Consider the following 72,089-nt stretch of genomic DNA (forward strand, 5'->3'; position numbering starts at 1 on the left):
GCCCTAAACATGGCTGGGTGCTGATCCAAAGAAGACTCTGTAGGATGATGATTTGAAGCAGAGGCAACAGTGCCAAGCAGAGGGAACAGATGAAAACACAGTGGAGGCTGGAGGTGAGATTGAACCTGTCACTTATAACTTGGACAGCCAGTTCACTTCTCTTTGTAGTCTTCTGTGTTTGCTTAAACTGAAATGAGCAAGCAGTCTGGTTTAAGAGATGTCTGCAGGGATTTTGCAAGCTGTCATGAGTTATCTTTCGCTCTAGGAGCGCATGCTTCAGTTACTGCAACACAAACCTCAGCATATGGGAGGATGTAGAGGTGAAAGACAGAGCTGTCTGTACAGCTGGAGGTGCAGCTCCTGGAAATAGGTGGTCAGCCAGAAAGCCAGAGGTACTGCAAATGAGGAGGAAGTGCTACACAGAGGCAGGAACAACCCTAACAAAAATGCAGACAGAAATTGTCCTTGCCTTAGGCTATGACCGCATAATATGCAAATGGAACACACCATACCTATTAGGTCTCATGGGAGCCCTGGTGTCCAACAATCCCTCCTCTGTCCACCTGCAATTAACATCAGCTTTAAGCCTCTATGAGTTATTTCAGTGAAAGAAAATTAGGGATAGCTGGAATGTTTCTTCACCATCCCAGGCAGGCACAAGTCTGAGCTGCAGCTCTGTCATAGCAGGGACAAGAGCTGGTAAATGCCATAGCCTGGGATGTATGGAAGGCCCCTAGAAATAGGTAGTGGCAGAAAGAGGAGGTATTTACTTCTAAAGACAAAATGTATGCATGAATACACTTGAGCATATGTGTATATATACATATATATATGTATGCTGCTTGAAAGACTACAAACAATGTCATATTTACAAGAGACAGATTCTGAAAGCACAAGCCCAACCTTCTCTGACCTAAATTACAATGTCAGGATAAACACTTAAACAAGTCGTTTTTCAGAAGAGGAACACTTTGTCCCTTCTGCTATGCTCCTGAAGAGCACTCAGCAGAAGATAATCATGAGTAAGAAAAAAAGAACTTTCCTATAAGCTTTTATCTTGCTCATTAAATAGCTGGATTTGAAAAGCACATCTCCCAGGCATTCAGATCTAGGTAGCACATAACACAAAAAAGTGACCATTGGGATTTAAGGGATTCGGGGGAGACTGCTCAGCAGCCAGCAACTCAGGCTATTCCCAGTCAAATGAGAGGCTAACTTTTCAATCCACTTTCCAATTTTTTCTGCCTTTATTCCTTTTCCAAGGAAAGGTGAAGCAAACACTGAGCAGGAGGTGAACACATATGTTCAGCTCATCTCCAAAGTCACTGAAGACCAACTGTAGTTTCACAATATTTTCACTTTGCTACTGAAAGCTCGCATCACTGAAAGCCTACTTCAAACCAAGAACAAACAGTGACCCAGTGCAACAGAGTAATCCCAAACTGCAGTAGCATTATCTCTGTTTGATGGCATCATCAACCAGTGACAAAAATATCCCTTGCTAGATTTACCAAGTGGATACTATTTCAGGAGATTTCATTTTCAAGCTTTATACCTTCAAGATAAAAAATGACCTACTTAACTTTTCATCATACCTCTGGAAGAAAAGATACTTTCTAGTGCTGTGTGAGAGAATTTTAAAACAGTTTCCATAAAAAAGTAAATCCCAGATTGGAATGTGCAGCAGCAACAGGCCTCCCTTGGTATTACCTACTTAACCTCATGCACCACTGCAGCAAAACCACAACTGCTGCAAGTCAGTGGCTGACTGATTTCACCAATCAGAGGCCAAATTATATTGATGAGGAAGATGAAGGGAACAAGTTGTGGTCTGAAACAGCCTCATGCAGCCAGATCTAGGTACAGACAAGTTGAAGCAGAGCAACTCCACAAAAGCATCAAGGTTCAGTGTGGGAGGAAACACCTTGGGGGGAAAAGGAAATCTGTGTAAATAGAAACCTTATTTACCCAATTATCTTTGTTATTTCATCTGTTCCTCTGGTTTCCCTGTAAATTAAATCCAGAGAACATACTCTGCCAGCCAATCATGTAATGCTGGACAACATGTCCAGGCACACAAGCTGCTAAATTGCCACCAGCCTTCAATCTGGAGCCATATAAGACACACAGCTGGGCTGATGGGCTTGTCCTCTCTCTAAACAGGCCTCAACAGGTAAGATACCATCATGCTCTGACTAGACAGTTGGACATGGAGGCAGCAAACTGCATGTATGTGCTTCATTTGGCTCAAGAAATCCACAGGATCATGCCTCTTCAGTATGAGGGGATAGCTCCTCTTCAGCTTGGTGTGTTGGAAAGAGTTGCTGCAGCACCTGCTGTGGCTGTTGCTACAAATGCTTATTCCCAAAGCAGAACTGAGGGATCAGGACACTGCACGAAAACGACCCCTGTACCCTCTGGCCAGGGCACTGGGCTCTGTTAGCAAACACCACTTTGAGGGTGCTCCTTTCCAACCTGCAGGTCCAATGTGCTCCATGCAGCAAGAAGAACATGCTATAGGGGTCTTGAGGACACTCCTCACCCCTCAGTCTATCTTCCCATTCACACCTGGATCCCAATGAGCTCCTTACCCTGGTGCTTGCTGAGGGTACTCCAAACACAGCCATTCTGAACTGAAAAATACAGGTTAATGATCAGAAGGAGAGTGGGGTTTCCAAACTGATTTTCTCTAACAGCTAGAAGTTAGTTCAAATAAAACTACTTCAAGTCTCAAGCAATTACAATTCTCCCCAGACTGCTGTCAACTAGAAAGCTCACCTGTACAGCACTACTACATCCTTATTTTTGTTCTGTGTCAAACAATTTATAATGAAATGATAGGTCAATGTCATGCTCATTTTAGGAGCTTTTTCTTTACAAATACCCATTTTTTTCCCCCTAAAACATTAGCAATCTTTTCATCATACACAGACCCTAGGTGTAAGATCATTTGTTTATAGCCATAAACACTTAGACGTTTCTATTCTCAAGGCTTTCTTCCTCACAATCTTGAAACCTGTTTGAAATGGCAAAAGACTGTCCCAGTACATAGTGTATGGCTCAGCTCTGTCTCTATGCACTGATCTTTGAATGAGAGCTATAGACAACATTTCTAAATACACCAATGAAATCTTTTTTTAAGGAAACAAAGCAGTGAAACACAACCCACACAGAGTACATGCATCTCAATTTTGAAAAATAAGAAGATACCACAGGCATTTAATTTTCTCCATGGCGATCACCCTTTTAAAACCACTAAGGTTTTGAAGTATTAACTTCGTTCCTCTCCGTTGTCTCATAAGATACCCAAAACTGACATTTTAACATATCCATCAAGAATCCAGCTTCCTCATAACAAGAGAAGGTATCTATTGATTAAAAGATGATTTTCAACTTTACCTATGTCCAAACAATCCAGGTGGCCTCAGACAGCAGCAGCAGCTGCCCTCCTGGACACAGCCTCTGTAGCTGTGGACATGATGCATCAGGATTTTAATTCTGAGATAAGCTTTGTTCAAAAACACTCTCTAGACAACAGCCTGTGACAATTCCTCCATCCTTTCTTCTATTGCTAACCTGCCATTCAGTAGGGAACAGCAAATGAGAACAGCTAAGTGGAAGGGACAGCTGAGAAAGTATTCAGAACATTCAGAAGTGGGTATCAGGAAACGACAATTTCAGTGTGTGTTTGTAACATTTTGCTTAGCACAAAAGAGTAATTCTGAGGATATAGAAAATGTCACAGTTGTTCTTTGGAAACTCATATTCCAAATGATACATCAGTATTTTGCAGTTTTATGATGTCCTGGCAAAGAGGAAGGACTGACTTGTCTGCTTTAGTACAATATGATGGTTTCTGCCTCCAAGATGCTTAATGAGTCATTAAATTATTGAACAGACAGGCTACCAAGAAAACCAAAACAAACCCCACAACAACAAAAACCCAAACCACAGGGAAAGGGACTTATTTGCTTTTGCTTTTGAGAATCAGTGTAATAAATGAGAAATATCTTGTCAATGTTAGTAGCAGATGCCAAGTCTTTTGCCTGCATGCATTAAAATTGCTGGCAAAATTAAGAGAGAACTGTTTCTAAAGAACTGTTCTGGCTTGGTCCAATATAGGACCTCTATAGGAGGGTGGCTTATCTCTGGAATCTAATGGACTTCTTTGCATTTCAGGGGAAAGGAGATGGCATTTTCTTGTAGCACTCCTATGCCTTCCCTATAAAGTGCTTGTCTGCTGATGCAAACCAGAATACAAGATCACCATTCCTATGCCTGCTTTCCCCACCTTCAGGACAGCTGCTCTGGGGACAAGAAATTGGTCACAGAATCCAGTACACAGAGATTGCCACTGACTTCTCTGGCTGGAGAGCTGGAAGCAGACTTACCAGGACATGTCTCATTTTTAGCTCACTTTTGCATCACCCTCAGGCCATCTTGCTTATTGGAAGTTATAAACCCCTTCTCATCACTCAGTTCGACACTGGTCTTCATTATTATTCAAATTACTTTAAACACCAGAGCTCTAGTTCTGCTCAGAGTAAACAGGCATTTTCTGCAAGCATTTCCTCATGACTATAACCTGCCATCCCAAATCAGCTATTGCATGGGCACAGCAGAATTTGGGAGTGCACCAGTAATCAATATAAGAAGCATGACATACTGCAAAAGCTCTGACTGAGTAATGCTCACAAAAATACCTGTTTCTGGTAGATTGTGGAGAGAATAATGTCACATTTATCACTGAAGCAGCTAGAATGAATAGGATGATTTCATTGATTACTTGAATCAATGAGATGATTGCTTTTCCTCCTACAACTCCCATTACATTCACAGCGTCCTGAAGCTATCACAAAGACCAATTCCTCCCATAATAACAACATTACCAATCTAATCTAATAAAGAGCCATCAGCCAGCAGAAAACTACAGAAACAGGCTTGTTTCTTGATGAAAGGTTACAATTTTTCTCTAAATTTGTCTGTTAAATTCCAGGCTAGTTCCTGCTAGCTAAGTGCCCTCGTGCACACTGCTATCGCTTCCTGTAAGAGCACAAACAACCTCAGCAAAAACAATACCTTTGAGAAATTCCATCAGGCCCCTGCCTCAATATGTCTCAAGTTTGAAAAAACATGTTAAGTGTATTGGTTGAGTCTTGAGTTCCCTTCCACAGGGAAGAAAGAAAAGTGAGAAGCAACCAAGAAACAAACAGGGACTGAGTTAATGATATGAACTGATTTTAGTCCTGGCCCAGAAATTGTATCCAAATTTTCAAAATCTTAATTTAAAGTGTAAGGCTTGTTCAGCATATGGAAATGTTGGTGAATATCCAAATATACGTGTGTGTGTGTATATATATATACACACACATGTATACATGTGTATGTACCTATATTTAACTCAAATATTTGTATTTGACTTTATGAAGCATTTAATTCCTTTAATCACACTAGAAAAGGACAATCCTAAACAAATTTTCCCTAGTAACAGCACTACACCACTAAGAATGACATGGTGGATTCTTTCCAGACTTCCATATTGTAATCGTGATGGTATAATTGCAAAGAACAATGTGCAATCACAGTATTGAGTACATCACCTAAAATGTTCAAAACTATATTTCTTAAACAGTTGAGATAATGTATTAGCTAGGAAAGAGGAACATTCAAGCAAGAGCCATGGCTATTCTCACAGCATGGGCACAGAAACAAATCTGGAGGGCAAGCTAGAATGGGGAATACAACTTCTGAACAAATGGATACCTGCAGTAAGGAAGTTATGCTAGTGTTCATTTTAGATTTATTTAATAAGATACAGTCCTGAAAAGGCATGTGCCAAATCAGATTTGGAATTCCCCACTCTCACAACTGATGAAAGAATGACCATTTACAAAAACAGCTTGACATTTTTCCTACTAGGCAGCCACAGTAGGCTCAAAGCCTCCAACCTAAGAAATGCAGATTACAATTTTCTTATTTAGTAGATTTTAATAAAAGGCTCTGTCTAGCATGAATGTGGAAGGCATTAATATTTATGCCCAGCTGAAAGAAGGCTGTTCGGCACTACATGACATTCTTCCACTGAACACCTTAATCTCCCTAGTCACTACTGCTCATATTTCTTTTCTTTAAATTTAGCTGCCTTTCTCACTGTGACCTATTTTCTAGAGAACATATACTCAGCTAATGCTGGTAGATCAAGTCAAAACTGTAGCTATGATTCCTTTGAACAGAGATACGTCCTTTCCATTTGAAACAACACATCAGGGCTTTTTCTGGCATTTAGTTCTAAATGGAAATACTAGATCTGTTTAGCCAGTCTAGTTTAAACCCACCTTAAACTGAAAATTAGTTATTCTTATTACAGCATCAAAAGCTCATTATGTTCCTCAAAACAGGCTGGAGTACCTCTACTAGTAATTAAATTGCTATCTCTTACACAATAGCCACATGTTCCACAATACTCAATAAAAATCAGATGGGAATAGCTCTGCAGGTCTGATTTTTGACACATTTGAACCGCTGCTCTACCTCTGTGGATTTGCTTGCTGCTTCTGAAGCCTCACCAAATGTAGTAACTTAAATGATAAAGCTGAAGCCAGAGGGAGGAAATGCCTTTGTGATTTTTCCAATCAGCTCAGCACTAGACATGCTCAGCTCTGCTTCAGCAGCTGATTTCAGCTCAAGTTCTTTTGACTCTTCAACCTATTGCAAAAGACTATTTACCTTCATTTCCCAGCAGTGGCCCCTAGCCTACACAAAGTGCATCCATCTGTGTGAACCCTGGGATGCCTCTCGGCTATGACTTAGAGCTTGTCTTCACTGGCTCCCGGTTAAGTGGTCTAAGTCACACCTCGTGGGGATCCCCAGCTTCCAGAATGCATGCATTCTCCCCTGCTCCCATGACAGGGAGGCTGTGCATTAGAAATGGACTTATGGGATGTGTTTTGGCAGGGGAGTGGGGACAAGTTTCTATCTGGCAAAGTCCAGAGATACCAAAGACACCAAAGACCTTCCTATCTGCCACTGTTGAGCTGCATCCTTGACACATGGGTGGTACACATCCTTGGTGGCTCTAAGGGAGCAATTTTTTCTCATTATTTAATAACTGCTCCTTGAGTCTGTGTTTGACCTGCCTTTAGAAGGCCTGTCTCTACTACTTGTCCTAAAGACTTTTTTATGGGTTGTACAGAAGTCTTGATCTCCACATATCTGGATTTATTTTAAAAACACCTTTTTTCTCTCCTCTGCAAAAGGGCATTTGTGTCAGACCGTGAACTGCACACATTAGAAGACAAAGTTATTACACAGACAAAGAAATCAGAGCAAACCTAACTACTAAAAAAGGCTCCATTAAATCTTTTGTCATGGGCCATCTGAAGCTTTTCTCACATAAATGGGCATCTTTCCACTTGCTGCACTAAGAGCTGGATCAAGACCTTGGCTTTTGTCCAAGACTCAGTTTTCAAGTGCAACATTTCTCCAGAATAGCCACCTGTGTTTCAGGGGAGAAAGCAAGCCACAAGAAAGGAAGGAAAGTGAAAGGAATTCCATCACATCACCCCACTGATAACCAAACTCCCTACAGCAGAATTAACACATTTAAGCTAATCAACAGTTCCAGTGCAGCCAGGCCTGTGGCCCGGTTTAAAGAACAGCCACTGCTGCTGCTGTTTGCCTGACATTTCAGTCCAGTGAAATGCTTCTCTAAGCTGCTTTCGGAAAAGCAGATGTAAGCTCCTCACTCACTTAGATATTACTGAAAATCTACCCTGCTCATATCAATTAAAAGGAGAATAACTCTCATTACAGATCCTAATTAGCACTAGATTCTGCAGAGGGTATCGTATATGTGATGTTTAATGAGCATGAGGCAGATGTTACTCATCTCATTTAACACACAGCTGGCAGAACGTCTCACAGAATACTGTGGTGAAAAAGAACCAGCTTCAATAAACTGTGCTTTGCAGAAGTATTTCTGGCTTGCTGGTTTGGGTTTTTTTTTTTTTGTATCCTCCACTATCAACCACTATTTTGTATCCACCACTATTCCTGAAGATCCAACTTAATTTTTGTGGTACTAGAAGAGTCACGCATTTTTCTGGGACTGCTGCACGACTATCAAAAAAGACAAAGCTGCAAGAGGTTATTTTTGTGAAGTAAAAGGGATAGAACGCCACAGAGCCAGGCAAATGCTAGTTGACAGAGGTACACACACAATTACTACTGCACATCTCAAAATTCTCTCCCAGTTTGGTGTGGCTACAGCTGTGCCCTATGACTGCCAGCAGCACTAGAAAGTTATATCATAGGCATATCTGTCATGTGAATAGGAACACCAACAAATATCAGCCACAAATTCTCCCCATCAAGTGGCTGCTGCCCTGTCAGAAGAACCTTGTGGCTGGCAGGTGGTTCCTATGGTGGCCAATCATCAGCAACAGGCTGTGCCTGGCTGGAATCCATCCATCATGGCAAGCAGTCCCTCAAATCTTCAGCACTGGCAGCAGTACAAGAGTATGCTATTAAATATGAATATCTTATGGTGTTAAGCTGCCACCCTCTATAAATAGCAAGGCATTCATTTTAATCATTTTATTGGAATATGGAAGCCTGGAAATATCTTGCTTTGGGATTTGAATATTTATTGCCTTTTGCAATGTTCTACTGCTTGGTAAGCTTCTCTAAATGGTTAGCTGCTTCCTCTATCAAAAACTCTTTTTATTTTTCTCAAGTACTGCAGAAATCTACTGTAGAAGTTGCAAACAAAAAGACATCTGCAACTTAGGTTTTATAAGAAAAATACATTTTAAAAATGGGGTGAATTTTTGTATGTATTTAGCCAAAAGGCTCATTTTTCCTAAAGTAGTTAATGGAAGGATTTATAACAATTAATAAAAATAAAACAAATTAGAAAAAATCCTTTGATAGTCTTGCCTGGAACATCAGTTAGTCCCCTGAGTGTTTCTATCAGCATCTACAGGATGCAGCTGCACTCACCTTGAAAATTGTGTTGATGCTTGCTCAGATAAGTGATTCTGCATTAAAGTGGCAAAGAACTACAGTTAAAATCTGTGGAGGAAGAAAGCAAGAGAAACCACTGAGTTTAATTTCTAATGTAGGATTTTGCTTTCCTTATTGCTTTTTCTCTCCCCTTTCTCTTCCCTACAGTCAGGTCTTGTAGGATGGCCTTAACCAAAGTTACCTGATTGGCAATTACCACTCCAGAATGAGAAGTTTTTCTGAAGGATGGCTCAGTTATCTCCTAGCTCCTCCCACCAGGCGACAAGTGTATGCAGAGGCTCTGTCCTGACATTTTCAGAAAGATATGCTAATTCACCTTCTGCATTTGTGGTAAAGGCTTCCTCAAATTTTGTAGCAGAGACAGTGTGTTCTTCAGTGCCATGGGACAAGGCTGGCTTCAGGTTTACCACAAACTTTGTTTTAATGCAGCTACTTCATAAAAAGATTTTTGTGCATGCCCTGCACCCCTGTAGATGTGCCCAGCATTATTCCTGGGTTCAACCAAGTGCCCGACAGAGCTGGTCAGAGGCACAAGTATTTGACGATGCTACCAAAGAGTGCAAAGACAAGGAGACAGCCATTGCTCCTGTATTTTCCTCCATTTTATTTGGAGGAAAAAACAAAATGGAAGTGTACAACTCTAATAAGAAAGAAAAAAACATTTTCCTTCTCACACAAGAAAATTGCACAACTTGGTTTAGTAGCTATTTTTCCTGTTTCCCGCCCTTTAATACTCAAGGGATCAGAGAAATCAGAGAGCTTTTGGTGATCTAAGAAGATTTAATGGTAAAGGAGAGTGCTACATTTCACAGTAAGACACGGGGGTTAAGAATAACATCTATTTTTCCAATTTCATATTGGCTTCCAACTGGGGCGGAATGACCATTAAGGATACAAAGCACATTTACCCTCTCCCAGATGCAATTCGTTTTTCTATTTGCTCTCTGCAGATTTCCCACTCCAAGAGCAGCCGTATCCTCATAACCATGGAAACCACTCATGGCAAATTCCCTCAAAACGCAAAAGCAGAAGGATGGAAAGGAACAAATATTTTAAGAAGGTTGCACATGAAGAGGAAGACAGCATCCTGTCTTCATAGATGCAAGACCGGATAAAACCACAGTATCCTCTTGCTGGAGGGCTTGCCACTGGATTGGCGACGCTCCTCACCAGGCAGCTGGCATTAGACAAAGTCCTCTGTTTCATCTTTAATGTTGCTGTTGTACTCTGTGAAGATTTGCACAGTGTCAAACCTTTTCTGAAGATCTGGGAGATCAAAGGACACAACAGTGAATTTTCATGGCAGTATATGACAACCTTGCATCATACCTAGGACAGACGTTCTTTGAATTCAAAAGAGTAACTTATCTTTATTTTTTGTTTTTGAAGAAAAAAAGTCTGTGAAATCACAGAAAAGGTAGAGCTATATCTGAGCAGACCTTGGTCCACCTAGTTCAGTTTTCTGTCTCCAACAGTGTCTGTAAATGAGGTAAAAAACAAGTGCCACTTGGAAGGCACTTTCACACTAATACTCTCCCCAGCCTTAAGGGATTCCCTGAGCCTCTTGTGGTTTATCTAGATAGTAAGACTCAAAGAAGCTCTATTCCAAACACTTTTCCAGGCTCCCTTCCAAACCATCCTTTGGCAGAAAGTACAACAAGCCTCATTCACTTCACAGGAACAGTCACCTCCTGTTTGCATTGAGCCTGCCTCCCACTAGTGTCACTCGATGGGCCACGGTTCTCATGCAAGAAGATATAAAAAGAAGTCAATCTCTATTCCCCTCTTCTGTGTCACTCTTGATTTTGTAGAGCTCTATCACACCATCCATCCATCCTTGGAAAGGGACAATGTAAATTTCCTATGTAACTGTTCCTTAAAAGATATCATCCTATACCTTTGCTCAAATGAATTACCTTTCTTCAGACTTCCTCTGCTGTGATATATTTGAGAGGAGAGGATCAAAACTGCATTGGCAGGGGGGCAACCCTCAGGGTCAGAATTTTTTATCCCTGTTCTCTTTCCACAAAGTAATAATATCTAATCTTTTATTCCATTGTTACTGAGTACTAGCTGATGGTTTCATGGAACTATTACAAACCCACAGTTTCACTCTTACATAAGAATAACAAAGTGTTAGCTCAGACTATTGTATGTGAAGTTAGAATTAATTTTACCCAGGAGTTACATCTAAATGCACTGAATTTCGTCTGCTGTTTTACTATCCATCTCTCAAATTCAGGAGATCCTTGAGCTTCTCCAGAGCACTTGGGTGATTGGTACCAACCCTGGCAATCTGCTAATTTTGATGTTGTTTATTTGTACCTCAGCCTGTTCCAGAACAACTTCAAATTTCAGGCTGAGTATTTGCTGAATCGCTGCTAAAAAGAATGGCATAGGGAATCTCCCCAGCTTCTTCTACAGTAAGCAGACACAAATAATTATTATCTCTGCAGCAGTCTTATCCATGTGGCTAACAGATGGCCCTACCAACCTTCTGGTGAAAGTTTTGTTCTTGGTGTTAAGCCCTGCAGCCTCTCCTCCCCCTCCAAGGGCCACTGCTCGAGGCTGGCTCTGTGATGGTGTAACTGTGTGACCTGACTGCTGGGAGCAGAGCTGGAAGATGTCTTGCTGGGGCTTTCTGCACCTTCCAGTGTATTAAACTCAAGCCCTCGCTCTTGGCCCCTGCCCAAGCTATGCTGTAGATGGCCCTGAGCACCCAAACCTGACCCAATAATTTAACTTCCCAACCCTGCACCTCCCTGTCACAACAGACTCTCGTGTCCAGCTGACTCCTGGCTGCCCCAGTCACCATCACCCAGCCCACTCTGCTCTCTCTGCCTGGGACCCACCATGGGGTCACTATTCCTTTTGCTTCACCTTCACTCCTGGCTCCCTGTTCCCTGTGCAGCAGCCTCAGCCCCATTACTGCTTGGCAGACAGGCTGGAAGGACAACCAAGTCCTTTTCCTATCTGATTCTCATATTTGTATTATATTATCATCATAAATTTCATAATCACCATAAATATCATCATCAAACCCATGATGAGCAAACCTGAGGAATGGTTTTGAAAAGAGTTGTGGAGAGGAGGAAAAAAGGGATGTCCAGTTTGTTCTGGCGTTAGCAGAGGAGGGTCAGTCGCTGCATACACCGCACGCAGTCCCTGTGCGTGACCTCGGTCTGGTGGTTTAACTGCTCCCTGTCAGTTCCTCTTGCTCTTAAAGGGGATTAAACTTTTCTCCTGAGAACAAAAGAATGCTCTTTCCTTCCTTCCTCTCTCTAACAAAAGTCAACAGCAACAGCCCTGACTACAGCTAGGAAAACTTGGAAGATTGCCATTAACTTTAGCAAGTCAAGAAAGAGATTTCATTTACAGAGCAGGGACAAGATGAGCTTTTCTATAGAAAATCTACCAAAAAAGATAATGGCTCTCCTCTGTGTTCAATGTGTATAAAAAAACTAGCATGTGGTTGGGCATCAGATATCCCTAAGCCTTGTCAAGATACACTCAGAAACCTGAAGAAAACAGCTTTTCATGCTGAAGAACCTAAAATTTACTCATGAATATAATACATCATATTGTGTCAATGTAGCCAGCTTGTAGCCCCAGCTAGCACATCTTCCTTTTTAAAAATCTGTGTTTTTGGAACCAATTTTACTATGCCAATCAACAAAGGAGATGGCATATAGTCTACTGACTATGCTTTAGAAAATCCTCTTCTACAGTACTAATTATTAAATAGCCTTCAAAAAGAATGCTAATGCAGTATTGATAATTCTGTGTTGAAATACATACAGAGGTACAAAACTCTATACAACTTTTGACTCCTAAAGTTGTCGTGCCTACAATTCAGGTCTACTAATGTTTAGCTCAGTTGCCTAAAATATTTATCTTAAATCAGATTCCAGTGCCATCTCTAAGATTAAGCAACACCGGTATTAACAGGGTAGGATGAAAACAAACATGATAATATTCTCACTTTCAGCTTTTAACAGTAATCCCACATTTGAATGTCCTGACTTGGCTTCTGAACAGGGAATTTCATACAGCATCCACCCAGAGTATGGGAAAGGTTATTGATGATGATAATTACAATGGATCACAAGACACTCCTCAGCTCTGAATATATCAAATGGAATAAGGACTTGGAATCCTGGTCTAAAAGGTTCTCAGAAAGGGCTTTTTCCACGTAAATGCCTCAGACTACATAAACCTAGGACACAGGCCATAGGAAGAAGGCCTAAGGAGTCAGTATTTTTTGTTGCAGGTCATATCCTTTCTCCCAGGTCCTTGCCATTTAAAAGGTTTACATTGTTGCACTGGATCTAAAGAGAGAGATACAAAATCCTTACCTTAAATGTGCAGGCTGGTGCATGAAAGGTAACAGATTTAACTTGGTTGAGTAGGAGATCCTGCTACAGGACTTGTGGTGACACTGATTTAGAGGCGAGTTACTTGGGAATAGCTTGGTATATAAATACCATGCAGAGCAGAGTCATCTCAAGTCCCAGTCTAAGCAGAAACTCAATTTCACCACTTCTTGAAGTGTGGCAACAGCCAGATGGGAAGCTGCTTTTCCCACCTGGGAAAATCACTCCTATGCTCTAGACAGCTCACTACGGGTTTTAGTTGCTCAGAGTCACACTTCTTCCACCTGTGTGCCACACATATCTGCTTTAACCAAGAATTTGACATCCAAGAATGCTGTAGGTGTCTGGGTGTCTAATCTGCAGCAGTTGTAAGCAGTGGGCAGCTATTTTTAGCACAGCAGTCCCATAGGATGTGTGTTAGGTTGGAGGCTGCTTCAGCCACCAGAGTGACAGCAGGACTGTATGCAGGGAGCACAATTTCCCTCTTCAGGCTAATTAAGTGTATTAGGGGAGGCTTCCAGGTGACAGCATCTAACTGCATAGAGAATGAAAGATATTAATCTTCCTTCACAGCTATTAATGAATCACCATTTAGATGCCTAATAAACTTGCACATTAAATTCTAATAGTCTCCTGCTTCCTTCATTAACCTGAACCACTCTATTGGTAAAAAAACCTTATTCTTCTACTAGGCACTACAGTGCCTGATACTCCCTGATCAGGCTAAAATGCTAAGACTGTATCTGCAATCTCAGAGCCACCTAAAGTGGTAATTCCATCTTTTCTATTTATCATGCCCATTTAACTGCTCTGCACCTCTCCTCTTACTCATTGAGATATACAATTCTCTGCCCTGTTGCATGCTTCATAAAAATCCTGTCTGGCACTGTAGCCCTATGGAAAATAATGTCTGCTTTCCTCTTAAATGCCTCAGATGTCTTAAGCCAAAGCCCTGTAGGTTCACAATATATTGCCACAGCATCTGTTACTATATCACTTGACTGGCATTCTCACTCCTGTTCTGCTGGAATCTGCTTACACCCATTAGCAGGCAGACTTTTCTCCTCTCAGCCATGCATCTAATCACCCTCCTCCACAGCTGGCCTGCCACCTTCATCATTTCTCAGGTTGTTAAGCACGAAGGAGACAAATTGAATTACAAGTCTTCTCACAGCTCAGAAGCTGCAGTTCCGCACATTTCAATGCAGGTTGGGTAAATGCCCCTTTTGTCTCCTCCACTTGGGGAATGGGACTGCCAGCCCTCTTAACCTGTCCACAACTAAACCCAAGGATATTATGATATTAAGTAGAAAGGAGATAAAAATTTTTCTTTCTGAGAAACTCATTGCTTGCACATTCAACACACCCAGCACCAGTGATTGTGCAGATTCCATGGTGGTACCACACCTATCAAGCCCCTGACCTCCATGGGTCTTCTGCCAGGGAACACCTCCACTCTTCCTCTGGCAATGATCATATTTGCCACCTGGAACCACAGGTTATATGATCAATAAAAGTTTAAATTTGTGATTATTATAATGTCAGCTTGTTTACTGGATTAGATATTTACTAGCTCTACAGAGAGAAGGTGTCAGTAAGTAATTTCAAGTGAACTGCCCACTAACTTCTAAAAATGGTTGGAATCAGAGAAGAAACACAAGAAAATCCCCCAGCCATCAAAGCCTGTAACTTTATTATTTTTGCAAACTACATGTGAAGAGATGTTGTTATTTTATTCTAAAACCCAGGGCAAAATTAATTTATCATAAATAACAATGTAACAACAGAGCTTTCTAGCACCTGAGTCATCAAGCAGCTATACTTTCCAGAACAAGCTAACTATACTCTTCACTCACGTGCTATACAAAGAATATATCCCCAGGCACATAGTCTCTGTAGACACTTCTGGAAAGTATTTCTCTAAAACAGGAAAAACCATGCTAATATCAGGAAATGCTTGTAAAGACAAGGCTTATCATAATAAGCAAAACAGGGGAACTCACTGTGAATGAAGAAGAGTGGTCATCAGTCACCCAAGTGAACATCAGGCATGACACATCTCATGTCAGAAGGCGGCCCAAGGAATCCCTGCAACAACTCAGGAGCAGGACTAGAGGCAGCCACTCTCGTAGTCCACCTTAAAAATGCCAAAGGTCCTGGATGGCGATGAAGAAGAGTCTCTGGCTGGAGAGTGTGGTCCCAGTCCCAGGTGAGGTGAATGGTCAGGGCAATCTAAGCCTGTGAGGGCCCTCATGGCCAACACCTGCAGCCATCTGCATTTTTAATCCTACACAGATGGGCATGAGGCATGCAGAGTAAGGTGCACATGGGAATAACTGAAACAAAGCTGAATTCCTAAACCGTTTACACAAGCTGTGCGGTGCTTTGGAGTGGCAACCACAATCAATTTTGTTGCTGCAAAATATCTGTTTCCAGAAAGTTCAGCATATTCACTTAATACAAAGGCACCTGATCAGACACAGTTATCTTCTTTCAACAAAACCAGCCAGGGCTGGTAACATTCCTTGCAGGATACTGGGTGAGGAACAGTATGATTCAGCACCCAGACAGTGCCAGACCAGAGCTCTCTGACAAAGATTAATTACTTCAGCTTCAAGACTGAAACTATCCCTGGAGACCTCCTCTGTTTGCATTACAATCCTTTGTTTATTTCTCATTCCTTCTCCTGCCAAGCCATCCCTGTGCCTCCTGCCCTCCCTGTGACATACACCCACTTCTTTTTTCCCTCTCGAAAGGTCACTTCGAGATGGCTGGATGTACCATGTGCTACCACTGTTCTCAGCCACTGAAGCCAGTTCCCATAAGACAAAGGGAAACTTGGCAAAATTTGGGACATTTCTCTTCTGAAATGAGCCAATGTTCACTCAAAAGTCATGGAATCTGTTCAACCTAATTTTAATGGCTACAAGGGAAAATAATAGGCAATGGCTGTTTTGCTGGGGGTGGTGCTGATGGTGGTTTTTTTCCATTTTACATAACAAAGTTGGCTTTTGGTACATGTAATTATTTCTATTTCCAGCCTGCCCAGTACAAGGTGATACAGCTAAACAAGATTACTTGCAGATGGTTTCCAAACTGAACTGCAATGCTAAATGGAGCTAACTTACTAATGGAAATTATCAAAGCTGCTTGGAACCTCCAGAATGCAGGAGGAATTTTAATGTGACTGCAGAGAGATTTGTAGAGAGGACCCGTGCCTCCAAGGAATTGAGAGCCTCCTGTGAGTTGCCAGGGGATCCAAAGGAAGCTCAGTACCTCACAGACCTTACAAACACACGTGCTGCAGCTGTGGCCAAGCACTGATTTTTGCCAGGTTGTGTCAGAAACAGCTGAACCAGAGGGACATGCAAGGTCTTAGACGGAGTGCCAACAGATGCTGTAAAGCATTTTTGTGAAGAATCTTCTAGTTTTTAAAGTTCACTGGAAAATACATACACAGAACTGGTGCTGGGATGCTTTTAAGCAAGATTCCCTGTTCACATTTGGGTTTTCTTCTCGCCAGTATGTCAGCTGTCATTTCTATCTAAAAGTTTCTGGAAATTGTTTAGCAGAATTTGAGGACTAAAAGAAGGATGGTTAAAGGCATCTCCACAGCCCAGGCCAGGGCTGGGCTCTAATCCAGTACTTTCTGGCAGAAGTAGGCACTTGTGCAGCTGAGAAATTATTTCCTACCAGCCAGTTCTTCAGTTCAGTCATGTAGGTAGGACAGGACAACAGAAAATTTACTTTACTACTCTGAAAAGTTGGACAAGGCATCTTCAGAAAATAAGGAGCTTTTCTCTAAATCCTTATCTGGCAGGTTCCCTTAACAGCAGTCTGTGAAGAATGACAACCCAAACCTCTGCAGCAACTCCTATCCTGCAGTGCACGGCATCTGTATCCTAGATGTCCTGCTGGACAAAAACTAAGCACTGCAAAATTCTGTCCCAGCCAACTCTTGGTCTTCCCTTCTGTGATACCAAAGTTCAAGCTGTTCCTTCTCTCAACAGAGCATGATGGGGTTATATACATTAACTGAAAGAAACAGAGGCATAATAACAGGGTTTGAGAAAGCCCAGGAAAGTCTGATTTCATACAGCTCAATTGTAAATGCACCCCACCAATCTTCACCACTGCTTTTAGGTAAATAGGAATTCTCCATTTCTTACATCTAGGTATATTATGTTTGTTACCTTGGTATTTTGCCCTTAACTAAATCCCCCAATGTATGTATTACTAACAGAGTTAATTAGAATGAGAATGGGTTTAGAGCAAGAAGAAATTATCTGACAGCACTGAAAATGGGAACGGTTTGTGTGCTATAAAACTTGAGAACTGCACTTCAGGGTGTGAATATTTTCACAAGAAAGCAATTACATTGATGAAAGCTGATCAGTAAAATAGCCTGAATAATTTGTGTATGTGTGGGGAAGGGAGTTCAGAGATAGCTGACTGGAGTAGGAATGCATATTACAGGAAGCAATTAGAAAAAGTTCTTTTTTTCCCCTTTTTTATTTCAGAGTTTGATACTGAGCTACAGAGTATTGCTGTTATGAAGAACGGACATGGAACCCAAGACTGAGTTTTTAAAAAGTAGTTGAGGCAAGCAAAAAAAAGAGACTGGTGGACAAAACACAACATAGTGTGATACGCTTTGTCTTCCCTAACTCTTCTATGATTTGGCAACACTATAATGTCAGCATATTTCATGACTCGAGAAATAAAAACCAAATGATTTTGTCATCGCTGCTCCTGCCAAGAGACACATACCTCCTGCTCCTTCCCTAGATACCAGCACACTTCAGCTCTGCTCTGCTCAGGCAGCTCATTGCAAGGACTGGTACACATGATCCCCACCACGCGGGCCAAGGGCAGAAGCCAAAGCTGCAGAGAAAACACAGGCCAGCTTTTCATGGACAAGCCTTACATAGCAAGTGTCTTGGCATGGCATGGAGAGGGGTTTGGGGACAAAATCCTTGTGCCAATCATTTCCTTTAGAATCATCAGTAGATTAACTACAGAATAATGATGCTAACTTTTAATATTTCTGGAGGACCACTCACAGCACCGATCTGGGTGGCAGCACTTTGCATTCCCTGAGACACTTCTCACAGGGCTCTGCAGACCTGGGCATGGGGGATTTTACCAGCTGCAATGGGTGCACAGGGGAGAGGTCCAATTAAAAAATCTAAACCATGGAATTTTATTTCAGATATATTTTCCTTAAATGATGAAAGACTCATGTCCATTTGTTTTTCTTTTTTTTTTTTTTTTTTTTTTTTTCTTTTTCCATGCAATAATGCAGCCAAAACTGAATTCTGCACCATTTCATGTCCCCAGAATACCAGGGTACCTGGTAAAAATAAATGTACTTCCAAAACATGCATGACAAAAATCCTGACTATCCAGCATTTGGGCCCAAGGACACCCACAGGTCTGGCTGTCCCTACTGACCCTTGGGCTACCACCCCTTACTCATGGCCCAGGATCCCATGTCAGTCCCCCCAGCCCATCAGACTCTGCCCCAGCAACACCACAGCAGGGCTGCTCTCCTGTACCCCCGAGCAGAGCAGAGCCACATCCTGGCCTGTCCTTGGCCCACCCTCATCCTCGGGGAGGTGCCAGATGCCACCCTGGTGCCGGGTGTCCTGTTCTGGCAGGGTGGTGGGACAGGCCCCAGATGCCCAGCTCTGCCTGGCAGTCCCATGGGAGCCCCTGCTCCACTGACCCTCATGGGACCCTGATACTCTGCTTGACAAGCTGGAAATGCACGTGGCTTAGCTTCCTTTCATTTGAGCAATGTGTCTGTCCATTTTAAAAATTAGCAACACTTATCTATTTATTTTTTAATTCATGCAATTCAAAGTGCTTTAAAAGATGAGTAGTTACCATGTGGTCAATAATTCATAGGAAAATTCAAATTAATTAGGGCACAACATTGCATCAAAAGCCAATGACTCTGCTTTCCAAAATATCAGTCAAGGAAAGGGAGATGAACTAGAATTACCCAAAGCAATGTGGTAGGCTGACAGCAAGGTCAGGAATTGAAATAAAATATTCCAGTATCCAGTCCAATACACATGTCTACCAGATGCTATTTCTACTTCATCATGGTTAACTAAGAACACTAGCAGAATAATTAAAACTAATGGGAGTAAAACAAACAAAATAAAAAATCTTCCCAATTCTAATTGAAGAGGCTGCTCAGAAAGTCTTTGAGTGAGTAATGACATATTCCTTTCTACTATAGAAATTTACCTTATAAGAATCTGCTTCATTGTCAAAATCAATAATGTCCAAATTTGATCTCACTGATGATAGTGAAAATACAGAAGTCTTCCACTAAGCTGAGTGGCATTAAACCACACACACCTAGACCTAAGATCAACAGCTAGGCAGAGGTTCCATGTGGATACACACCATGTCTGCAGTACAAATAACATGTGGAGCAGAGAAATTGCTATTACTCAGCATGTTTCAGAAACTATGGGGAAAAGAAAGAGGATATGACATGTCTGGGAAAGTGTATTCAAAACAAGACCAACAAAAAAAAAAAAAAAAAAAAGAAGGCACTGTTTGAAGCTGCAGAAGTGTACTGAAGGTGAGTTATATTTTATTTTATTTCATTAAAATATATTTTAAAAACATACTGTGTAAAAGAATTAGGATTCTCAATAATTTATTATTTACATTAACAAATTCTGTTTGACTGTTATTCTACAGACAGAAATGAAAAGTCTGCGGAAGGGAGTTGTATCAGCTTCTTCAGGACCAAGCAAGCCTCTTGTCCAAGAAACATATCCAAAAATGCATTTCTTTCCATTTCAGTCCCTTCAAAATAATATTTGCAAACAGATGGCAAAAAGCTCAATGAAAGGTCATGCTGGTGAGTGTTGAGCACTCACAGTGAGAGCCAGGAATTCAGGGTGCTCTGCAAGGGAGAGACCCCAAGGAAACATTAACATTGCACTACTCAACAATCAAGAGGCTGCAGGGTCCAATCCCACTCTTGCTCCCACTGTCCTATCTCTGCTGAAATCCATGGCATTACACAACAAGGAGGCCTGCACGTGACCCCTCCAGGCAGATCTCAGAAAACTGGACAAACTCCTTGAGACAGGGTGGCAGTGGAGAGACTGTTTTTCCTACCACTGTAGGCACACTGCAACTTATCATTCTTTTTCAGTCCAAAGACAACATAAATCTCATTGTCTTCCTTCCCATCTTCTGGGAAGAAATATGCATAGGGAATTATCTCTCTGATGTAAACATCTGTAAGCACCATTCACATATGCTGGTCCACATAAAAAGAAAAAATATTATGAAAGTGCCTGCTGTAGCCTTGACCCTTCTTAGTGGAGCAGCTCAGCTTTCCCATCGGCTTTCCAGACTTCCGAAATCATCCAGGTACCCAAACATCATGCACAGCTCATTGCAATGCCAGTTGCTGTCTGCTTTACTATTCCAGGAAAGAGCAGTTGCCCTTCCAGTGATTATACAAAAGCCCGTGATTAAAAGAAGTAAAGCTGTCAGCTCGTGTGTTCTGTGTCCTGGAGGCACTCAATGGTATTTCTGACATCTCGTGTAAGGCACCAATCATCCGGTAGCTGAGCAAAAAGCGACCCACGAGACCTCCATTAAGCAACTGCAGAGGGAACTGACAAAGTTCAGCTGGTTTGCTTCTCTTCTTGCTTACAAAGCATAAAAATCGTGGTCACGCCATCTGAGGAAGTTTCTGGTGGTATCCTAAAAGGGGAACTCAGCTTGCACCTCAAGGAGCACGAGTGACTTGTGCCTGCTTCAGCACAAGTTTCTGACAGCTGCATCAGGGCGGCAATTCCCACAGACATCGCAGAGATTTCCTTGATCCCCAGGAAGCCTCTGCTGCCTTGCTTTCACAGAAACTGAGTTTGTTGTCAGCAGCAAAGCAGGTTCCTCCTTACAAGATGTCTCCACAACACACAAAGGAGGACCACACTTACAAAACCAGCTTTGTGGTGCTCTTGCTGCAGCTTCCCTGCTGTTGGTCTTATCTGCACAGCCTTATTCACAGAGATGCAATGCCAGAGATAGCAGAACCTATGGATGAAGAGGTTGGCTGGATGCTGGCTGACTGCACTCCTGAGCAGCCTCAGTCCAGAATATCAGTCTCAAACGGGACCAGGTGGTAGTATGTCAAATTGGTGACATAAGCTGTTGGATCATCACTGTCTTCCAGCTCTGAGGTAAAGTCACTAACACTTTCGAACCTAAGGAGAGATAAAAAAAAAAACAAAAAAAAACAAAAAAAAAAAAACACCAAAAGGCATTAAGTAATTTAGAAAATCAAAGGAATTGGGAAAAAAAGTACTAAGGGAGTGGGAGAAGCACTTGGAGCTGATTTCATCCACACCTCCTTCATCTCCTATACTCATGTGTTTATGACTAAACCATGGGCCAGTGAAAACTATGGTGAATGCAAGCAAGTAATCTTGACACCCCTAACTTTCAAAGCTACTAGCGAGGAAGGAAGGAAGGAAGCAGCAAATGAGTCTTGGAAGAGTGAATCACGCAGTTGAAGTCCACATCCTTCCATATTGTTCCCACAGCATGTGTCAACAACACACGATGCCTCAGTTCTCACATAAAAGTGAAAAATAAACTGCCTTTGTTTCACATCTGAATTTGGGCTCTCAGTGTTTCATTTCACAGGCACCCCTTCTCTGGGTTTGGCTTTTGTAAGAGGCCGAGTGTCTAACACAGGTAGGAAAAAATGACTAGAGAGTCCTTCTTCCAGAGTCTAGCTGTCCTTCCCGTGGTACGAGGTTTAGATTTTGACAATCAAAGAATCTACAAATATTAAAGATTCCCAAATTTAGTTTCACTTGTTTCGGTATTTTCTTCCCTACTTCCCGACACCTGTTTCATAACCTGCACTTTTGCAAGAATTACCTACTGTCTCATATCAACTTTCAACCAGAAGGCATCAAGCTGTTAAAACCTACACTTCTCACAGTTACACACATTCCCATTTCAAGAAGGTTTGAATTTCTGTGGTAAGAAACATTATCTTCTTTCTAGGATAGCCTAGCAGTTAAAGGCAGTCACTGCAGGCCAAGGACCAAATTTCACCTCAGTTCTAAAAGGGGTCTGAAGAACTGTAAAGTTTCTTTTTGTCAAACTCTCTCTTTAATATTTTGAAAGAAATTTCATTTACTATGACAGAGTGAGAAATAAAAGGAAGAAGAAAGTGAAAAATTGCAAAAGATGGAAAAAGAAATTCTAACCTAGCTCTCACTTTCTGCATGTGTCTCTAACACCTTTATCAGCCTAGCTGGCCTACTGCAGTTCTCTGAATGGCAGACAAACAGATGGCTTTAAAATAATTAATATTTAAAACTGCATCTTATCTATACATGAACTAATTAGACTCTTTAAATATGTGAAACAACTGGACAACCCCCTAACCTTGCCCTCGAGAGTGACTTAAGAGAAAAATATTTCAGAGGACCTGAAGAAGAGTGGTAGGGCAAACAGAGACAAGTCTCCCACTCCCATCTCTTCCCAAAATTTTATTTAGAGCTATCATGGGTTACAGGATAGCCTGGTCTATACATCCTGCAACACAAGGCCACAGTTCTGTCTTTTCCATACTCCTTCCTGGTCCTTCTCATCTCTTTTTTTTTTTTTTTTTTTTTTTACTATGAGAGCCAAAATAGAGAAGATTTTTTTGGAGCAGAAACTAATGGATTTTCTCCCGCAGCTTTGCTCTTCACTTTAAATGAAACAGCAATGAGACTGAACTTTGAATGTTTATTGCCCTCATTCCTCTAGTCCCTCCAGGCTGTTTACTTGCCTGCGTGTGTGGGAACAAGGGAGTGTGTGTGCACAAGGGAGTTGACTTGGTATCTTGAAAATACTTCACAGATCATGTTGTGCTGTCTTATGGACTGCAAGTGATCCAGAAACAACACATTATGAAATACCAGTGGGGAGATAGAGTGAAAAAAGCAGAAGAGGAGTCAAGAAGGCTACTCAGATACTGCTCTTTTTCTCTTATCAGCATAAAGCTACAATATTACATCTGAAAGGTCCCAAAGATTTTGTGGTTCTCCAGCCTCACTGATAGGTTACTACAAGCAGAATGTGAGGAGCAAAGCAGTGGACATCAGATGCTGTGGTTAAGCAGAAAGCTTTTCTTGCCACCACAAATGAAGTGTGTGCACAGCAGTCTGCAAAGCACTGCTCTAGACTGCTCACAAAAAACCAAACTCAATAAACCAGGGCTGTTTACCACAGTCAGAAGCTGTGTATGACAGCAACAGTCAAAATATTTTTGTGCTGTTACCAACAGGTCTTTCTCTCAAAATAAATTCAGCAACTCTACTGTGGACCTTCAGATTCCTAAATGCCTGAATTGCTAACCTTAATTTCTTTTCCTCTAAGCCCCTTGACAGACACACCAGACACACTGTCTTTTGCAAGAGCCTACTTTTTGTGTTGGAAGACAAAATTCTTTATAATTTTGACCTCTGTTAATACATTAGATTTGCTACTCAGATTCGCCAAGAAGAAGAGGAACATAGAAGCTTATGGTTTGGACAGGCTTGCTGGGTAAAAAACTGGTGGCTGGGCTCAAAGATTGAGGGATGTTGAATGGAATTAAATCTATTTGGTAGCCTTTCACAAGTAGTGTTTTCCTGGGCTCAGTTTTGGGGCCAGTCCTGTTGAATATCTTTATTAATGGTCTGAATGTGGGGACCAAGTGCACCCTCTTGCACTCTGTTTGCAGGTGACACCAAGCTGAGTCGGAGTGCCAATGTGCTGGAGGATAGGAAGGCTTTCCAAGAAGGATCTGGACAGTCTGGATTGATTGGCTAAAGCCACTTGCATGAGCTCCAATAAGACTAAATGCTGGGTTCTGCACTTGTGTCACAACAAGTGACCCTGAGCAGAGCTACAGGGTGGGGGCAGAGTGGCTGTAAAACTGCCTGGCAAGAAACGACCTGGGGATGCTGGTCAACAGTGGCTGAACAGGAACCAGAGGGTGCCCAGGGGGCCAAGAAGGTCAGGGCATCCTGGCCTGTATCAGAAACAGTGACCAGCAGGAGCAGGGCAGGGATTGTCCCCCTGTACCCAGCAATGGTGAGGCTGCACCTTGAGTCCTGTGTCCAGTTCTGGGCCCCTCGCAGCAAGAAGGACATTGAGGGGCTGGAGCCTGTCCAGAGAAGGGCAACAGGGCTGGGGAAAGGTCTGCAGCACAAGTCTGATGAGCAGTACCCAAGGGAGCTGAGGTTTTTTAGCCTGGAGAAGAGGAGGCTCAGGAGAGACCTTATCACTCTCTACAGCTGCCTGAAAGGTAGGTAGCCAGCTGTGGAGTTAGACTCTTCTCCAGGTAACAAGTGACAGGGCAAGAAGTAAGGGCCTCAAGTTCTACTGGGGAAAGTTTAGATTAGATATTAGGAAAAATTTCTTGACTGAAAGGGTTGGCAAGCATTGGAACAAGCTGCCCAGGAAAGTGGTTGAGTCACCACATTTCACAGAATCATATAATGGTTTGTTTTGGAAGGGATCTGAAAGATCATCTACTTCCAACATCCCTGCCATGAGCAGGGACACCTTTCACTAGGTCAGTTTACTCAGATCCCCATCCAGCCTGATTCTGAATGCCTCCAGGGATGGGGAATCCACAACCTGGGAAACTTGTTTTAGTATCTGACAACCCTTATCTAAAAATTTTCTTCCTAATAGCTAATCTAAACCTACTCTCCTTCAGCTTAAGGCCACCCCCCTTATCCTATCACATGCCCCCATGAAAATTCCCTCTACATCTCTCTTGCAGGCCTCCTTCAGGTACTGGAGTGACTTTGCCAAAAAGGCAGCTTATCCAATGCTACAGACGCTGCTGCTGGCCTAGAAGACAGAAGTGGAAACAGCCTTTGCAGAGAAAGGTACCTCTGTAACAAAACCAAACCATGAGTTCAAATGCATTTATTTACCACCTTTTTCTTTCAAAAGGACTTCACTGCACTCCAAGAACCACACACAAAAGGAGTAGTTATGCTACATGGATGCTGAACACACTGGCTTCACCACAGTTTGCAACACTGTGCTGTACTGCCAAATAAAATCAGAGAGAAAATGAAGGAAGCAGAAAAGACCTACTTCAGAACAACAGAGTAAGCAACTGCAACTTGGAAAAGTGCTGTGGTTTATTTTGCAACAAGTATAAGACTTCTCAGCTGATGCATCACTGGGCAGGTAGCTCTGCAGGCTACACAGCTAGCCAGTATAGGCAATGAGCACTTCCTGCTGAAGCTTCAAGCACTTCTTCCCAAAAAATACAGCTTTGCTCTGCAAAATGTGTCATTCAAGTCCATCAGCAGCCAAAACCCAGAAGTCATAAAGAGTTTAATGCAGTTGAAAGGAAAAAATTCCCATCTGAGGATATCAAGTCCAGAGGGAATTAACTCTAATTTCAGAGTTATGGTAGAACACACCATAAATCCAATTTTACTGAAACCGAAAGAGAGCAGCATAGGATTTGAAAGATTTTAAAGTTTCCTTTCTGGGCTAATAATATACATTTAAAACAACATTATAGAAAATCTCTGCTTTTGAAAAAGGTTCAATTTTTACAAAACAGCTGTGTTACACTGTTCCACTATCTCCTGGCTATTATGTCTTGGCTATAAAATACAGCTGCAGGATGGGAAAATTTAGGGCACTGTATAACACACACATTCGAAATTTATTAACTTCTTGACTCTTGACTTCACATCCTTTGGAAAGTTAAATTAAGTCAGGCTGTTACCCTAGATTAATTTCTTCCACCACAGCTTATGGGAAACTATGTCTACCATTCAGTTTTTATCACATTCATATTTTCTGACCTTAACAGTCTCTGACTTCAATGGGATGACAGATGATTGTAGTTTCTGATCCCAGGTAAGTTTCTGTAAGTTTTGCTTGGGCTGGAGCACATTTTTAAAATCAATACTAGCTATAAATATTTGTTAAATACTTAAAAAAAAATAATCAAAGTAAGGCAGGAAAAGGCTTTCTTTGGTAATCTTCTCCTATAATTTGTCACTTTCAGTACAAAGTATGACCCACTGTGAACTATAACAATTTTAATTTCCAGGTATTGGCCTTACAAAATTACCTCTAGTGTGCCATTTCAGCCTCATTATTACAATCTTTTAAGCTTAAATGCTGTTAGCAAGGTCGAGGTTCAGAACACCAAGTGATAAGTTAATAAAAAGACTTCAAGAAATTACACTCAAGCCAGACATATTCTCCAGCCCCTGATAAAATGTTGCCAAGCTCTAAACCTTGTTACAGACTGGCATTTCAAATATGACAAGACATATCACCGTGTCCAAAGCTAAAAGCTCCATAAGTCTTTTAGTATTCTCTTTCCCTCATTCGACTGGTCAAATGAAAAAGTAGGTCAATATTTCTCATCAAAAATATTAAAATTTTCACTCCCTTCACTCCCTGAACTCACTTCACTCCCTGAAGCTCATTGAAATATCAATCACCTGGTATAACAGAAATCTGTAGGAGCATATTTCCATCAATACCCATCTGGGAATACAGTCACTGGCTTAAGACCTACATGAATCACAGAATGGTTGGGGTTAGAATGGACCTCTGGAGATCATTCACTCCAACCCTCTGACAAGACAGGGTCACCCAGGGCATGTGACACAGGAGCACATCCAGGAGGGTTTGGAATGCCTCCAGAGAGGAAGACTCCATGACTTTCCTGGGCAGCCTGCTCCAGTGCTCTGCTATCCTTATTGCAAATAAATTCTTCCTCATGTTGAGATGGAACTCCTTGTGCTTTATTTTATGGCCATAGAAGCCCTTCTGGTTACAGGTTTCTGAGGCCAGAATACTTATATGCATTAGGAAGCAGAACTGTCCAATGAAACCAGTCTAACTTGCCTTTTCCCTAAGGATATACACACGCTACCAAGTCCCAGCTGAGCAGCTGTTGACCTTTGTTCAATTACTTTCAGGGATGTGTTCCCCTCTGAGGACAGTGTTTTGCTTCCCAGACATTCTCCTATCCTTTGTAGCAGGATATGCCATTTGTTAGGCTGTTTGAGTTTCCAAGTTTGGGCTCAAACCAGCTCTCATCACAGTCATGAGAGAAGAAATAATTCTGTTCTCCCTTCACAGCACCCCTACAGCAACCTCAGTTCTTTTTTCATACACAGATGATTGACCACTTTGGGATCAATCATTCTCCCATTTTACCCACTTTAACAGGAAATTGCTGTGAAGTATCAGGAATCAGGCCCAGCAACCTTTAACCTGTCAGGATGACAGCTGTACCAGTCTTGCTCTTAGGCAGACAATAACATTTTGCTAGGGGGGTGGGAAAGCTACAGTGAAGGTGACAGCATTGCTCTTGCTCAAATTCCACTTACAAATGTTCTGCTGAATCTACATCCAGGTGCTTCTCTTTTCCATTAGGTATACTGTGGTCAATTACTATTGTTTCAGTGTTGGCTAAACAGAATCCGTTTGATCGCATGATTTCTGTTGGGAGAAAAAAGAAAACAAGATTAAAAAAAAAAGGCTGGAAAACAACTGTGTATCATAAGTAATTGACATTGCTATAAACTGATACGTGCACATGACAGGAAAGCAGGAATGAAGAGTTGGTTCACAGCTTCTTAAATCTGACAGTGCTCAAGTAATTTTATTCACCTAACCAATTAATGACACAGAGCATCTGAAACAACTACCACTACCAAATCATAATTGTATTTTTCTTAGACAGTCCTAGGCTTAGGCAAAAATAAAATAGTCATAACAAGGGAAATGAACAGTGACCTTACAAGTTAATTCAACCTCTAAGATGTATAAAGAAATACCATGTTTTACACTGCCCTTGATACTGCTGATTTGTTTCTAACTGTGTTAGAAGCCTCCAATACAGAATATCTAAAATTTACACCTAATTCCCCTGACTTACTACCGTGGGGAGAACTGATAACTAAAGAACAGTATTTGATGTGAATGAGAAGTTAATGCACACCTGTGCTCTGTGGAAAATCAAACTAGGCAAGTCACAAGGATTTCTTTCAGTCACACAATTTTAGATGAAGCTAGGACCAAGACAAAATAAATGTACTTTTCAAAAAAATCAGTAGTGACTTAAGTAGGATAACTCTTGATCTGCCTCAAGACACTGTGACCCTGTGTTACAGCCTTGCATCATCAGCACAACAAAAAAAAACTAGTCTGTGGCACAAAATATGGCAGGCAGAAAACACACCAACAAATTTCATCTATATATACAGTTCAAGCAAAGAACAGGAGATGAGGCATGAGAGGAGGTAATTTTTTTTAAGATTACATGCTCCTGCATTAAGGTAAAGCCAATACTCACTTCCATATCTTTCTCGAGACTCATCTTTGATTTTCATGCCGTATTTTACTGCAGCTCACTTTAGCCGAATACATTTGGGGGTTGTGAAAACACTTGAACCCCAGCAGAATCACATTTCACATGACTCATCTTGAGCCATCATTGTATGATTGTAAAATAAGATTTACAATATAAATTCAAATTCAGCTTTCATCTTAGAGGGCAGCCCTTTCTCTCTTCTCCATCACCTACCACTCTGAGCAGGACCTTTTGGGGGACAGTTTGTTTTTTCAGAGAATACAAAAGATTTTTGTCTGCTTTTCCAAGACTGTGAGCCAGGTAGATAGCTGCACTATGAGTAACAGGAATGTCAGTATTTTCCCAGTGTCCTTGACTTGACCTAAGAGTTGCAGCATTTCACTGCTGCATGAACTGCTTTACCCATTATCATTTACTGCCATCTACTGACAGTGCTGCCAGACACCGAACCATTTCCATTGTGCAACATCCAGATGAGGCAAATATCAATTAACATCTAATTTCCACCTGTGTTCTGAGCATTAATGGCAATCACTTGAATGATGAAAATTAATTACCACAAGATGCTGCATAGGTAGGAGAATCTTCCTCCAGTTAATTAGGTATGACTCGTCACTACCAACAATAATTTAGAATGAAAACATGCTATTATTCAGCTGAGATAGTTTTGTTAGCACCAAAGAAAACTGATACCAGTTATTATAAACATTGAAGAACTATGTAGTATTTCACTTCAATTAACTGTAAATAAGCTCTTGTAGTGACACAAAACCAGGAGTTGGCATTAGGTTTAAACAAGTGTTTCAGTATAGAAATACAAAACCAGGCACACCAGAAGCTCACAGACCTTTTGACAATGGCCAGTAGCAGATGAAGAGGGGAAAGGCTAAAAGAATAGGCAAGGATAGGCTCTTCACTTTACCCACTAGCAATCTGTGGTTTAGAACTTCCTATGTCTCCACCTGTGACAGGTTTCAATGTACTTGTCCTCCACTCCCCTGTCTTTTGAATTCCCTTTTGAAGTCACTTCTGCTTTCAGTTCCACCATATCCTATGACAATGAGTTCCACTCCTTAACTATGCTTTGTATGGAAACAAAACAATATTATAACCTTTCTTTTGTTTATTTAAAGCCTGTTGTCTGGCAATGATATTGGATAACCTATAGCTCTTGTTTCATAAGAAGTACAGGGTAATTGACCTCCTTCCATTCGCAGCTTTGTGGACTTCCATCATACCAGTCTGTCATCTCTTCTCATAGGTGGAGGTGTCCTTCTTTAATTAACCCTTTTTTTAGAGAAGCTGTTCAACAACTTGAATCCTCACTGTTTATTTGTATAATTTTAAATTCTATTATATCCTGAGATGGAGAAACCAAAATTGTACATATTGTATTCAAGAGGGGGCTATGCTCTTCTCCTCTGTTTCCTTCTCCTTTCCTAATAATACCTAATATTCTCACTGCTGATATTGCACATTTCTTGACACCAAGATTACCCTTTCACAGAACTGTATCAATAGCCTCAAAATCTCCTTTCTAAGTGCTAACAGCACTATCATATGTGATGATGTGCAGTAAGGACTGCATTTTCCTCTCATTCACTGCTTTGCATTTGTTAGCCACCCATTTCACCTGCCACTTTATTGCCTGAATGCACCTTGCACAGTATATCAAGGAAAATTATATGTTCTATATCACAAAGCACTATTGAGAACTACATTTTGAATTGTCGATAGAAAAATAATAATGGGAACAGCAAATAAAGTAATTTTCTTTCTTCAATTCTTGTGCCAACTGCAGGTAGATAACAATTCTTACCTGATATTTTAACTGGACTTTGAAAGCTTGGCTGAATTTTATGGACATTGTCATTTTTTAGAACTTGGTCCAAGGGAGATCTCTCAAAGAATGTGAGGACAACTTCAGACCTTGAATACTTAAAAAGAGAGAGAAAAAACCAGACATCCATTTTTAACCAGTAGTTTGCTTTGTCCCTCTTCTCCATTTCCACCCCTTCATAGTATGACAAAAAGACATTATAAGTGACAGCTTGGAGGCATCATTACACAGTTCTGGCACTCAGCATTTCTCCAAGTTACTCAATAAATTGCTGCTTCTTTCAGAGTTTGGCAAAGCCCATCACATTCTAATCTGCATGAGAGTGCATGTCACCACGAAGGAGGAGTCAAGCTGGGCTAAATTGGAACTTGGCTTACTCACCTTCCAGGGCATGTTTATAATAGTCTTCAGAAGCTTTTCCACTTCATTAAGTCTGGCTTCTATATCATGGGCTTCTTTTATTGTGATGAGCCCTAGAAACAAAGTAAACAGATCATAAGCATAAACAAAAGCACACTTAGGCACACTTTAGCAGCCAAAAGCAGCCCCTCAGGAAGACATGGAACAACCTCAAATATGCCTTCCAGAAATGTCTTTTAAACCAGCTGATGATAAAGCGTGCACCCCAAACTGAGGTGGGTGTAGTTTACAAGCAGAGTTGCAAGCCTGACACAAACTCAGCTGTTTATGACCATATGTAGGAATTGCAAGACAAGCAGAAGTAGAACCACCTACTCCCTCACCCACAGTTTCACTACACAGCATTCCCAGCAGTGATAATTAAACAGCCCACTTTCTGCTTCCAAGAACCATTATTCATCCTTTTTTTTCCTGTAAATAAAAAGCAAAAGAAAACCCAAGAAAACCAAAAGACACTTCCTACAGATAAGAGGGGAAAAAAATCCCCACAAGCTAAACAAAAGGCTTTGAGAGCAGTTTTGTGTTTCTCTGACTGTAAGCCCCAGTGAGTGGTCCAAGGAAAATTTGTCAGTATTATGTTTTTCAAGTGCAAGATAACTGTTAGGGTTTTTTTTTTTTTTTTTTGAATCTATTCAGTCACTGAATTATCACAGTGCTGCAGAAGGGATTAAGACTGAAATTTCACTGCCCAATATCCAGAATAATGCATTACAATGCAATATAGAATTGCTTGGTATGGTGATCTCAAACACTGATACTGTATTTTGTATGTATAACCTGCAGGACTACTCTAACTTCCCCCTCCTCTAGCAGACTGAAGGAAATACTGCACAGGTTGCATGTATGTATGTAGATGCATGCATGGGGCATATGAGGAGAAGTAAATCCCAAGATCTCACATCCCTCTAGTGATCCTTTTATTGCTGATATTTGCAACCTACTTTTTCTAATCAAATCACTATTTAACTTCTACATTTGTGCATCTTTTCCAAGGAGCAGGATACACTCATGAAAATGAAATACCTAAGAGAAATTATTAAATATAAGAAGCCACAATAAACAAACAAACAAACAAAAAATGAACAAAAAGCTGTATTTTCCCTGTGTCCTTGACAGAAACAGGAAAAGATACAATAAATCAGAACAATCAAAATTAAAAAACTGCAAAGCAGTCTGTGACAAAGCACTTCAGTATACTACAGTTGTGTTAAAGTAAGTGTATCTGCATCTTCCTAATCAAAAGACAAATGTAGAGCCATCAAATATGCGGAGTGTGGGAACAGTATCCACAAACAGTTTCATTCTGCACCAGTCCTTCTTGTTTGCTACCAACAAGATACAATCCCACAGAAACTTTCCAGACAAAAGTGTGACTTGGAAGCTGTCAGCTCTCCTCCAGTTACAGCTCCAAATAAAACAGAGATTGTCTCCAAAGCAACGGGGTTTACTTGACAGTTGTCCCACAAAAGTCCCCTGCTTGTATAAGCCTTTCTCTTGCTCAACAGTCCTTCATTTTGCCTGTTTTTTCAGCATGGCTATTGCCTCACCCCGGTACAACTCACCCCCCCTCTTGACAGCAATGCATCCTAGCAGGCATATAAGGGAGGTGCTGTGTGTCTTGCTTTGGCTGGTGTACACTACAGTCAGGTAGCTTTGCTTGGAAATTCTCTGAAAGGCTGTAAATGTGAATAAACTCATCTGCATGGCTCCACAGACTGCATACTAGCTGGGCTGTGCTTGACAATACAGACCTGGATTGCATTCCAGCACCCTTCATCATCCTAACTATGGGGTGCAGGCCTGGGTGGATCTGCTTGGCCCCTCCACAAATACATTCCCATCCCACATTTGGATTGAGTTCAAATTTTTCAAAGAAAGGGCTGTCATCTTCCCTAAAAGAAGGAAGAAGCTGCCAATGGCCCCACAGCTCAGACACCCATCCATGATGTTAGAAACACACTGCTGGCCGTGCTGCAGTCCACATCAAAAAAACAGAGAAAACAGAGCCAGCCACCCTGGTGCCAGCTGCCATGGGGTGCCTCCACTTCTCCTGCTGCTCTTGATCCACTCTGCATAAACACTGATATAGTCAGAGCAGAGACTGCCCAGCTGTGGCTCCCACCTCATCTCCAATCCACCAGGGATTCAGCATTCAGCTGCTCCCTCTCAAATCTGCCCTCGATCTCAGACCATTTCCCAGAGAAGCATGCACTGTTGGAACTAGTATTTTGCCAGGAAGAGAGATACTTTCAAACAAATGAAGATATTCAGACTGGGAGGGGGAGGAAAAAAAAACAAAAACCAAAGCCACCTCGGAAACAACCCTGAGCATTCATCCCATGAAGAAAACCAGCCAAGCGGTCAGGATTTCTCTCATTAGTAATCAGGGAAAGCATCTGCAGCTCCACATGGTCTTTTTATGCTTCACCAAGAAGTCAGACAAGGCTGTCAGCCTGTTGCACTGTCACAGATCACCCCGTGGGAGGTTTTACAGCTTCTTGCGTTCACAAGGAATTTCCAGCCCTGGTATATTATCTGCTTCCACCTCTTGGAAAGACACCAGCCATGTAAATCCACACTCCAACCTGGAAACTGGCACAGAAGACTTGTAACATCTGACACCATAAAAACTGTTTCTTACTGAAGCTTTCAGTAATATCAAAACCAAAAAGCAGACAGCGTAGGAAGGAGGGTGATACATCTGCCTGGACAGCTTCCTATATATGTGCTCAGTGATTGCAGATGTGCAGCTTTGGGGCGTAAGGCTGCTGACCTTGGATAAATTCCCCATACAGGGAGTTCAATTTGGCCAGGCTAAAGCCCTTCTTTTCATACATCTGCAACCCAAACAAACAGAAACTACTTGACTGGCCTTACATACATATATTTAAGCCTGTAATTTATTCTGCAATTGTCATGAAGTTTGTAAGGCCCTCATTTATCTTAATTCTACAAGTCTCTGTTTTTAAAAGTTAACAGATGCTCTTGTGGTTTTCAGTTAGTCATAGACCATGATCCCACAACCTGAGAGATTGCTCCCAACCACACAGCCACACTAACCAAAGTGAGGCACTGCCTGCCCAAGCAGCCAGGAGGAGTGGAGGTCCTGGTCCTTCCTTTCTATCCCTTTCAGCACTCTCTAACCGGCTGCTGCCATCAACCACAGCACCTACATGCATGAGGAACACTGGGGTTTCACAAGGTAAAGTCTCTGGTGTCAACACTGGTTTAAGGTGCTCCCACCATCCCCTGCACCTCATTTCCTCTCCCACACCACAACACAGAGCTGCTTTTGCTTTGCCAGCACAATTAGGTGAGCAGTAGGGAATACCTCAAACCACTCCTGTCAAAGGCTTCACCTCAGGAAACCCCAGACTCCAGAGAAGAAGCAAGAGACTGTAGGTGAGGATGCCCCATCCAAGCTCCTTTCACACCCAGGCACTATATTAAGTTTGAGCAGGAGCCAGAATTTGTGTAAAGAAGGAACCGAAGAAGAACAGAACTGTACCCAAGTTTCCAGTCCTATCCTTCACTTTGTGGGGGTTTCTCCTTTGCCTGTGTTCTTTCTCCTGTTTGGAAGATTTGTTGAGGCAGAAAGAAAGAGGAAAAAAAAATGCCAAAGACTGATGCAGGATCTCCAGACGCTGGAAACGCCTGAACAAACAGACACACAGACATGCCAGCTGACACTGCAGACAGAGCCCAGCACCCCCACCATTCATTAACCCTGACACAAATGTGCCAAAATGTGGATGCATCTGAAGCGTGTGGGACCCCCTGGCCACATATGAAGCATCCATACAGCAGCTGCAACATGTCCCCAGGCTGTTGTCTCTGCCCACGGGCCATAAATACATGTATAGCCTGCTTTTCCATATGGGGCTTTTACTATCCAAGAACCCTTACTCTGTTTGATATAAAATAAAAATAAGATACCAGTAAAGCAGCCAGTATCTTGGAACCAGTTGTGCTTTCCTCACTTGTTCAGTCATGCAGCAGAGCTGAACTCAGAGCTGGGAAATTTGTTAGTGAGGTCATGGTGAAAGGCTGTTCTCATGCCTTTTCTCAGCTCTGGCCCTTGTCTGGACTGCTAATGGAAAACATGCACACACTCCTCCCAGGAAAACTTTGCTCTCTGTCTTGTTACCTATACTGTGCTTGGACAATTAGCTGTTATTTCAAGTGATTTAAATGCTATAAACACCTATGTTTATAGGGTTTGACGTAAAAGGGCTCCTTTTTTTGCCACAAACCCTGCTGCCAAATACCACAAACTTCTAAGATTCCTTCCCCCTGCACACAGGGGAGCCAACAGGCTGGGTGACGGGAGGGATGACACTGCCTAACCCAGTGCGGCACTCACCTGTGCCTGGGAGACTGCTTTGCTTGTATTACATAATCAGTGACCTCATTCAATCCTTTTGACATTTTCTCTGCCCCTTTCCAGACCAAGAGCCCGGGACTTAAGACTGAAAAGGATTTGTTTTCAGTTTGAGACCAAGTGTAGATAACTCTGCGCAGAGCAACATGTGTCTGGAAAAGTATGGCACAAGCAGCACCAGAAGCCTGCAGCTTTCTTCCTGCCTGGGTCCCTGGTGCCGGGGCAGCTGCAGGAGGCTGGGAGAGCAGGCCAGCAGCTGTGTACCTGGCACGCTGGCTCACAGCGTGGGAGAGGGGCCCAGAGCTGCACACAGGCAGGAAACGAGCTCAGCAGCAGAGAAGGAACAGAGAGCCAACTCCTGGTGTAAACACACAAGCCTTGGTAGGGCTGTCCTATTACTGCTATGTGAGCCACCAAATCTGCAACTAATGACATTCTGAAAACCGCAGATAGTGCACCCCATGTTTCTACTGCAGGAAGCAGGACAGGAATTTCAGCATGTGCTCCATGGTTCATAATGAAATCACAGAGCAGTCCTCACAGTCAGTGTACACAACAAGCATTGTCTCAAAAATCCGCTAGTGCCCTCCAAGGAAGAGTAAGTTCATGCCCAAGTCAAATATGTTTCTGTAATGTCATGTCAATGATGACACACAGAAGTCTGTTTTTCTGGAGATGTACAAGTCACTATGTGATACCAAACTGTAGGCAAACCCCATCTCTCCAATCTGAAGGACTACACCTCATGTTTGTGGTCAGGACAGGAGCAAAGAATGTCCAAGAGATACCCTATTTTCTCAAAATCAGTTCTATACATTCAGGAAACGATCAAGAGCAGAAGCCAAGGTGTATTTTCTGAAGATACGTGCAAGGTGGAATGCCAATAGTCCTAAATGCTGCGTGATTCAGTATGCATATGAAGACGAAGATATGCAGTGAACCCCTCACATCTAATTGTCTTTCCATTCCCTACAGGGAGACAACAGAGTAGGTATCAAAGGGAAAAAATGAGTAACAAATAAATCCAGAGAGAAATCCTACTGTGTTCTCTTAATCTACACTGCAAGAAAGATTTGTGGCTTATAGATTTAAATCATGAGTCCATCCTTCTCTCTTTGCACAAGACCCCAAGCAGCAGTTAGGGATTTCAAATCTTTAGGAAAAACATATAAGCTGCCTTGCATGGGAGACTGATACTTTGCTGTCTCTCCTGACCAGACTTCAAAGAGAGATGTGTCCCTTTTCCCCAGTTACAGCATTCATTACCACTGCGGTGCTAAAACTTTTTTATCCTTTTCCCTTATAGCTCCTTGCCCTCAGATATGTTCTAAGCCTTGTGCACACACACAATCCAGGATGTAGATGGAGCAATAGCAGGAAGGTCCTATTCATTAGAGAATAATGTTAAATTAGAGAGTCTAAATTGATCCATCCAAAGAAGGGCCAGGTCCAAAGTCAGATCAGTCTGTTAGGGACCATATCTAGTCGACTTCTGAACAGACCCACAGACAGATATTCCACAGAAACATGCAGAAACTGAAGCTAATCAGCTGGCACATGGATCAGGGCTGAAAGATGACAGACAACTCAGCCCCATTTTTTCTGCTGTTTTGCTGCTTTGCACTGCTTCCTAACTCCTCCATCTGCTTAACTGGATCTCAGATCTTTCAGCTGTCATTTTCCCCTGCTTCATGGCCACCATACCTCGCTCCTCCTAGCACCTGCCCAGGTAGGATCCCTCCTCACCACAAACACGTGTTCCCTCAACCTTGCCACCTGGGAACTGTGGCATTAGCCACCTCAGGCTGGATTCTGAAAAGGCCACACCAGCTCCCATTAACAGCTGCCTCCTCTCTGATGAAGGAGAGAAGGATAAAAGATTGCTAGAAGGGCAAAGGAATACTCAGGGGTATGTAAAGACAGGAAATGAAAAAATCCCAGCAGATGGGAAAGCTTGTTTCACACAACTCTTCTTCAATAACTGCAGAAATAACACCACAGGGATCCCTTAAGTCCAAAGACTTGATAAGATCCAGAGAAGGGCAGATAATTACAGGCAATCAGGGATGTCAGATCTTCAATTACTAGAGACCAGGACTGTCATTTTTTTGTTCTCTGCCTTTTATTTATGTTGTCTTCTGCAGCATCTGGTTCTCATCACCAGGGACAGGATCCTAGAGCTAGCTACAGCATTGGTCTGACTTAAGACTGGCGGCTCTAGCAACTCCTCTTTGATGCCTCTCGCCTTATTCTTCAACCCCTCTCTTTTGGGGCAGACACACTTGCCCCTTCCCCTTGTGGGGGAGTTCATCCATCTCATGTGACAGGAGTCACTACAGCTTTTACAAAGGATTTGCTATCAATGCAATATTGCTGACAAGATCCCTCTTGGTGGCATTACTGAGGGAGCAACTAAAAGGAAACAGCAGAGCTGAAAAGAGGGGTGGGTGTAGGGAGGTGGACTTTTTACTTTTATCACATTGTGCTGCCCTTCTTAAGCTTGATGACAGGGACCAAAATTTTTAAAGAGGTATCAGTACACAAAATGCATGTGAGTCACTCATATTTTCAGAAGTTCCGCTAGGTAGTAGCAAATATATTGAAGATACTGAGATAAATCTGTTTGATGCAGAAAGAGAGAAAGCTTTTGAAACCCTTTCACACACCTTTCTTCTTTTGCAGTTCATATGAAGCAGATGCAGGATGGGAAGAAGTCCTGTCCAAACAACTGTCTGAAATCCCCCAAAGCAAAAGTAATCATGACCTGAGGACACAGGCACTCTCGAATACCCATGCAAAGAAAGGAGGCAAGTTAAAAGCAGAGAAAACCAGACCCTCAAAATGATGGGTTCTCCACACATTGTATTATTAGTTATGGGATCTCCCAGGATTTCTGGAATGGAAAAGGCATGTTTCGGTGGCAGAACGCAGCAGACAGGCTTTCCCCACAGAGTTCCCTGTCTTGATGCCTGATGAGCCCAAGAAAGAAAAAGATGTCAAAGAAGCATAAGATAGGAGTGAACAAAGCAGTCAAAACCTGATGAAAAATGCAAGCTCCTACAATGATTTTTAGTGCTGATTTCTTATCAGGCGAGAGCTGTCATGAAAAACACACCTCATTTCCATTCCTTTCCACCAAAAACTTCCCTGACACGTTGCCTTGGTTCACCACAAAAAGGCAACTTGTGTCTAGCTTTATAACAACACAGTCAGTTCCATTTATCTCCATTATTACAAATGAACCATGAAATTCAGCTGATAAAAAAACAAACCCAGAAGCCACAAACTTAATTTTGGTTATACAGTTCTGCTAGAGCCTGATAACCAAGAGCTGCATCTTTTGTCTGCCAGACAGGAGCTCTGAGCAAGCTCCACTAATGAACTGTTGACAATGTCAACAATGAAAAGAGCACAATAGATGCAGTGTATTTATCTGTATTGTCACAGCACCCAGAAACAGCTGCTGTCTGTAGAAACCACTATGCTGCTTCTGTAGAGCTCCCTCTTCTCATAAATCACACCCCCAGATGGTCTTGTAAACAACAACAACAACAACAAAAATGCTATAATGCAGCATATAGAAAACTAAGTTATGAACATGGCATTTGCAAGCAAACAATGTTCCTGGACTGGCTCCTTGGGAACTGCCCTCTGTGCTGTGCACACCCCTCCAATGGCAGCCCTGGAGGAGCTTCTCTCCCAGTGCACAGCCACTGGGACATGGAAAACAGCTGATCACCTGCTTCCTGCAGGAGGATGCCACCCCAGAGGCAGGCACAAGGCTTGGAGCTAGAGCTTAGCCTAGTCTTTGTGAGGCACCACTCAGGTCTGCTACAAGGCAAAATAAAGGGGCAAAGCTTCTCTGGGAAATCTCCACCACTACTAGAAAACTTCTATGGATGGACAGAAGTTGAGCATCTGCAAGGTGGAAGGGAACAGAGGAGTTCTGCAGAGCCGTAAATAACCATGGATGGCAGCACACCGGTAAGGGAAACCTGGAGGAAAAGGAACAGAGAGGAAATAACAGAAAGAAGAGTAAGGGGAAAAAAAAACACAACAAGGCAGAATGAGTCAGAGGAGGCACGGAAAGGAGGAAAGTGAGAACTTTGGGAAGAGAGGCCCATCTAGTAATAAAATAAATCTGTCAGAGGGTTTCTGATTTGGCAGCTCAGAGTATCAAAGCAGGACCAGGCACTACAGGTAGGTACAATATGAATAGTTACACTGGAAGAGCATCTGAGCCTCTGTCCTGGTAACAAAGGTAACAAACAAGTGCAGAGGAGGATTGCCAGAAACCACCCTGCCACTCCAAAGGCAAAACAAATCCCAGTTTTGAAAGGCTTCTAATGTGCTCTTTTGGCTTCCTTAAGGGGTTGATTCTGCCTGCATTGAAGTCAGAGGCAAGGGAGGTGTGTGACTGCTGACTGTATTGAAGCTGGCTCAAGTTCAAGGATAAACCTTAGATGAGACCTCCTCACAAATGGTATTTAGAGAAAATAGGAAAGGAGGAGGTTGGGGAAAGAAAGAGTCCTTTTCCAGATGTATACGTCAGTTTTGGTGTCTGGTCTGCAACAACTATTTCTATTTCCATCAATTTTAAGTCAGCTTCTAAGTCCGTAGCTCTGCCTTTCTCAAGAAAACTGATTAAATTCAAAAGCAGACTTTGCATAGAGAAACAGACAGTTTAGTAACATTCGGCTGTGTTCACTGCAGGAGTGAACGAACCCATGTTCTCCTGTGATCCTCCTTTGTAAATTTGCCTAGAGCAAGGGACAGGCAGATTTCAAAGACAAAAAAAATCCTAGCAAGTTACTGGCAACATCACAGTGAATCATACTTAGTCACCCTGCAGGTATGCACCTATCTAACCTTGTTTACCAGCTCCCTAGTGAGATGTCTTGTGTTGCTGAACGTCCTTGGCCTTTAGCATCAGTGTACACTCCAGATGCAGAATGCACTCTGCCACGTGTTCTTACTAGTTACCAAAGACAAGACAAAACTGTGGGAATGCCCTAATTCCCCCCTGGGACTTCCCCTCCTCTCCTATCTAAGAAAGGGTAAGGTGAACAGCCACTGCAGACAGCTACACCTCCCATCCTCTCCTCTGCAATCTCAAAGCACTCAGCAGCTCCAACAAATAAGGAAGGGGAAAGCATTGTGGAAGTCTGTCCAGGAAGATGAGGGATCAAGAAAGGAATGGAGAGAATGGTTTTCTCATGCTGAGCAAGAAAAGGAGCACACTCCTGCACAGCATGAACTGTCTGCTGAAGCCAGCAATAAGGGTAACAACCAACTCTTTTGCTGACGTTTTTAAAATAACCACAACCTTCGTTTAAAAAGTTAATAACATCAAATAGCTCAAGCTTCCACTCTCAGTCATATCCCTTAAAAGTAACACACTGCAGCTTGACTGAGCTGTAGGATAATGCTAGTCCTTTTAATGCTCCTTAGGCAAATCTGTAGGGACTTTGGAGTCCTTCAATGCAATGCAAATTTGGCTTGCAACACTTTATCATTTCCTCCAGATAAAAGGCACAGCTGATATTCACCTTCTTTCAGGAAGCCCAAGATAAATAAATAAACACACACACATACACACACACACACACATACACATACACACATCTACATATGCAAATACATTTGCGTGTATATGTGTATATATATATATGTAAATACACACAAATGTACATGACTAAATGCTAACACACACAAGTATGGGCTTTTGTCAAGTGTTTTTGTTGGGTTAAGTACATTGAGCTTCACTGTAGAAAGCAGGACATCTGCTTTTAAACATGGCAATTAAGAAACCATGCTTACCCCAAGAATTTTTTAAAGCCTGGACATGTCCCATGCAATCTCTTTTTACATGCAAAGCTTTGCATCACTGTCACTTAGTTAAATGAGATTTTTATGTTTCAACTTTGTCAAGTTATCAGAGGCTGTGGCCAGCCAATTTAAAATGTTGGTATGATGAAGTGTTCTTTAGGCAGAGAAGCATACTCTGCAAAGTAATTTTCTTTAGAGCAGGAGCAGCATAATTTCAAACAGAGAATTGCTGAAATTGTGACGCATGCTGTAATTGCTTAGAAACTACTCCTGATTTTTATTCTGCCTCTGTTGCAAAGTTAACCCCCACCCTTTCAACAAGCTAAACAGATCATAATCTGCTTATATTAGGTTTCAATTTTTCAAATCCTGAACTGATGCTTTGCTCATTCCCCATTCCAATGAAGGCAGTGTGCCTGTTCCTGAGATAAAGGCAAGTCAAGGCTCTAGGTTTTAGGCAGAGATTGAGCAACACAGGCTGAGGATGGTTAATCTTTCCCAGCTGTTCATGCATGAATGGTGTATCTACCTGGGACTGTCAAGTAAAGCCAGCGCAAGGGACTATAATCCCATCTGGCTGAAACCGCACAAATAATGCTTCAGAGAGAAGTGAAAAGAGTTGAATACTTTGTAAAAGCTCTGGCAGGCCTTGAGACAGGAGAGGAGCCACGCTCGTTTGAGAGAGGCGCTGAGGAATGAGAAAGGCTTTAGTATAAGCAGCAGCTCCTGTGTGTAACCAATGGGGAAGGAGCACTGGGAGGGGCAGCAGGCCAAGGATCGAGGCCATTTGCAGCCAGACACAGTACACACCCCAGTCCAGCTGCCAAGCTACTCTTCAGAGCCCCATAAAGCCAACAAGAAGGACTACCGCCACCCTGGGACGTCATTTATAGCCATAGTGACTCCGGTAGGCGCCGTGCCCTGCAGGTCACAAACAGGCTCGCTCCAAACCTACCCAGCATCCTCAAAAGCCGTGGGCCAGGTGATCCATACACTTGAAGGCCGTGTTACTGAGAATTTACTGCCACTCAGCACTAGTAAAAATCACACCTGGGCTAAGAGGCGCGGCCTGGCTTCCGCAGGAACAGCCCCATTCCCTGCCTGCACCCAGGCGGGAGGAGACAGCTCCCCTGGGGCACCCAGCCCTGCGAACATCTCCCACTCGCACCCCGGAGCGAGCCGGGGCTGCGGGGCTGCGGCCGCCCCGGTCGCCTTGCGCCCATGCCCGCCGTCTGCAGAGGGCACTCGGGGCCCGCCGGTGGCTGCCGAGCTGCCGCCTCCCGGCAGCGGGGACGGGAGAGCCCAGTGCCCGGGGACACAGGCCGGGGAGGGCTGCGGCTCCCGCCTCACATGGAAGCTTGGACAGGGAAAGGTACGAGCGTTTTAATGTGAGGCACGTAAAAAAACCCAAAGCAAGCCCACCACCAGAGGTTAGGGATCTGACAGGACCATGGAAAAAGACCTGTGTCACTATAAACACCTGTTAGGAAACATCTTTGGGGAGGCAGCCCGGGAGAGATCGCCACCGACAGGGAAAAGAGCTCGCTGTCACACAGGGACGGCCCAGGAACGAAGTCCGGCGGGTTTACACATCTATGAGCGGTGGAGACCCAGTTCAGAGAACAGCAAAACGCAAGGGGTCCCACTAGCAAGGTGGGAGGCTAAGAGAGAGCTGGGGAAAACTCCCAGCCTCTCATGGCGAAAATCATGCACAGAATACCGGCTTTTCCCTGCTCCTGTTCAATAAAATAATGAATGTCGTAACTCAAACAAGTGGGGAGACTGGAAGTGCTAGGCATACACCTATTTTCAGATGACTGGATGCTCCTCACCACTCTGCACACTTGAAATACGTCAGAGTAGAACATGTAACTCTATCTAAAAAATACCCCAACAATTAAACAAACTAAACCCAACCCGCAAGACGTCTAGGGTACATCCTGCTTCTGCACAGCAAGGCCTGAGCATGGACAACATCCCTCGAGTTTGGTTAGTCCACTCCAGAAACTGGAAGAGAACAGACGTCTCTACTAACCGCTGCTGCAATTCCCGTTTCGCAGAAGTTATGCGAGGAATTATGCCAGCTCCCAGAGTTGCTCCGTCCCCTGGCAAGCGCCGCATCCCTTTTTTTTCGCCCTCTCCTTGTGGCAAACAACATACCAACAAGCGGAGATTTTTCAGCTACACCCTTTTTCTTGGCAATCACCCCCCAGCCCTTCCTCGGGGAGCCCGGAGGCACTGGAGAGGGGCAGCGCCAACCCCCCAGTCCAGCCTAGCCCGGAGCCGCGCAGCTGGAGACAGCAGCAGCGATACTGGGGTCACCGTCCTGCGTGGAGCCCTCGGCTCCAAATGTATAGTCAAAAAAAAAAAAAAAAAAAAAAAAAAAAAAAAAAAAAAAAAAAAAAAAAAAAAAAAAAAAAAACGCCCGTCCTCCCCAGCCACCGCCACCCCCGGGGAAGCGGCGGCCGAAACCCGCCCGCCGAGCAGAGCGCCAGGGCCGCGGAGGCTGCTCAAACCTTGGAGCAAGGGGGAGCGGGACAGCTCGGGCCGGTCCTCGGGGAAGGAGTCGAGGAGCCGCTTGAAGAGGCGGCCGAGGTCGGAGTAGCTGCGGTGCAGGTAGAGGATGTTGCGGTCCGACCACTCGGTGCGGATCTCGTAGAACTCCTCCTCGTCGCCCCGCCGGCTGATGATGAGCCGCCGGATGCCGTTCACCCAGCAGCCCCGCACATACATGTTCACCAGCGAGGTGCCCTCAAACACGGCCGAAGCCATCCCGCCGCCGCCCGCACATCCCCCGCCGCCGGCGCAGGGCGAAGCGCACCGCCCCGCGCCGCCGTGGCCAAGTTAAGAGGAGGAGGAGGAGGAAGAGGAGGAGGAGGAGGAAGAGAGAAGGGGGGGTGCCACCCGCCGCACGCCCCCCCCGGCCTGGCCCTGCCCGCCGGGGCTGTGTCGCCGCCCGGCGCTGGAGGGAGGCTCGCTAGTGCCTCATAGACGGCGGCCGCAGCGAGGGGACGGCCCGGGCACCCTGTCCCGCCAAGCCCTCGGCGCCGAGCAGGACGGCTCTCACCCCTCCGGGGCGGGGAGCAGGGTGGCTCGGCCCCTTCTTCTCGGCTCCGCAGGAAGGCAGAGCCCCTCCCGTCCAAAGGCGGGGGGACGCCCCGGCCCCGCAGCCAGCGCCCACCCCCTGCGCCGAGCCCTGCGGTCCCCGCGGGGCGGGATCCTCCTCTTCCTTCTCGGGACGTTTTCGTAGACACCGCAGACATAGCGAGGAATTTTTTTCTCCTCGCAGTGACCCCAGAAGGTTTTTTTTTTTTTTTCCTTAAGCCTCCGTCCCGGCCAGCTGAGGCAGGGACAGGGAGAATGCCGGGCTATCAGCAGCCAGCAGCACACAGGGTGGACCAGCGCCCCCGCTGAGCCCTGGGAAACCTCGGCGGAGCCCCCGGCAACCGAGCCTGCACCTCCGGCGGGAAGGGGGCCGGCACAGAGAGGAAAAACAGGAGGGAGTGCGCAGCTGGTGCCTGGGACTCCTTCGGCCTTTTAATAATAGTCTGGCGGGACGGCATCCCTGAAGGAGCCTCCAGCAGCATCGCGTACGGCAGGGAGATGGGGAGGCCTGTGCTGCAAATACAGTTCCTCCTTCGCACCGGGACCACATGCCATGCGGTGCCCGAACTCCCAGAGAGCGGGGCATAGGGAGAGCTGGCGGGGGCCGCAGCAGTCGGCAGCAGGCATCTGGCAAAACCGGAGCAGCACTGCAGAGCAAGGAGGTGTGTGGGAGATGCCTGGATGCCTAGAAATGCCTTGGAGCTGCGGGGTTAAGATATACATACATACATATACATATACATATACATATACATATACATACTGAAGGTGAAGCAAATGACAGCGCAGTGATGTAGGATGCATCATCCAAAACGGGATTCTGCTGGAAGGCAGTGGCCTTCGGCATCAGGCTTTCTGAGGCAGAGGGGCTCGCCGGGGCCAAGGGAGGCGGGAGTAACTTCCCTGGGTCATGCCATGGCCCAGGGCAGGAGAGACCCTTCCTGTTTGTATAATCTGGGGAGGTCAGAGGTCGATACACTCACACTACTTTAAAATTTAAGCCAGTTTCTGCCAGAGTGACATCTGTGGCTCAGGAGGCCAAGAACCACATGGTAAAAATTCAGGTGCTGTTTAACCTCAGAAAAGCCAGCAGAGCCCACAGGAAAGACCACTGTTACAGGGATCAGCCAAAAAGCAGTGCTTGGATCATGGCTGGATCAGCTTGGGGTAGCACAAATAAGCATGATGGGATGGCACAAAGTTGAAAGATTTTTTTGTAAAATGCATAATTAAATAACCGAACCATACTCTTTTCAATAGATAGCGTTGCAAGTAGCTGCCTACATCATGCAGATTCCACATGCCTCTACGTTAAAGCGACTCCAACAACTGCAATGATGTCCCAATTGTATATTTTCTCTGTTTTGCTTCTACATAATAAAACTGGGTTTAGCTCTCTCTGAAGCATAGTCATATATAAAGAATGCAAACAAGCAACTGAGCCTCATCTCTCCAAACAGACAGGCACGTGACTGCTGCAGCCTTGCTCTATTGCACCTGCAGACATTCCTTTAGAGAAATCTGTGGTTTTGAGAACAGGTGGGCGATACTTAAGATGACAGAGCAGATCCTATTCCTGCTAAACTGACTTCACAGAGAACAGTGCAGAGTCCAGAGCTGTGGTACAAAACCAGAAAAAGCAAACAACCTGAAGGTACTCGCTTCTCCTAAAGAGATGTGTAGCCTTTCACAGAGCAAAACGTGGCAGAGAATCACCTTGGATCACCACAAAAAGAGTTTTCACATCAGGCTAGACATGTCCCAAATACCACATATTAGCTGTTCAGAGAGTTCAGTGTGGCTCTACAGGAAAGGAATTACTGTGAACCTTTGTATTATAGAAAGATCTCCACACAGCTCCTTTTGTTCAGGGCAGGCTTTTGTAATCCCTCCTCTTGTTCCAGTACATGGTGGTCTTGCCTGTTATTCAATATAAAAAAAACTACAAGCAAATAAAATGCCTTCTCTTCTGGCACTTGCTGTGCTAACCTGAAATAACCACATACCCAAAGGAAGTGAAACTTCTAGTAAGAGAACCATGAGAGTAACCCCGCATTTTTTAAAGATGTCAGCCTTGCACTGCTTCTCTTCAAGCAATGAAAGCACTTGACTTCTGCTCATTTTGACTGGTATTTTCTGCATTTGCAATAGAATTATTTTTGCTGTTATTGGCCTTCCCATGACCTGTGTGTCACTTAATAAACCTCTCAGGCTCTCAGCACCAAGTGGGAGCTCTGGCTTAAGCTGGACTCTGCAAAGTCTTGGCTGGAGGTTCTCAATTTGGGCTAAAGTTGGCATGTGCCATCCTGTAGGTTTAAGCATTAAGTAATTGGTTCTGTGTTTCTCTTTTAGTCTGACTGGTGCCATGATTCCAACTTACCTAAAATATCGCAAACCCCTGTGTACCTGTCACTGCATGCTCATGGGAAATGAGCCTAAGCTGAAAATTCTATACCTAAAGGGCTTGAAACTGTCATCTTGATGCCAAATCCTACTGAATTTTATGACTATGAAAGGTAGAAATGCCTAATGCTGAACATGCAGGGTCAGTTTGTTATTCCCCCAAGAGTACGATCCTGTTTCAGAAAAACCTTAATCCAGTAAATCCAGAAGTACAACATCCCCTTTTGGAGGGAAAAGTAGAACTGTGCACAGCTTTAATCCTGCCACTTAGCACTTCTGGCACTCATTGCCTGGGGCCAAGTTGGTAGCCCACAACAATCTAATCTCATTCTCAGCTCAGGTGGCAGGACATGCACATATATATGTCCTGTCTCTCCCTGGGTCAGGAGAGCCCCTATTACAGCAGTGTAATGTTGACCAGACATAAAATATGGGCACAAGGGATATTCATGAAAGTTGGGTTAGTAATAAACATCTATTACTGTGTGGCTCCAGAAAAGTTTTCCTGGAAAATGCTTACGCACAGAAAAGAAAAGTTTGCTTTAGACTAGCAGTGTGCTGAGGAGGATGGTGGAATTCACAAACTTATCTGCATCTTGGAATGTAAAATGGATGTTCAGGAAGGCCAGATAGTCCCAAAGGACATAGACATCTTCCAGATGAAAGTATCTTTTATTATTAGCTCTTTTTATTGTCAGAGTACAACTTGTGTCTCTTGTGAGCTTTTAAAAATGCTGAGAGGCTGGGCCTTTACATTTGACAAGTTCTTTACATGTATGCAGCATGGGCAGAGGCACTGTGCCATGGTTGCTCCTCGTAGAAAATGGGAAAATGTATTTCACTTTATTTAAAGTAGAAAGATGTGCTTTACTAAAATACATTTTATTCTTTCTTGTGTGACATGCAGTTTTACTATTTTCCATATTTAAGTTTTGAGACAAAAGCCATTACTGGCAATTGCACTTTAGAGAATAAAGATGCCAACAGCCTATGTTTTATCCACTTGCATTTTTGTGATCTTACTCTCTCACTGGAGTCATAAAACGTTATGGGAATGCATGCATTTGCTTGGCCATTTATTAGATTGATTTTAACCTATCATTTTTATGATCTTGCCTTTTACTTTCAAAAACTTGTAAAGGATTTCATTCTTTTAAAATACATGCAGGGTACCTTCCACATACTGTTAATAACCTTGCTGAAAGGACTCAGGCCCTGTAAAGGTTGCTCTGACCAAACCAATGCAAACACAATTGAAGTGATGCAGCAAAATTGCCTGGATTTGAAAACAGGCCAGGGCCAAATCATGGTGCTTAAGAAGCTCAAGGGCAGGTAAGTCTTGGCTCTTATATTTGCGTTATGAACTGTGGCTAGAAACACAAATGAAGTCAGATGAGTTTGTAGCTCTATCCTTGTGCTGTGACATGTCAGCCCTGCTTTTTCAGGTTTCTTCATCAGTGTAGTGGAAATTATAGGGATACTCGTCTTCTGTCATACAAAAGTAGGCTATGAAGATTTCTAAAGGCTATTTCCATACTATCTACGTTTTTCTTCACATGTCCTATAGACTACAGTCCACTGCAGCACTTTCTTCTGCCCTCACTATAGTTCCCAACAATTACTGTCTCCCAGACTGCATCTACATTTAGGAGGAACTTCATCTAAATATCTAAGAAGATCTCTCCCTGTCCTTGTTTCAAAGTCATTTTAGAACTCCTTTTTACCATTGTGGCTTGAACACCCTCAACACAGAGCCATGATGATTCACTCTCTTTCTGTCCACATCCCTGAACTATATACTTCTCAGGGGAGGAAGAGGCTTTTCTACTATTTTCATAATTAAAGTCCTCATTTTTGGCATTTTGGCAGGCTTTATTTTAAGTAGTAAGGAGTGTTGAGAACTGCAAACAAGGGATAAATAAAATTTTCACCATAAGGAATAAATGAGCCATACCTTTTGTGAGCATGACCTGACCAGTGAAACTGGCAGGTTTCACGACTTCAGTTTGGATCATTAACTTCTTTAAAGGAAACAGATTATTGTAACAGTGGCAGCACTAACCAGCCAACGTGCATTTCCACCTGAAACCAAGGTGAGTGTTTCGGGGACAGGGACACCTAAAGGTGCGGCTTCTCATGGAAAAGCCAAGTTGGAACTCAAGGATGGAGGCAGGCTGTGAACTGCAGGCAGCCTGGCTTTGGCAGCACTGTCAGTTAGGTTTTCTGCACCACAGTGATTACCTCTGCCAGGTGATCAGGTTTAAAACCACATTACTGAGGTACAGGGCAGGAATTACCAGATAGGGGCAGACAAGACATTATTTCCCTTAGCTGATACTGCCACCAAAACTCAAGGATTAGAAAATGCTGATCTAAAAAAAATCAGTCTGAATAGCTTTGGTGCATCACCCTGGAAAGAGTCCAGGAGGGGCAGGAGGGTGACAATGCCTGCCGTGGGCTGAGAGGCTCTCTGGTTGTGCAAGGTTTCCTTTGCACAAGGAAGCAAAAATTATATCCAAGCTGCCTGGCTCCGTTAATAATTGCTCCTTACTATTCAATACCTGAAGTCACATAAGTCAAAAGGCCACCACAACTCACAGATCTGGAGTCATCTGTCAGCTTTTGTCTGGTGCCTTTTAAAAATCTTTCTGTCACAAGGACATGGATGGCTGGGACACTGCAGTGAAGAATAGGGTAACATTTACATCCTCAGCTATAAGACTTGGTAAAACAGGAGACTGGAGTCTCTGCAAAGAAGCTCAGTTAGCTCATTTGCCTCTGTTGCCAGTGCAGTGCTGGAGTAACAAAAATCTTCATCAATTGCTCAACAAAATAATTCATAAAGCAAGAGGGATTGAAATTTTATACAGTTACTCAAGCAGTGAAAGGAATTGATGGGCTTTAAAAAGCAGCCCTCTCCTCTGTAATACCTGCAAACAACATGGAGCGGGCATGGGTTTTTTTTTTTTCTGTTCTCCCCCTATATGCACTATTCTGCTAAAAGGGTTTTTTTATGTACAAGCCAAAGTCAAAGCAGCCTGTCCTGTTTTAGCCTCTAGTTCACATGACAAGATCCATTCCTTCTGAACACCTCCGTTGAGGGGGAGCCCTTGATTAAATGAGCTACAGAGTGAAACATCCTTTCATGCTCCTGTGGGGAGTTTTGACTGCAAAATGTTTGCATGCATAGCCAGGGCACTGCTGGGACTGTGTATTCTCACTTTGTTCTCCTTCCCTCTCCCTCAGGCAGATTCTGTGAAGTACTGAGCCCTCCTGGAGCCAAGGGGAGTTTAAAAAATCCTCAACATCTTTCCAGTTTTGGCTACCTCATAATATAGGCATTAATGTATGCACAGCCTATTTTTAGAATCTGTAACATGCTTTCTGGGTAAAAAAATGCTTGAAAGGCCCCTTCTTCTCCCTTAGAGTTGACATTGAATTGGATTTAATAGAACAGCCTGAAATTCCTTCCATTAAAAAGTGTATTATAAATGCTCAAGGAGCTGTAACTGCAGTGAAAGCGAGGTATATTCCTGCCAAAGGGTAAACTAACTTCATCTAATAGAAGAATATTTCTAGTGGGACAATTTAGCCTTTATGAGCATTTTTCCTGGAGACAACATAGAAAATATGTCTTCACTATGTTTCTAGCAGAGAAAAATAAAGTAAATATACCTGCAGGTTGCTAAGAAAACCAGTGGCATAAAAACATGCAAGATAAAATTTATCTGTGTTTTCATACTCTTAGCCTAGTGCAATTAGCCATCTGGGCAATAAAAAGGTCCACAGTGCTGGCCTTCAGTACAGTTTGTAATGAACCTTCAAATGGCTTAACACCACAAATTTGTATTGCATTTTGAAATAGGAAGCCCTAAAGTGTTAAAATAGATGAGCATTATTATTCTGTGTCTACAGAAGGGGAAACTGAGACACAGAGAAGAGAAAGCATCTTGCTTAGGACTGCAGAAAGAGGTCATCCTAAAGTCTGAAGTATTTGTAGCATTTGGCATGTGAGTTTGTATACAGCCCTTAGAGAACATACTGTTTTGCTGGGGAAGGAAACCAATCAATCACATTGCATATGACCACTAGAGGTGTATATGTCCAACAGAGTCATTTGCACATACTAACAAATCCTTTTTTTTTTTTTTAACAATGAACTGTTCTAATGTTCTTCCTTTTTTTTTCCTCTTTCCTGTGAAGAAAAATCACTCTGTTTAAAAATGGTAGGCAGTGGGCAACAACTTCAAACGAGGTATTTTTTTGCTGCTGTTGTTAGTAATTGAAATGAGTTCTTCTCTTGCTACACTACGCCAGGAGAAGAAATTGTCCTTGTTTGAGATGAAAACTCTGTGTCTTAACCAGTGATAACTCTCCTGCAAAACATTTGAGCAGTCGTGCTGACCTGCAATAGGCTATTCATGCTCTTAAAATTAAGGGCACGCAAAGTGCTCAGCTATATGAATAAGGAGCCTTTCAACATCTGCTTAAGGCAAGGAGAGGTTCTCAATGAAAGAAATACATAAGGGAGTCACAGCAACAGGAATTCTGAGTATGACAGACATTCAGGATTGGACCCTGAGCCTGACGAACAAGTATTGCTGAACTGCATTCATTCACACGGCACCATCCGTAAGATACAGCTCAGCGGTGTTTGCTGCTTCAAATACTTGAAGTCAAAACAAGCGTGAGTGATTTGATGTGTCTACACAGCATAATTAGAGATGTAAACAATAACTGCCACTGCAGAAACTAGAGCAATATGCTAAGTAATTACCTGAGTTATTTTGGCCTGGCATCGTTAGTATAATTACGGGAATTGAATTCAAGCCCATCGTACCTTTGATAGTTCAGTTTGTGCACAACAACCTCATCCTCAATTTTTATGATGTTTCCTTGATCGCCAAGGGTGGCCCATGCTCTCTCCAATTTTTTGTCATCTAAGCCACAAAGGAAAGACCCATTAATGAAAACAAGGTTAATTATGCTTTCATCAGAATGGCTGCAGAAGAGATTTCTTCTGAGAAAGAGCAGAGTGGGGAGTCCATTTGTTCTATTCCCTTCCTCCTTAAAAAAATAAAGTAAAACCACACAATGAATGTCTCTATTTACATTTCAGAGTTCTTTTCATGCATAATATGCCTGTGTGAATGTACCAAACACAAGTGAAGCATAAATAATATGTGACTATTTTTCCCTTTTTCCCTATATTGCTTAGCACTCTATTTTTTAACTCTTCCCAGGAGCAAGAAGGTAACCATTTCCCTGCCCCCTTCCTCTTTGTTTCTTTTTCTTTTTTTGTTATTCAGGATGGGGCTTGTAGCAAATCTGTTAGGACCATTGTGCTATATTCATCAGTTCTACTTGGTGCAGCTCATGTGTGAATTGAGGCTTTTTATCTCTATGAGAAAAGATATTTCCCTTTATAGCATTCTAAATCAATTACTGTGTTGGCCTTAGGTTTTGTTTTTTTTTTTTTCCTTCCAAGCAGACATATAAGAAATATTTTCCCTAAAGGCTTTATTATTATTTGTCACCTTACAGAAGTCAGAGACCTTAAACATCCATGTGGTTTGGGTTCATGTACACTTAACACACAGTGGAAAAGGTCACAAAAGAAAGCAGAGCACCTTCTCCTTATAAAGACAAGATCTGATGGACAACTCTTGTCGCTTTCAATATAATGAAGTTTAAAAAACCTAGAAAATCTGTGTCTTTGCACAGGACAGTGTTAGTTTTTCTGCAATATCAACTAAGGACTCTCAACTGAACCCGCTGTGAAGCCTCAGATAAACATGAAGAATGAAGCAAAATACATACAGTGGCTGTAGTGTAAATTGCTGGAAAAACAACCTCTACCATATTAAAAAGACTCTGGACTTGACTGCATAGGTGCTTCAAGTACAAAAACCTATCATGTTCAGCATTAATGATAATGTTGCTTGTTTTATTTGTTTCCATACCATGCAGGTAAAAGCTCATTGTATTCCAGTGCTAATCCCCCTGGACACCAACTTAATTTTCAAGTGCAGTGAGTTCCAAATTAGACCAGCTAAAATACCTAGAGAAGCCTCCAGTTTTCAGCACACAACACTGTCATATCCCATGGGTCAGAGCAAACAAGGAAACAGGGGGCACCAACCCAACTCATCTTTTGATAGAGGGAGGGTCTTTACTGTCAATGTCGTAAGTACAAATCCTCAATTTCTGCTGAAAGTGAAGCCTGTGCAGCAGGGATTGCCACAATATCCTACCACAGGATTAACATAAATGTAATGCATGGGTTTTTTAGGCCTTTCCAGCAAAATTTACCCCTTGTCATCACTATATGATCCCAACATAGCCCTTAGTTCATGACCATCTCTTCTGCTGCTTCAGTGAAACTTCTGAAAGAGAAATGAATTATATTAGAAGTTGGCAGCTGTACACACAATCAGTGATCCCAGAAATCAAGTGGACATTAAGGGAGTTCAAGAAGCCCTCCTGGAAGAGAACTAGGTTTTAATGGGAGTAGTTAAAAACAATTTGACCTAAATAAATTAAAGATTTAATGCAATGAGAAAGCAACAAATGATAAAATACAGACTTCTATCTTTTTCTAGATGGAAAATGCATATTGTCTGACTGGAGTTTCTGAAGAGGTTTAGTAGGGAATTTACCCATGAGGGTTCAAAACCTTACTTTAGTCAATTCAGTGTCTAATTATGAAAGACATTTTCACAAACTGCAGATGGAAACCTCTGCATTAAGAAGGGGTTATTTGGGTGGGAACACCATCTTGGTGCCAAACTCTACTTTTAAGCCAGACATAACAGTGCCATCACTAACATCCAATGATTTAATTATATAAGGCAAAGAGATGATAATACAATTTTATCTTAAACAAATGGTAAAATATGCATCTGTGAGCTAACCTGTTGATCAAGCTGCTTCTCTTCAGTTGTTGCCTGCTGAATATTAAGGCTTATTTTTCCACTCCTACCATTTTGATTTCTCAGTTTTCTTATTTCCTATTACTTTAACTCAAGATGAGGTGACAAAAACTGCCTATAATGGTTACTTGTAGCTGCTAAACTAGTACTATTTTTTCCCCCTAATCTTTGGTGAACTTCCTGTGTTATGAGGATCCTATTGTTCCTGTCAAAAAGGTCTGGACTAAAATCCCAGTCCTATGTCATCTCGTGGTAACTACTGCAGTTAGAGCTACTAAAAATAAGATTAAATGAGAGGTATTCACAGTTAGCTAAAATAGAAGTCAAAGAAAATGCACATAATAGTGGTCTATTATGTACCATTTTCTTTACTTGCATTTACTTTTGGAAACTCATTTGCCGATGTATATTGCCTGTGCATCTTCTGTTTATTGAAAAATAAAACAGGTAATGGTTTTGTGAGGAGCTGTTTTGGGTCTTTGTTTTTTTTTGGTGTTTTTGTTTTTTTTTTTTTTTTGCTTTTAAATTGCTTTCTCTTTACATTTGTGATCAAAACCTCATAATATCTGCTTGTGCAATGAACAAAGAGACCTGTAATTAAAGTATTACAAGTATACTGTCTGTTGACAGGGTCCCAAATGCGAAGCAACATTTGTTGGTTGCTCCAAGGAATTTCTAATAATTCAGCTTGGGGGACTGGATGGGAATAGAGGGGTAACAGTGTTTGTGAGGACTAAAGACAGTGGGGGACACCTTCTTACTCATCACCGAAGATATTCCCCATTAACTTGAGAGTTTTTCTGAAAATGTTGGACTGATGTAGCTCCACCAGCAGAGATTCATTGGTGCAAATCACCAGGGAGCTCTGATCACTCCCATGTGCAGCTATGTGTCAGCACAATTAAACACAGAAGCCAATGAAGCCCATGCAGAATTAGGCACAGAATTGGAACTTTACAGCAAAATGTTGCAATGGGACCAGAATTTTAGCTTTCTATTCCTCTCTAAAAGGAGTCACCAGGAAGGATCTAGTGAAGACAGAGGCATCTGCAGAGATGAAAAGGAGATGAGAGACCTTGGGAAGACCTACAGGGAATAAGAAAACTGACAGACTAAGCCCTGAAAAGCCCAGCAGCTTTCATGTCTTTTTAGCTGCACAGAAAAATCAATACTAGGGCCTTGTATCCTCCAATCCTGAAAGGAAGCAAAGAGCACAAAGGAGAAACAGCATAAGTGTCAGCCATCTGCTTGTGGGGACTGTGGTTTCCAATAGGTGATGGATGGATACAAGCCTGTCCTGGCAGGTGGGGCAGAAGCAAGCTTTTGTTCCTGCCTTGACACAGCTCACAAATGTCACCTTTTGAGTGAGAAGTTGAGCAGCTTCTCCCTTTAGAGTGGCTTGATACAAGCCCATGCCAGAAAAAGCAGTTCAGAACATAACTACAGCCAGCCCCTTGCACAGCACCTGAGTAAAACAAGGGAAACTCTTCTGACATCCTCTTCTCCACAGTTTGCAATTTTAAAAAGTGTATGTTTGTGGGGGAAGAGATTCAATGCCTCTTAATTGTTCCCTGGCTTCCTGTCAAAAAGGTCTGGGCCTAAAATCCCAGGAAACTTCTCAATCCCTGTATTAGGCAGGATTCAGGAGAACAATAGCTGGCTACAATCAGTGGTGCTGCAGCAGAGGCTTGTTAAAATATGTGTTTGCATTGCTCTCTTCTACTGAGAAGTGCCAGTATGCAACAGCACACATAACTGCTACAGCAGAGAAGTATTAGTAATGCTAAGTGCTGAAAATCACAGGCTAATTTATCTTTTAGCTTCTCTGGCAATTGCTAGCAGGATTTATCTTCCTGTAAAAAGCAAACCAGATGGATAGAAGGTCTGCAGAGAAATTTACCACAGTACAACTCAAGAACAGTGTATTTTAAAACAGAAGAGCTCATTTTTCTCCAACAGTGCATTTCTGTATCCTGCTTTTAGTTCCAAGAGTTGGTGATGCCATAACACCCAAGAGGGCAAAACTGGCTGGCCCTAGAGTAATTATTCTTAACATCACTCCCAATGCTATATTACAACCTTCAAAACTGATAAGTAGTTTCTTCCAGAGTAAGCCCAGAAGTTATCTATCCCACAGGAGTTTTCCAAAGCCATATTTGGTACTCAAATGGATTGGCTTAATTTTCCCAGAAAAAGCGACCACTCTTTGCCTACTGGAGCAATGACAAAGTTGTCCAGCAAGAAAGACTGAGCCTGAGTAGCTACACCTGCACATGGTTTCCACTACCAGACAAGAGACCCCAGCACATGACTGAGGGAAATAAACATAAGAATACATAAAACATACAAAGTTGCCATTGCATCCAGCTTACTTCCCACCACTGTCAGTAGAAAACTATTAAAAATACATAATGCTTCTCAGATTGTTCCTTTTCATGTGATGAGACCTTCCTGATAAAGGTTTTCCTCTTCAAATCATGCTCAATTTCCTCAGATACCAAGGGACATTAAAAAAAAAAAATAGTAGATTTGAGGCTGAACTAATTGAGAATATAAAGCGCCATCTTTTATTTTTCTCTCAGATTGTTGACACTCAGTTGGGTCTCCCACTCAGGACTTGGATAATCCAAGATATCAGCTGTGTCCACTAATTCAGAAACTGAAAAAAACAATTTGGAAAACAGTAAAAAGGACTGCAGGGCCAAATCCTGTTTGCCTGGCTTTAAGGCAAAACCATGCATTGAATCAGTCCTTTTTTCCTGCAAGAAAGCATGAAGCACAGATGTGGTTGTGCAAGCATCAGCTTGGGGACATCCAGTCAGACCACAGCACATCAGATAAATTGGGAGGCCAAGCAGAGCACATAAAACTAGAAGGTTTGATGATCAAATTCTCTCAAAATCAGATTTCTTACTGCAAGCATCCCTGCACATGCATGTCTGGTGCCCACCCACAGGCGCCCAAGTTGCACAGCCTAAAAATGTCAAGATCACCAAGGAAATTCTGTGAAGAAACAGGAATAAAACCCTTTTTGTCCTACCACCACAAGGCTTGCTTTCTTCCTTTGTTGCAGTAATTCATTTTGTACAGATTTAACAAGCTAAATCTTAAAGTCCTTCCTAAAACAGATTTGGATCCAAGCTGCACTGTGTACTAGCTGGCATAACTGAGCTCAGAATTCAGACTTTCATTCTTCTTTATTCCTTTTCAGGCAGCCTTCCTGCTCCTTCAAAATAAAGCACAGACAGCAGTTACAGAATTAAGAGTTCATCTCTGCATAACTAATTAAAGGGCATTTTTTGCTGTACTTTTTGCCTTTTTAATAGCACCATGGTATTTCTGAAAAGTAACAGTAGCTTTAACAACTAATGATGATTTTAGAAATAGAAGCAATGCTTTGCTTTGCTTTCCCTAGTAGGATTCAAGAAACACAGTGTGGTGTAGAAACCCCTGTTGTGCATATCCGTCTTGCAGAGATCATTACCTGGGTGCATGTGTTTAACAGACGCATCATTACCAACTTTCTGTTCCCAAGGAGAGGAAGGACCTCTGGAAGGAATTCATCACAGTTATTAGGTCACATGTTTCTTGTGCTCAGAAAGGGTCCCTGAGCTTTTGACTCATTAAGAGATGGTCTTCAGAAAGCTCAAGCACTTCTGCACCAGGGAGGAATAATCTGAGTAAAAATCCCTGATTTCAGTGCTGGCTGGGGAGCAGTGCTGCTGAGAAGGACCTCAGGGTGGTGATGAATAGTGACCTGGGCACCAGCCACAGCCTGCCTGATAGCCAAGGTGGCCAGCAGCATCATGGGCAACAGATCACCAATTATTTCCTTTTACTTGACATTCGTGAGACTGCACCTAGAATATGGCATCCAGTTCTGGCCCCAGGGGTGAAAACACATAGAGTCAGACAGGACAAGTCCAGGAGGGCCAGAAGTTGTCACACAGGTCTGTGAAGAGACATTGGTGGGCCATGATTTGTTCAGACTCAAGAAGGGTCAGCTTTGGGTACCTGAGAGTAGATATCCTGCACTTTTGAGAAGAGATAAGTAGGGAGGTACATAGCAGAGAGACAGTGACCACAAATCAAAACAGGGATAGAAGGGGGAAACTGCCCATTGGGACAGTCAGGCAGTGGCTCAGTTTCCAAAAGGTTGTGCAATCTCAGTCCTTGGGGTATTTCAGGACCTGCCTGCATAAAGCCCTGAGCAATGTGATCTGATCACATTGCTAATCCTGCTTTGGGCAGGAGGTTGAACTACAGATCTCCTGAGGTCCCTTCTAAATAAAATGGTTTTTGCAATAAATTAATAAGCAATAACATTTGCAAGGTATGTACCCCAAAAAAGTTTAAAATAAAACAACTCACCCTTTTCCACAAAAGAGCTGAAAAGTCTTAGGAAGCAGAATTTTTCAGATGACATGTACAAAAACAAAACCAACCCTCCCCCATCTTCCTCAACAACGTGTAATATTGAGCAATTATGCTAAAATCTACTTCAGATATCATGATCTGACACTTCAACCTTGTCCTGACCAGTCACTTCAGAGATTAAGGTACTTGGGATTCAGAAGAAAGAAACCCTTTCCTTTCTTCCTGCAGGTATTCATAACAAAGCAAAGAAGGGAGTGTATTATCAAAGCTTAGCTGCTGTTGAAGCTTTTGAAATAGAACTTCTGCCTGTTTCTTCCAAGAAAACATCTGCTCTACAAATATAAAACCAGATTAAATTCACTAGGGAGATTCTTACCCTGTTTACACTGGCCCAAGTTTGACCAACTCCCCAAGAAAGAAATTCTTCTGAATCTACACTATAGGTTGAATACCTGAATCTCCTCATAAACAACTGTACAAGGAACACAAACAATCAATTCATGTATTGCTTAAGAAGAAAGAAAAGGCAGCAAAAGAAAACAAGTAGTGTATATCACCCTTTGTTGGCACATGTGAGAAGCTCCCTGAGACTCCCAGCTCCTAGATTTATATGTCCCATAAGGTGGCCAAAGGGGGCTGTGAAACCTGAGCAGGGAAGGCTGTTCTCCACCACCTGCACAAGGACTTGTAAAGTCCTCTCAGCTGTCTGGGGCTGTGCATTAGATGTCCAGAAAGCTTACTGCGTGTCCCTTCAAAGAGCCAAACATGGTACCACCTTCCCACCTAAACGAACGGAGTCAGAATCCATGTGCAGCTCGTACTGCTCCATGAGCTCCTTTCACATCCAAACCCGTAGGCCTGGCTTTATTCTTCATAATGGCCTAGATTTCTGATGACCAACTTGTGAAAGATGTGCAGGATCAGCTTCCACATTAAGAAGAGTTTTTAACTGGATCCTGGGCTCATTGAAAGGTTTTGGATCTCTAAAGGTCATCTATATGGCAGCTTACAGGGTTGATGAGTAAGTTCAGTGCTGAAAACTTACCTCATTCCATGCTTTGAAATGCTACACTCTGTTTTCAAATTAACTCCCATTCCTGCTTGGGTCATGCAAGTTTAAATACTTCTTCATACACATCTGTGTTTTAAAAAGCATTCCAGAATGAACCCCCTCCACCCTGCAAGAAAAATGCTTTGGGGAATTTGTAGGAGGATTAGAGCTTTAACTACAAAATGCAGAATAAAATATTGAAGTATTATAATGCCTTTTCAGAAACCAGCCTTTCAAAAATTGGCACTTTCTTCAGCAGTTCTGTGGTAAAATGTCCTGCCCATGAGTCTTCTCTGCTTTGAAATCTTAGCACTTCTGCAAAATAGAAAAAATTTAATGTGGAGCACAGGGACTGTAATTATGCTCCATCATTGAAAATAAAGGGGAATAAAAAGCTCAAGCTTCTGTGAGTTTTAAAGTTGAAATGGTCATGACCATGAAAGAGATGGTAAAGCCTCAGGATAAAATTCCAGTTTTGCTGAATTTGTCAAAGGCTCTACTATAAGGTTTCACACTTAGAATTCTACTCCATGGGCTTGAACCTGGCTTTATACTAGTGTAGGCCTCATTTTAATGTTGGTGTGAAATTATACACAATTATACACAATTTAAAAGAAAAATCTTTGAGTGAAAAAGTCTTCTTTTCCTTTGCTTCACTCATACTTAAGCATTCAAGTCTTTAGTTAAGTAAATAATTCAGGAATTTTCAATAAAGATGAAAATAATTTTTGTATGTTCAAGTAGAATAAATTTCAATACTAGGTAATATTTAGCAGCTTGTAATTACAAGAGGTTTACAAAGCTTTCCTTGTAAAACAGAAGAATAATTAAACTTTTCACTTCAGAGCAAATGTGATATTATTTACTATAACCAAAGTTATAAATGGGGCTGATGAAGAATTTATTACATATACAGACTGCATGCTGCTCAGGAGAGTGCTGTGTGTCTCCAACATATCCTTCTAGACAGGGAAAGATGTGCCAGAAATAAAGATGTGCCAGAAACTAATCTAGTGTTCATAATGGGAAAGAAGAAAAATGATCACAAACAATTATCTAAGAAAAGTGAAAACGAGTATTTTTACGTTGTATATACATCCTCACAAATGTAAGAAGGAACTATTAGCACTTGAAGAATTTAATTTTTCCCTTTCTTGTAATGTTTTTGGTGTGAATTTTCAGTGTTCCTACTAACAACCAGCAGCAGAAAAGGGGGGAAAAAAAAAAAAACCAAAACCTTTTAAAAGTGAAATCTTTTTTCTCTGCATAAAACCCCCATATTATATATAAAGGAAGACAAAGGAAATCAAAAAAGGAGATGGTTTTCTTGTCCTGGTGGAAAGCAGAAAACTTGCAGTGTATTTGCTGGCAACCCCTTGCATACAGTCCAAATAGTGATGTAAAGCAGCTCACAGCTGCATTTAGGAGCAATTTCACTTTCGTTACACTTGAAGTGAACACTTTCCCAAGCAATGCCTCCTGACAACGGATTGTCGTGCCCACGCAGCATCATGTGGCTGTGTGGGCATGCTCTGTGATACACTAAGGATCAGTGATAGAGCTCAGACCTGATAAACATTTACCACATGGTTCAAAAGGAAGCAAGGAATACTTTAATGCTACTGCTATCAAGTCTTATCACATATATTTTGTTAGGCATTCATGCAAATTGTATTTTGATCATGCCTGTAACCCTGTAATTCTGGTTGGATAAGATCAACTGCCATGGATTGTTATCTAGACCTGTCCAAAAGTACCACACTTTTAGAAAAGCTTTTTTAGAAGTCTCTCAGTCTCTCATTCCTTTGTATCACTCATCACTTCTGATACAACCCAAGAACACCAATAGATCAATACAGTGCATTGCACTTGCGTCATTCCTTTGTATCGCTCATCACTTCTGATACAGGACTCTAGCTACAACCCAAGAACACCAATAGATCAATACAGTGCATTGCACTTGCCAAGTAACTCACATGCTGTTGCAGCAGGCAATATCCTGTTCTGGTTATGTTGATTGTGCCCTAAGCAAGACACTGCAAACATTTCCATTTTAGATTTATTCTCACACATTCCCCTTGTGTAGTTCTCATGCCCTATAGATTATCTCCATTTTCTACTTTCTACAAACCTACTTTCATGGATTAAACCTAAAGTGTCCTTTTTAAAGCCAAAGAAAATGAAACATACCAGAAATGTGAAAGCCTACAATAACACCATCTTTTCTGCCATGTTTATGGCTGTTTCCTGTCCTGTGATACATGATGGAGTCATTCTCTTGAAAGTCAGCATGGGAGAGTGTGAGCAGGAAACAGGTTCTGTTAAAACTATTGCCATGCTTTAAGTCATTGACTGTGAGCAACAAAGCAGTCATTTAAGTGTCAGTCAATCCAGGTTTTGGGCTAGGCTAACTCTTCCAGAGTCATTTGGCCTAATAAAGGAAGGAAGATAATTTCCTGACATCTATTTCACAGCCCCCCCACCTCCCCAGCCCCCCAAAATAAGAGAGATCAAATCATTTCAGACAAGCATAATAGGATGTTATTACAGGAAGTTGCACTGGATCACCTAACAATTCCAGACACATGCTCTCCCTTTGCTGCTCCAGTTCCCTCCAAAGTAAAGGGGTCAAAAACCTTAGCTGCAAGATATTCCACCATGTAGAATACATCCATATAGTCTTAAAGCTGATATCTGAGAATGCATCAGAACTCAAGAACTTCAATAATTTACTGCTGTTCAAAATGAAATCATTTTTGTACCACACAGCAGCAGGAAAAATGTGGTCTCAAAGAAATTTGAGAAGAACAGCATCTATCGCATGCTTCTTGTTACCATTTTAATTAAGATTGTGAGGATTTATTATTTGCCTTGATAAACATTCAGATGTTCTAGTAAAAAAAAAAAAACAAACAACAAAACCATCAGATCTTGATAAACATTCTGATGTTCTAGTAAAAAAAAAAACAAACAACAAATCCATCAGAGTCAAGAGAAAGGAAAAAAAAAAGTTTCCATTTGCTGTGCTTATTTAAATATGAACAACCCTTTCCTCATTTTTAAAGTTCTCCAGTCAAGAAAACTCCAGTATTTAAGTAACTTTCCTTAGTTTGTGACTCTGGGGTCAATTTCAATGCCACAGGCTCTTTAGTGGATTAGCAGAGAGAAAGGCTGAATGCTTTGATACAGCTCAAACACCCAGGATATTTTGTGGAGGTGCAAATGACAATTGGCAATTGGTCTTTCCCTTCGTTAATTCTATTATGTAATCAAAATTCTCATTCCAATATCAGATTTCCACTTCTAACATTTCAGAAGCACAGATAATCTGAAATCACCCTTCAGTTCAATTCCTGCAGAAGCAAGTGACACTTACCTTGGTGTTTTTACAACCCGTAATATCATCAAATAAGCATTTAGCTTTGCTAAGACAAAATGCCCCCAAAAATGACGTATTCAGGACCTCACAAATACAGCTCCCTTCAGCTGCCTACAGAGCTCAGCACAGCTAGTTACAATACTTGCCCACGCAAAGCAGTTCATTAACCTTTAGGTCATCCTAATGAAAATTCTTGCGAGATCAATCCAGATTTCCACCTGGACCAGGTAAAAGGAAGTCTTGGCTTTGTTTAGAAACCCAAACCAAATGAAAAAGGTGGTATCATCTTTCTGGTTGCATAGCATAGCCCCACCAGCAACTGCTCTGGCTCCTGTTTGGAAGAGGAGGGCAGCAGAAACAAATACATTCTCATTTATCTTGTCCTGTCTTCCAGTTTCATTTAGATCAGCAGCAAATATCACATTTACTTTATGAAATCTTCAGGTTTTTACATGTTTGCTTCTATTTGTCACTTCAAAAGCTCAATTTGTCATAACTGGTTTCTACTCTGAGTTTCCCCTTGAGCACTTCAATGCTCTCTGTCTAGACATTACTTCTATGTATCAGGTCAAAATTATTCTCTCAGTTGTGCTGGGCTCTGGGCAATAAATCCCTCCTGTGTGGTAAATGCTACAAAGATCTTCCCCTTCAAAAACTGAAAGGAGGATAAAAGCAACATTTTCCTTACAAAGAAGCAGCCTCCCCTCTCTTTGTAGATCCAAAGGAAAATGTTTCAAAATTAATTTTTGTTTAAACTCCTCTCACTTTCATTTGCTTACATTTTCATTTCAAGGTGTGTTACAAAAAGAAGCAGGGAAACATGTTTGTCTGTTTGGCTGGTTGTTCTGAAACTAGACAAAAGTTTTTCTCCTCAATTTCATATCCAAAATATTTTCCAGAGAAAAGAGCATGATCTGTAGTAGATTTTAAAAAAAAGAATAAAGAAGGAAATAATGGTGTCTTTATAGTCTCTTTACACCCATATATACACTTACTCTTATCTTCATTAGAAATCTGGGACTTTCAAGAGCATTTTATTATCCTGTTCATTTCCTTTCATGATTCTATTCATGTTTGTAGAAAATTAATTCTATTTTCAGACAGCACTCTATAAGAGCAAAAGCATTAAAAAAGAGTTTGTTTGGCAGAGCACCTTATGAGAAGTTGCTTCTGTTCTCAGGATTTAGACACGGCATTCTCAGTCACAGTGTAGCCCTCTTCTGAAGCAGATCCATAAGAAAAGAAAAATTCAACTTTTTCCATTGCTTCTTTCTTCACAAAAATTAACTGAAGGGCTCACATTTCATTGTTGGTGTGTGTTCAGTCAAGACTAGTGGGTGATATCTGCCTTTAATCGACAAGGAGGTAATTTTACTCTTGCCAGGTGTGATGGTTGCCATCAGAAATTAGTCTGGAATGTCTTCAAAGTCAGGCTCAGCCTTTGCTTCATGAATGCAAATCCAGAGAAAAGCCCTGTAATTGTATTAACACCCCATGTAGGGTGATGGGATTTTGTCCATGTACATCAATAAAAATATTCTCAATTTGAATCTTTGTTACTGGAGACAAGAGAGGTATTCATTTGGATACAAGAGGAGCCCAGCACAAAATCAACCTGGGCACACTGAAACATAATGAATATCTCTGTGAGGAGGAAAGGGAAAGGAAATTCTTCACACGTATAGAAACCACATTTTTGTATTTTGAAAAGGGTTCTTTTAAGGACACTCTGCAAGGACAGGTTTGGGAGTTTTTTTGATAGCTGCTATGTCACTTCCTTTTTGTCTAGCAAAAGATGAATTGATGCATTTTGACAAGCTTATACTCACAACTCAGATAATTCTGAGCCAGCCATCACATAACATACAATTTAAACCAGCATAATAATAACATAACGTGGAAAGTTTGGAGGTTTTAAGAACAACCTTTTAGTATTTCAACTTGAGCTTGCTGCCACCAAAGACACTTGGTGCTCTGGTGCTTACAACAGTGGCAGACCTAGCTTTCAGCTCTGAACATTTCATCCAAAAAGACCTTATTTACAGGTCAGCTCTTCTGAAAGTCTAAGTCTAATGGTAGGAGACATTACCACTGTACCATCATGTAAGGGGACACCATGACTATACCATCACATAAAGACCATTTGCAGTTATAAGCCTAAGCTGTTTTTTATTAGGAAATACCAGACAATGTGCACTGGGCTTGCTGGTGTGTAGTTTTGGGAATTGGAACAAAGAAGAGAATTAAGAAAGATCCCTTTGTACTGCTCTATGTGGGCCTACTTCTTTTGGGAAGTGCTGCAAGCTGCAGAACTGCAAACCCATCAACTGCAAACCCAGCCTTGGGGAATTTAGTAATGCCAGCAATCAGAGCTTATAATGTAGGAAAAAAATTACTCCTAGAAACAAGACATGGAAGATTAACACAGCCAAGGAAAAGGCATTCTTAGTGCCTGAACATCCTACACTTCTGTTGCCAATATGCATAGGACAGTCTAGTTGTAGAGGAAGACCATAGGAATGCCTTCTGTGAAAACTTTGCTAACAGAAAGCATTTATTCTAATACATCCTTTTGAGACCCATCATCCATATAAATTAAGTTCTTACTGCTGCTTTAAAACCAAAAGGTTGTCTGGGAAGGCCCTGGATGCCTTAAGTAATGGAGATTGACTGAGAGCTATTGAGGCAGAAGGCCTCACAGAAGCAATTCACCCATGATCAAGCTGATGTTCTTGGGCACTCTGTAACTTCCATCACTGCTGAGTGTGATGAATTCAAACGCAGTAAGAAAAGCCAGGGGCACCTATTGATGTGACTTGGAGTGGGTTTGATGTCCTCTCCTGACAAGACAGTGAGATAAAGGATGGCCAGTGCCTTTTTGGCAGCCTGGGCCACCTCTGCAGTTGTGCAGATCACACTGTGAGCCTCAGTACTCCAGTGTGCCACATCTCCCCTACCTGAGTTCTGCTTGTCTCCTGGCAAGCCTTAAAAGCACCCTGAAAAGCCAAATGGGGAGAACTGGACAGGTTGGGACACATCAGACCCCACTGGCATAATGGAAGAGGGAAGGGAGAAAAGGAGCAGTGAGACACACACTCCCCTTGAGTGAGGGCAGAGAGAAAACTGCTGCAGGGCAAAGGACAGCACCTGCCAGGCAGCTGCAGGACAGGCATGCGGGAAAGGAGGATGGCAAGACACACAGAAAGTTTGTAGTTGCAATAAGTACTTTACTGCAAAATTCCTCCCAAATCCCAGGAAATACAGCCTATGGGAGCAACAAAGAGTGTAACCTTGTAGGTCAAATGCAAAACCAAATTATGCCAGTTCTTAGTAGGTGACCTCTTAAATGTACATAGGCATGCATAACAAGATGAGACAGCTGTGTGCAAAGGAAGAGCCAGCACCAGTGACTGGATATAAAATGAAAAGCCTTTTCAAAAGAATGCATTTGTTTCAGATGAGGCTTAGATTAACAGGCTTTTAGGGTGAACCTTTGCTCCCCATCCCATCTCACAAAGGCCACAGAGCTGTAGTGCTAGAAACCAAGGAGTAAATCTGAATATGGCTCTAGATCATATTTTACAAAAACTTCCAGAAAATACTTCTATGACAGCAACAACTACTGTACAATGGCTCCCAGAGCTTGGAAGCCAAGGCTTGAAGTCTCAAGGCTTCTTTTAGGCCAGACCCCAACTCCAAGAAGGTGATCCACCTTCTTAGAGTTTCAGATCCCACCTAGAACTACCACATGCACCTGAGAATTGACATCTGGAAAATACACGCATATTTGCAAAAAGGGAAAAGCACAATGTGCAACTATAATTTCTCTCTGGGAAAAAGGAAATAACAGGAGGCAAGAAGAATAAGTAAGAAAGAGGAAGGAGGTGGTTGCAATGAATGTATTGGCCCATGAAAAACACTTTCCAGTTTGGAGGCAACAGACACGCAGTCATGAGCAAGATTCAAGGTGTGACAGAAGTCAGAGAGGTTAATTGCCAAGAAAAAAACATCAGATGTGAAGCAGCACAAAATCGTGTGAGTTTTGCCACTAATTTCAGTGCAGCAAGCCTTTGCTGCAGGTTTCTTTAGAGCAAGCTATGGTAATTTCCTCGACCTGCAAAGTAAAGCATGGAATTTCCTTTCTTTCCTCTCTCCTGAAACATTTAAGTTTACTGAATAAGGCACAATGAGGACTTTGCGTGTGCCAGGGTAAATGTGCCTTTGTGTAACTTCCCCTGCATCTGCTGGAACAGTGTGCACACCAGGGTAAACTTTGGCTTGATAACCTCAGTGAATGTCTTGCTTGTGCTGGCAGTCCCTCAAAGAGTTTGTTTCTGCTGCAATGTATTACCTGGAAATCTCAGGTCTCTGCTAAAGTTTGATTTCTAAACATTTCTTATGTCTAATTCATTATACTGCAGGAAGGAATCTTACAAAAAAGGAGGCAGCATCCACTTGTATAGTCCACTACCCTTCTGAAACTCTCTTTGCTGCTGTGCCTTCTCACCCACAGCAGGTACCCTATTTCTTTCATATGTCTTCATATCTCCAACCAAAGAGGGCCGTCTTTGAAGACAACCTGTAAAGTCCACAAGAAGCCTTCTCTTTGTCTCTGGAGTCAATTTCACTTTGGTCCTCCATGGTCTAAAATATATTGATTTTATGAGTCTTTTATCCCACCTCAGGCAATGTAATCCCTTGAATAAACCTCCATCAGAAAAACATTTCTTGCGTAGCTCCCCTGGAGCTTTCCTGTACAGAGGCAGAAAAGGAAAGACAAACATCCACATTCATTTGAAGTCTTAGTTCGAAGCCACTGAAACAGCATTTGTTGCCTATGTTGTACTGGTTTTTCTCTGTTCTTACATACCAAGCACAACTCTGTATGGTGTGGAATATCTCTTTGGCCAGTGTGAGTCAGCCGAGAAGCTGAAGAGCCCTTGACTTAGAGTAAATTCTGCTCACCAACAACCAAAAATCAGTGTGTTGTTATCACTGTTCTCATTCTAAATCCAAGCCACAGCACTGTACTCTTTAGTAGGAAGAAAATTAATTCTATCCTAGCCAAAACCAAGACAGGGTTTTACATCATCACAGGATCTTTTCCTTTCCCCTCCTCCTCTGGTTTGCAGCCAGTTGATGTGGATAATTTCACTATTATCAGCTCTTGGATCAAGAGCTACCACATGTCTCTTCATCAAGTTCCACAGAGAAAGCCAAGAGAAACATTGATCACACATTCTTGTATCCACCAGCCGTTGGCATACACCCTCTGTCCTGAGCCTCTGATCAGGCAATCAAGATTACACCCTTCTCAGATTGTTTGCTCTGGGCCTGCTGAGGTGGTTCTTCTCTTGCGAACTCCTCCATGAGAGCCAGACACCAGCCTGCTGATATCTTCATGATTTATATAAGCACATTCGAATCAATACAGTTAACATTCAGGTAACAGAAAGTTGTGTAAAAAAGTTTACATGACATTTCAAAATAAAATAAAAAAATCAAGAAATTTGAGAACTAAACTCTGGGGAAACCTTGATTTCATTTTTTCTTCCCTTGTTTTATTCTCTGCATTCTCTCCTGATCTGTGTGATTTCAAAACTTTCTTATTTCATGGAGCTATTCTCACCCTTGACTCCTGCCCTCCAGCCTCATGGTGTTTTCTGTTTTGCAGAGCCAGTCTGGGCTGTGGGAGGCAGGTACTTCCTCTGGCAGTCCAGAGGCCACTGTAATTTCAGCAGTGACTCAGCCCAAAGTGAACCCCACAGGGTAGGGCTGGCCGTGACGTCTGACACAGTCACAGCTCCCTACAGCCACAGTGAACTGTGCTCTCTGTAGTGAGTGATCTGCACAGGGGAAAATGAGGTGTGGCAGCCCCCAGCTTTTATTGCTTCTCTGCTTCTAACATTTTTTACTTCTGAGGATCCTTCCTGTACAACTCCAGGTTCAAGCAAAAAATCCCATGCTTCCTTCATAGGAAAACTAACAACTACTCCCTGCTCCTGAATAGTTTGCAAGAGCCTGAACATTGCTTTTCCAACACAGATCAATCAGTATTTCCACAGGGAAGAAAAATAATGGTCTATGTTAATACTTTGACAACTACTTAGGGGTACCAGGAACAAAGAGCATCCTAAACTTTTCTCAAATTAAGTGAAACCTAAAAGAAGCCTCTCATTCTGTCACCCACAGCTTCCTAAATCAGGCACACCAGCGCAGAAAAAGTTCTCACAGCCACTTCCTTTGAATGGTTCATTAATAGGAATTGTTATCTCATACACAAAATATATGATTTTGTGCATACCCTGCGTCTTCTCAGAAGACAGCTTGTTTGCACTACAGAAAGGGAAAGAAAAGTCTGTTTCAGATGTTGCCTTGGATAAATCTTTATATATGCTGATTTTTTCCCACTTGTTTGTTCAAAACCAGTAATCCTCTGGGGAAAGGTGTTTGTTGGCTACCATTATATTTAGTTAATTTGTTTGTTCAAAACCACTAATCCTCTGGGGAAAGGTGTTTGTTGGCTACCATTATATTATTTAGTGCAAGGTCTACAGAGCACCCTATGATGGTGATAAATACAATGCTAGAGTAGCAACAGCAATCCTGTAATTGAAAGAGTCACCAGGGACAACAATAATAAAAACTGGCAGCACAGACTCCTGGATTACCTAAACTGAACTTTTTCACCTTATAAGGACTTCAGAATACACTCCAGGAAGAATTTTGGGGTGTATTTGGATTTAACTTCTCTACACGTTACCCAGAAACAGGTAAAAAGGCTCCACTAAAGGGAGCCTACAAGAAAGATGGAGACAGACTTTTTACACAGACGTAGAGATAGTACAAGGGGTGATGGCTTTTTACCCTGAAAGAGGGTGAGTTTAGATTAGATATTAGAAAGAAATTCTTTACTGTGAGGGTGGTGAGGCACTAGAACAGGTTGCCCAGAGAAGCTGTGGATGCCCCGTCCATGGAAGTGCTCAAAGCCAGGTTGGGTGGGGCCCTGAGCAACCTGGTCTAGTGGAAGGTATCTCTGCCCATGGCAGAGGGGGTGGAACTGGATGATCTTTGAGGTCCCTTCCAAACCATTCTATGATTCTATGAAGTCAGCTACACTGCTAACAGCTGGGGGAAAACCCACATGATGCACAGCGAATATTTTTAACCTGATCACTTAAAATCTTCTCAGTGATTTTTTGGGGGGGGCTTGCTTTGTCTCTCATCACCAGTTCATGCAGTTTCAAAGAACCTCAAGCCCCAGTTGAAGCTTGCAAGTGAGCAGAAAACCTCATGACCATGCTGCTCTACTTTGGGAAGCAGCTCTCAAGTTGAAAATAACATCTTCTGTTCTCGAAGTATTTTTCTCTGCCCACTGTTTTCAATTTCAGTGTGAAATAATTAGTCCAGAAGTTTCATCAGGATGCAGAATGCATACCATAATTCTTAGGAATAAAAAAAAAAAAAGAAATTATAGAATAGTGACTCCAGTATTACTTCTATACAGTCAAGAGCAGGGAGTCAAAGTGTCTGCTTCTTTCCTGGAGGCTGAGATAATTGTATCGTGTGATCTTTATGGCTTCTGCCAGCTGGGTGAAATAATAACCGTGAGCTTCTCCTGTGCCCTTCTGTGATCTCACTGGCTTGGCCACCACGCGAGCTCTTGTTTTGACTCATGTGGAAGAAAGTCAGTCCCGGTCCCCATCCTCCACACTGATCACAAAGCAAAGGGAAAACAACAAGGTCTGAACACATCATTCATGGAAGACTGCCAGGGTTTCCTTTCACTTGAGATGGCAGTGCTCGGAGTTAAGAAGTTTTATTGCTACCACGTCAACATGGGAATCCTTTGGTCTGTGAATTCATTCATCATCCCAGCATTTCCTCTCCCAGATTTATATCCTTCAGCCAAGCCAATCTTTTGAGTGTTTCATAATGCTGCAATTATCACTGTCTCTTAGCATCAAAGCAAGCACACAATGAGAGAGCCTGAACAGGTAACCACAGGAATTGCTTGGGAGAGGCAGGAGAGCCAAGTTTGGTGAGCAGTGCTGAGTGACATTACCTCCTGGAGGGGCTTCAGCTGCCTTCCCAGAATGTAGTAAACACATCTTTCCCTCTGGCAGAAAGGAGTCATCAGTAAATATTACCTACTTCAGCTGCTATTTGTGAGCCTAACACAAACTTTGAGGTAGCGTCATAACTTACACAGAGAACTTAATTACATTCTGGTGGACCCAGTTACAGTAGGGAGGGCTGAGCACAAAGCAGAGAAAAGCATCACAGTTAAAATTTTTAAAGGTAGTTAAGAGATATTTCCATGGCACTGAGAGCAGCAAAAGTAATTTCCATAAGTAACTTAGGTCTGTGAAGCAGTGTCAATGATGTGCAAGGGGATTTTCAGTTAAGTCACAGCCTGAGGTGAATTTCAGACCTACATAACACACAGGATATGCAAAAAGTGAAAGGACACACAATAACCTGTAAAATCTGAGCCTCCGATCAATGTCAGTACTACTAAATTTAGTAATGTGCATTTTATTCTTTCCAAGGGATTTTCCAAGGGATTCACCCCTTTACTCTTCCAGAGCTGAGGGAGCAAAGAACTGATTAAGTGCAGGAGGGTACAGACAGTACTTCAGATAAACTGTTGCTAATTGCCCAATAATCCACCAAGTCCAATTTGTTTCAAAACACAAAGGCAGAGTGGTCTTTTCAAATAGCGAGCCAACTGGTAATAATACAAAGTATTTACCTTGGAGCTGAAACTATTTGGGAGGAAATGCAATTTATTTTTGAATATCCTTTAAGTATCTTCAAATATTCCTGTGATCTCCTAAGGCCCCCTAGAGAGCATGTCTGTATGTGTCTGGATCAAAGGAAAAATAGGGTGCATGAGAAATAACACAGTCACTCATGCAATAAATTTATTCAATAGAACATGAACTCCTCAGCAGCGTTAGGAGAGCTCTGCAGCATAAAGCATGACTCTTTTAACAAAGTAATTGTAGATTAAAAAATAGTCATAGGAAGATCAAAATATGACCATGAGATATGTAGTAAAAGAATCTTAAAACTGTTTTGAGAAAGAATCTCATTGAAAACCTCAGACTACAGAAAATTTGCTACTTTTGTAGAAGTATTTGGTCCTGATTTTCAGAGGCACTGCTTTCAAAAGAGTTGCAGTTTCATGAGTTTTCTACTCAGGATCATGTAAAAGAAGCAGTAGAAGTAAGACGAAGTGATTCTCCACATTCCTCAAGCTTCCCAACAATGTTATGAAATGTTGGAGAACTGCACACTGTTTTCCAGCGGAAGGAAGGCCAGACTCCCCGAAAGCCTTTTGTATGAACCCCTGCTAGAAAGAGATCCTTTGCAAAAGGTCAGTTCCAGAGATATGCAGGCTGTTGCTGAAGAGGAACACCACAATCAAGGGAATGCAACAAGGAACGGGATGGAGCTGTAGGTGGGGACACACACGGTGCAGGACTGCAGTGAAGTACAAGAGCCAGGCTATATGATTTGGCTTTGGTTTCAGGTCCTTTTCAAAACATTCTGCTGTTTTAGGC

The 72,089-nt window shown here is 42.3% G+C and overlaps 1 protein-coding gene across 1 annotated transcript; it reads right to left on the reverse strand.

Annotated features, from left to right (window-relative positions):
* Positions 1–19,998: 19,998 nt before the first annotated feature.
* PXDC1 (PX domain containing 1) lies at positions 19,999–44,439 on the reverse strand. The gene is made up of 5 exons (XM_041475418.1): positions 43,790–44,439; positions 31,025–31,116; positions 30,623–30,740; positions 27,818–27,929; positions 19,999–21,646 (listed from the first exon to the last, which is right to left on the reverse strand). Exons 1-5 carry the CDS (start codon positions 44,043–44,045, stop codon positions 21,529–21,531), a joined length of 696 nt encoding a protein of 231 aa, XP_041331352.1. The 5' UTR covers positions 44,046–44,439; the 3' UTR covers positions 19,999–21,528.
* Between the last annotated feature and the right edge of the window lie 27,650 nt (positions 44,440–72,089).

Source organism: Pyrgilauda ruficollis, unplaced genomic scaffold (genome assembly GCF_017590135.1).
Source record: "Pyrgilauda ruficollis isolate IOZ18807 unplaced genomic scaffold, ASM1759013v1 scaffold35, whole genome shotgun sequence".
Classification (NCBI taxonomy): Eukaryota; Metazoa; Chordata; class Aves; order Passeriformes; family Passeridae; genus Pyrgilauda; species Pyrgilauda ruficollis.

Excerpts from the sequence above, each read along its gene's own strand:
- PXDC1 (XM_041475418.1), bottom strand. The coding sequence starts at position 44,045 with ATGGCTTCGGCCGTGTTTGAGGGCACCTCGCTGGTGAACATGTATGTG. Across the intron at positions 31,117-43,789 it reads CCGCTCCCCCTTGCTCCAAG|GGCTCATCACAATAAAAGAA; the intron begins GTTTGAGCAGCC and ends CTTTGTTTCTAG. Across the intron at positions 27,930-30,622 it reads AAGTCCAGTTAAAATATCAG|AAATCATGCGATCAAACGGA; the intron begins GTAAGAATTGTT and ends TTCTCCCAACAG.